This window comes from Triturus cristatus, chromosome 7 (genome assembly GCF_964204655.1).
Source record: "Triturus cristatus chromosome 7, aTriCri1.1, whole genome shotgun sequence".
In the NCBI taxonomy this organism is placed as follows: domain Eukaryota; kingdom Metazoa; phylum Chordata; class Amphibia; order Caudata; family Salamandridae; genus Triturus; species Triturus cristatus.
The window spans coordinates 206,488,180-206,560,268 of NC_140590.1; the positions used below are offsets into that span (position 1 = coordinate 206,488,180).

The 72,089-nt window shown below is 43.3% G+C and overlaps 1 protein-coding gene across 1 annotated transcript; it reads left to right on the plus strand.

Annotated features, from left to right (window-relative positions):
* The first annotated feature begins 798 nt into the window (after positions 1-798).
* Positions 799-51,300, plus strand: LOC146809228 (alpha-tectorin-like). Its single transcript, XM_085616045.1, has 4 exons — positions 799-918; positions 28,842-28,905; positions 48,723-48,755; positions 50,334-51,300. The coding sequence occupies exons 2-4, from the start codon at positions 28,860-28,862 to the stop codon at positions 50,708-50,710; spliced, it is 456 nt and encodes a 151-aa protein (XP_085472171.1). The 5' UTR covers positions 799-918; positions 28,842-28,859; the 3' UTR covers positions 50,711-51,300.
* Positions 51,301-72,089: the final 20,789 nt, after the last annotated feature.

Genomic DNA, 72,089 nt, shown 5'->3' on the forward strand with positions numbered 1-72,089 from the left:
CTTATGCAGTGAGAGAAGGCTTTTTTTGGATTTGAGTATTTGAACTTTTTGGGAAGTTTCAAACCCGCTGAGTTTCTTCACTTGGACTTGAATAATAGGGCTATTCAATGCATGTACCATTCACGACACATCATGATTACATTAGTTTTTTACCAATGTTATAAAAGGATGAATTAATTTGCATATATATGCAATGTATACAAATAGTTGTATAATTTCTATTACACTGAACGAGCTGGCAGAATTCTGGTAATTAATAAACTGGATTCTGCTGCCCTGTGAAGTTGTCTGTGCAACCTCGCAAACATGATAAAAAGCATTGTGAAGGACATTAAAGACAAATGTAAATAACTTGGCAACTAGCGGCCCACTTCCTTTGGCTGGACTATAGGGCTATCAGGCAGGGTCAGGTGGGCTGGCCTGACAAATCAGTCTGTGGGCTGTTGGTTAGAAATTATGGGCCAGTTTAACGGCCAGGTGGGTCAGTTCATACTGTTGATTTCTCTGATAAACCTTTTCAGCTATATCAATCGATAATCGGGCTTCTTTTAGTCCCTTGACCTGGTTTGACACAGTCCGACTCTGCCCACTTCCACTTCACCTGACTCCTAACTTGCACATCCGGACAATGGAGCTCTCTGTCTTGGTAGAAGGAGAGCCACGGTGCTAATATCAGTGATTGCTGCGCACCTTCTGTAAGTGCCAGGGCGGGACAGGTGCTTGAGCTGCAGGCGTGTCCAAATACATCACACACACATATACTCATCTAAATACTTTGAAGATTGGACATTTGTTTGACTTGCTACTAATGCCATACACACCTCAGAACTTGTCACTGGCCATATAAACCTGGCGCCTCTGAGATGCTGTTAGTTCACCTCTTACATCAGGGTTTGCCGGAATTGAAGAGAAACAAAGGTAGGCTTTTGTTTGTACTTTCTAATTTGATTCTGTAATTTTCCAAACATGATTAGCAACAAAATCTGCCACGAGCATTACCTATCTGCTGTTTCCTCAGTATTTGACTTTCCATAACCCACAGTTTGTTTGTCGATGTTCTTTGTATGAAAACAAGCATTGTCTAAAAGCCAAGGAGTGTGTGTGTGTGTATATGTATCTATGTAATATATATATATATATATATCCATACACATATTTATGCTATCCTTACTCTATGTGTGTGTGTGTGTGTATATATGTGTGTGTATATATATATATATATATATATATCGCCAAGCACTCTTCCACTCCGCACTTTTCCCTTTAGCCACGGCAAAAAGAGCACGGACCACAGTTCTTCCAATACCGATTAGTTTATTGTCATGTCGGTTCACATCAACAACACGGCAGCCATTACGCGTTTCATCCCTACATGGGGACTTGATCATATATGATCATATATGATATATATATGGATTTATTTTGGTTTGCTAATACATTTGGCACTGAATGATGAATAAATAAAAGTCTCATCCACCGCAGCTTCTTCCTGGAACATTTTGGGGTCATCCATCTAGTTGGGGGAGGAAAAAGGGTGTGTCTCAAAACGTTTCTTTGCCATGCCATTTCCCATTGCAATTGCATGCAACGCTACAGCCGAAACGGTTAAACTTAATTACACCAAATTTAGCAGAAAGCTAGCACTTAATCCAGACACATGTTCTCTCACCCCTTTCTCCTATTCTAACCTGGTGTGGTGATAAGCCAGAGTTGCATGATAAAGAGTGGTTGCCGTTAGTAGACCTGTGAGATGACATTTGCAGTAGTCTGTACTGGTTAATCTATAGGCCCATTCAATGTTGCATTGCTAGAGTGTGCTGCAGATTGACAGTGTTGTGCCTTGGAAACAGTGGGCTCGGACTGCTTGGATTTGGTTTAAGGTGTTTGTGTTTCATGTACATGGATTGCATTTATTGATATACTGAAACTCAGTGGTAGAGTTGATTGTCATCCCAAGACCTGAATCAACAGTGACGCTGCATTTAAGGATTGAGATTCCTATACAAAGATTTGTGGTTCTATAAGTGAAGAGGTGTTGCAGTTTACTGTATAAATAATTGTAAGAGTTTAGTGGGATTTCTAAGTACTAGAAGATCAACCGAGATGCGGAAATTTCCGATTTAGGTGGATGTGTATGATTTCCGGTGCTATCATATTAGTGATGCTACAGTCTAGACGTGAAGCGCATTGCCAGAGATGGGTAGGTTTACAGATTCAAGGTACAGCCTGGCATGAGGATCAGAATTGGAATAGCGCACGGTGATTCTATAGACATACATCTCATGAATTCAAACAAATACCTGAGCTCCACTGCAGGGGGATCATGGATGACTGTAGAATATTTCACTCCTCATCCCTATGAGACACCTACCTAATACTAGACTTGAGTAAAGGAGGCCCCCGGTGAAAGGGGGATAGGAAGAGATAGAGCAGCCAGTTGTTTACTGTAGCACTAGTTAAGGGCTGGTGACGTAAGGAAATAGAAACACACCGATTACTTCAGGTATTAAAGAGGATGTGACATTTTATACACACTAACAGGCACATGCATCAAGAAAAGCTCTTGCGAGTCCTTAATTGCGATTATTAAGGAATCGCAATTAAGGACTCTCAAAAGGCTATGCATGTAGAAATCACTATTAAAATAGCGATTCCTAAACATTCCCTAATTGCGACTCGCAAATTGTAAGTCGCAATTAAGGAATGGCTTCCCAGGAATGAATGGGAAACTGCATGCGCAATTTGCGAGTACCAATAGGTACTCGCAAATTGCACATGCAATTTCAAGGGTCCGAGGGTGTCAAAATGACACCTGTTGCACCCCTGAAATTGTGATGTGCACCCATGTTGCGCACACACATGCCCCAAGGGTATGTGCGTGTGTAACCTGAAACCTTGAAAAATGCAGTTTAGTGCATTTTTCAAGGTTTTTGCAAAATACAGACCAGAGTAATTTCTCTGTATTTTGCGGCCCCAAAAAGCGAATTCGCTATTTCTAAGTGCTTCTAGCATTGCATTTAATTGTGATTCCTTAAATGCAATCGCAATTTAAGAAATCTCAACAAATTGCGATTTCTTAAATTGCGAGTGCCTAACACTTTATTGCATCGCAAAATGCCTTTTTGCGGGCGCAAATGGACGATTTTTGCTAATCGCACCTTTTGCGCTTGCAAAAACCTTTGATGATTGTACCCCATAGACTCTTGTCACTAACCTTTTAGCTATCTGAACTTTCTTGACTGCCTGCATTCAAGGTAGCCATCGTGTATGAACAAGTGCAAAGTGACGTTGTTTTAATATTTACATTTAAATAAAAGATCCCTTCTGAAAACGAGGTAGCCACCAAGTAGGAACGAGTGCAAAGTAAAGCTAAGGTGCGTACATGTTCGTAGGCCAGTGCAAAATGAAAAATGTTAAGTTGCTGAGGAACCTAGGACTGAGTTGTCCAACAGTTCATCCATAAATTGGTAAGTGGATGAATAGAAGATGTTCCAAAATATTTTCCATTCGGACAGCGAAGAAAAAATAGAAGCCTTCATACTTCACCCTTGGAAACGCTTCAAGTCAAAGCCGTTGAAATTAATCAAACGTCAGCAGAGCCACTAGCACCGGAGAAATAGACAGTTTAGGAAGCGTTGTGCTCAGGTTCCCAACCGCCTTTACCGTACCAGTCACTGCATCATCAAAGACAAGACCACAGTCCCAAAAACAACTTTAATATGGCTCGTGAACACCTCTTCCAAGTACCACGCACTGGGGGTTAGACTGACGCATTTTAATGTGGTGTCCGCATCACAACATTAAAATGCATCAGTCACGTATTTATGGAACCATGACCACAGTGTGCGAGGCGCTCTCAAGCAGCCAAGAGCTGCATTTAAGCAGCGTGCACGCTGCCAGTGAGTGCAGTCAGTCTTGACTAAGAACCAGGCCAGCTGTGTCAAATACACATGTGGCCTGAGCTGTATGTATATAGGGGCTGTGCGGGCCAGTCGAGGCTTCAATCAAGTAGTCGCGCCGGCCTCTCGCTCCAGCATACCATGTGGTCTGCAAGCGTCAACCGGGGTATAAAATAAAATCAGGACAACCCAGCCGTGCCCTCATGTGGATCTGGGCGTGGTGCCTTGTCTCTTTGGTATTTGCCAGAAAGGCACCAGTCGACTGTGACCACGCAATGTGGCTGATTGGCCCCGGAGATGTTAAGGCAGCGGCCTGTAGCTTTCGGTCTCCGTGCTGCGCTGTGCTGCAGTCAGTGAAGTGCACAGGGAAGGTCTGACAGGTTAGACTTTAAGCGAATATTTTTTGGCTGTTTGAGCGTAAGTTGTGTCCGGTGGGCAGGGCATGGGTTGATTTCTTCCACATTAGCAAACCTTGCCTGGACCTTAAATGCATGGAGTCTCTACCTTGCACAACACTTATGCAGGTCTATTTGTAAGCCTGGTGCACCAGACTTTACTGTTAATGTCCCTGATATAACAACAAACATTACAGGCAGCAAGCTTAATTGCTTGCAGTCTCCGCTACATTGCAGAACACTGCACACATCGTGCCCTAACTTGCAAATGTGGGGCACATATTAATTGCCTGGTTTGCTAATTGGGGTACTTTTATTTTGGTGCCAGAGTTTATTTTCTGACCCAGTCTTGCCCCGGCGGGGAAGATATCTCCTCTCTGGTCTGCCTCGCAGACACAGGGGGGCTCTCTGACAGGTCATGCCTGGATCATCTGCAGCTCTACAGCCTGCATGAATCTGCATTCCCTACTGCTGCAGCCTGGTGGCGCACTCTCCATCCCAGCCAAAGAACTGAGAAGACACTCAGGGCCAACGCTCATCCTGCCCGACACTCCCTGTGCATTTCTGGTGACAGTCGAGTGAGGCGAGTCAGGAAGTCTCTGTACTGAACTTCACTCCTCTCTGCAGCATGTACATTAACTCACCAGGCCACTTCGATTTTTAGCTATATTGTACTTGCAACCAGAGGCGTTCTTTTCTTATATTTTAGACACACTGGCCTCAAAAACGTACTCTGTGCTCGTTGCCTAGAGTCGATCCACGATTGATGTCTTGCCTGGTGAAGCAAGTGGCTCCGAAGCCCCCCTGGGAACTTTGTCATAGTGTGTCTTCATTGTGATGCATGCCTGTGCCACAATTGTTTTACGGAATGGTCATCTTAGGAAGAGGCTATAGGCTAGTGACCTCTGATTACAGGAGTTCTGTATTAGTTTCAAGATTCTCATTATTCAAAATGTGGTCATTTATGTTGTTGCTCTTTCAATGCACTTCACTGAATGGTTCCACCGTTGAGATGGTGTCACTCTTAGTGTCACACATTTGGCAGCTGAATGACGCTCATTAGTTTACTCAGACCATGAAAATGTCCCACGTGAGCAATCTGAAAACTTGCGAGCTATGCTTGAACCTATGCAGTAGTTTAGCGCTGCAATTCCTTTTAATTCCTATTTAACTATTTCACCGAAGGCAATTGCTGAGCTGGGATTTGAGAGTGAGTTTTTTGCTGAAAAGTTTCATTATGGAAATTCTCTCGACTAGCACAGCAGATGAGGCCTAGTAAAAATTTCCAAAACATAATTTCTTGAAATAACCAATAAAAAATCTTCATTTGTGACAGTATAGGTATGTGTATGTTTGGGATTAATGTGATATTGCATATTATATCAAGTTCAACATGTGCCCCAATGAGGATCTCTTGGCTCTGAAGCACTCTGAGACTACTGTCATCTCATTTGTTCTATGTCCCATCTGTTTCATACACTCAATATTCGATTTGCATTGAATGGTGTGTTCTTACACAAGGTCACGTGATACTCTATTATACTCGAGTCCAGGGGTGGGTATGCCAGGCTATTGAGGCTTGAACATGACATGATTTACTGCTTTTTTATTTCCCTGATCTGTGACATGGCCATCAGATATAAATGAGCCGATCACAGTGCCTGGCAGTTTAGTGTGGACTGCTCACACAAGGAGCAGGGTCATCCATGATTTGCTTAACACAGGCCCCTGTCTAGAGTGACGAAGTAGGTAAAAAACGATGGATTGGAATGCAACCTGAGCAGTTGCCAGTGGTTAGACTATTTGCAAACATTCCCCCATCACCTTTTGTGTTTTTTATATAATGCCCCAAGCTGCTAAGGGTATGCACGGATTGTTCGCTGTGGCACAGGATCCAAGCTATACCTCACTGACGAGGCCTAACAAGGTTGAAACGAGTCCGGGATTGCTTGCTGTCATTTCTTGAGGGGGCTTTTCTTAGCTGTTTGGGATGGACTGTTCCCACAAGGAGCAGGGTGAGCACTGATTTGCATAACGAAGGCCTTTGTCTATAGCATGGGAACTTGCAAACATTTGCCCAGGGGCCACAAAGTACGGTCTGTGGTGTGCCCGAGGGCCGAACTGATGCCAGCAGGGTGGAGGTAGGGGGTCTGGGTGGGTGGTAAATGGGTCTAAACAAATGTTAAATAAATGTGCAATCATTTATTTGCAGGTGCATAAATGCTTACTTGTGTGTTTAACATTTGTTTCTGACCATTAGAGCTCAGCAACTAAACAGCAGCTCGTGCTGCTGTGCCCCTGGAGTGCCCCATGTAAAGGTCAAGAGGGCCACAAGTGACCCCTGGGCAGTAATTTGAGTATCACGGGTCTAGAGAAATACAATGGGCACAAAAGTGTGGCTTAGAATGCTGCCAGAGTGATCACCAGTGATTTGAAAGCATTCCCCCATCACCTTTAGTAATGGCCTAAGTGGCCAAGACCATGCCTAGACTTGGTTCCCTTGCTCGCTGTGCCACAGGATCCATGATATACTTCACTGAAGCGGCCTAACAAGATCGCAACAGGTATTTGTTTGCTTTCAGTCCCTTCTGGAGGTGGCTTTGTCTGGTTGTTCAGCATGTAGTGTTCCCATGAAGAGCAGGGTCTGTGATGATTTGCATAAGGCGGGCCTTTGCCTAGAGTGACACAGTGACTGAAAAACAATGGGCTGGAATATTACCCGAATCAAGAGCTTGCCAATGAATAGACTGTTTGCAAGCATTCCTCCCATTCCTGCTCTAGATGCCTGAAACGTAAACATCTTGCCAATAATGAAAGGCGAGCCCTTCCTCTGAAGCAACAAACCCATGAAAAAGGCAGATCTAAACAGAATGCTGTATTTTTCTAGCAGGCAGTGAATGATTCTCTAAACAGGAATCTGGACATTCTGCCTTTGAGCTGTGAGACTGGTCATCATCCCCACATCTCACCCCCCCCCCCCACTCCATGTCCAGGATACCTGATCTTGCAGAAACACTTGTTTCATCTGGACCAGCCTGTTTTTGAATGGCTGCTGGCGCCTGTATCGGCGAGCAGCGGTAAAGGAGAGAACAGTCCATACTGGGATGGCAGAGTGATGCCACGGCACAGATCAATGGGGTACTATTAAATCCAAAGATCCAAGAATTTCTTAAATATGAAACTTTATTCCAGCACGGCTACATGCATCCATACAAGTTGAAGGACAGAGACAACTGCCTCAACCAAGTGGAATGATACATCAAGAAATTTCTGAAAGAACTTAGAACCCCAAGCAAAGATACACATGTCGCATGCATTTAAAGACACCAAGCATAAATATCAAAACAGCATTTAAACTATAACATGGAATGTAACAGGTACACAGGATGGAGTAGAAGAGCCCCTTGTGGCAAGGACTAGAGTACTTGAGAACAGATTTGTGCTAATCTATGACGTTTACCGTTCAGCTTGAAAGTTCCCAGTTAGATCAGACAATGCAGCAGGCTCCAATCTAACATAGGAGGGGAGATGGTTTGGTGCAAATCTGGGTGAAGAGTAAAGTGAGGGACAAGGGTCGCTGTGTCAGAATCTGGCGGGGTTAACAAGCAATCTCTACCTAGAGTCCCAATATGAAGAACACGTGCATAGCTGCAGATCTGGATTTCTTTGCATTGGCACAGTGGAGTGAGTCATATTCCTGTGATTGCTGGGTGTGGTGCACTAGAACTAAGTGGGAATGTACTGTACATAATATCATTCAGTTCTCTGGACACCACCCACCTGCACTGTTTACAACCATTTATGTACCTTCCTTGGCAATTTAACCAGGTTGACATCAGTTCACCCGATGCTAATTGCACTCAGCTGGTATCGGGATGCCCAAGGACCGCCTCGCGCTCAGGATCATCTGGGCCTGCACAGCATGACCCCTGCAGGGCTGGCTGGGCGGTGCTTGGCTGCCGTTAGTTGTGCATTAAGTTGTTAAGTTATCCTCTTACATATACAATCAGATGTCAAATGGCCGCGATTCATCATCAGCAACCCTACAATTTACTGTGGGTGTATCTAGTTGATTCACTTGAAGACATTTTTGCTCACTCCTTTGGTGTCATCTGACAATAGATCACTTATTTATTTTATGGCAAGTCACTGCTGACCTTTTTTAAGGGCATTAAAGATCGACAACAGACACTGAATTGCGGAGATCCTGTCTCAGGTGTACTCATTTCTTGGAGTTTATGTTGCTCTTTTCCACACATCTTAACAGATGCATTACTTTCTGGATAATGAGGTTCCTCTGTTCTAGAATGGTTGCTGACCATATATCTTGCCAAAGAACTGATAAAGAAAACATGCAAAGTTTCATATTCTGTAGTTTGTACCTCTCAGGACCAGGGTGGTCCCTGGCATAGTTTGTGCAAAAACAAACTCATATTTACAGAAATAAAGCAAAGATTATCAACAATAGTAACTGCGACAAATGTGCCATTTCCTGTGATTTAAATATATTTATTATTTAGACATAACTTAACTATACTCATTGAACAGGGTAACTGGGCCACTTTTCCCAGAATGTTAGCTATCTTCTTCCATAGTTTCCCCAGCTACAACGGAACATCAGGTCGTGGAATTAATCTGCGGAAACCCAGACTCAGGGCCTCATTTATAAACATTTACGCATGGCAGCGCAGCAGGCGCATTCCTGTCCTTCTCTCCTGCGCCGGTGCACAAATAGCAGCTGTGAGCCAGCACAGGCATCCTTGATTCATGTTGCAAGGGTGCCTGCGTTGCAGAGATTCTTTTTTTTGTGAAGGAAGAGAGACCTTCCTGAACAAAAACAATAATTGGCGGCATTTTCCTCTTCTATGGGTGCTGCAGAATGCAAATTGCGCCACTCCTATGCCTCCCTTGGGGAGGCGTAGAAATCTGACGCATTCCCAGGTATACAATTCCTCATAAACGTGGGAAAGCTTCAAATTCTGTGGGTGTTGCGTGGGAATACCCACAGCAACACCCATGGAACAACCCTTTGAAGCTGTGTTCTGAGTGAAAGGAGCACATATTTACAAGGCCACTGAAAGCCATGTAAAGTGGCTTTGCCTGTCCTTGTAAATATGCTGCAGCACATTGCACCACCGTATTGTAAAAAAACGGACCCTCCGGTGGCAAAAAATTGCCACTAAGACCTCGTAAATGAGCCCTTAGTAAGTCGTGGCCATCAATACTCATTTTGTGGGACCAGGGCTATCATCAGAACCACAGAAGTAGAAAGGGAAGTGCAAATAGGAGAATGAAGAAGAGAGAGTAGCATAGCAAAACAGCAACACATGGAGTAAGCAGGAATGGAAGAGAATTTGAAAGAGTGAGCGAAAGGAAACAGAAGGCAAGAGTGGCAGACGAACTTTGCAGAGGCGGGATAAAGACAAGGCATTCTTGATATTTGGCAAACCAGGACCTGGGAAGCACCATTGGGAATAAAAATGAGGGGGCTTATTTACAACAAAATGACGCTGCTAAGTGCCACAAGCCATTTTGCTGCGCCCAGCTGTGTCAAGTCAAGTCAAGTCAATGAAACTTTATTCGGATCAATAATAATCCATAAAAGCACAGTAATTAAAAGTAAACATTGCAAAATACACAATGTGATGCTGTTTACAAAGTAAAAACAACAAACCAAACAAATTTTAAGACATTGTTAATCGAGCGCGAACCACAGTTTTTAAGAAAGAGCTCACACGAAAGACAAGTTCATGGTCGTCCAGGATCAAAATCATCGAAAATGCAAGTTCCAGGCTAATTGGTTTTAATTTTTTAAAATACGGGGTTAAAAACCATTTAATATACTTGATATAAAATTGTCAGAAAAATAAAAAGTGTAAAATTGTTTGCTCGCTCCGACAGTCACAAGGGCATGGCTCAACACATTGATCATTATAATTCATAACGGAAAACTAAGAGCATATTTAATGGTACCTGCCCTAAGACGGAATATAAGGCTCGCTCCCAGTGGCTCATTGGGAGAGTTAAATAACTGGGTGTAGGGTAAGTTAAAAGATTGCGAGCTAGATATCTAGAGACGCTAGGTTTCATAGACTCTCTCGCTGCCCTTTCGGCACTGAACAACATATAAAGTGCTTTTTTAAGTTCACATTTAGATGGAAGCGTAGTGGTAGTGGGTTTTAAGAAAACATTTTGAGAATTCACGCTGTGAAGTGTACTCAGCACCCGTGAGAGCCAGGGAATGGCCATGCCCTTATCACAACGTAAACAATCCTCAATAATGTCCCTGGTCAATTTGGCGGCAGGATGTTTCCAAATCGCCAGCCAAAAAAGAGCAGGGCGAGCACGAATAAAATCCCCTATAAAATGCAACCCCAATTCCTTATGGCATATGTAGTGTGGGGAGGAAATGGGGGCGCAGAGGAGTTTCCTACAAAATCTGTTTTCCTCAGCAATTATGTGAGAACATCTAGCAGTTCCCCAAACCTCAGCACCGTATGTGGCAACCGGGACGCATTGGGCTTTATATATTTTTAAGGTAGCAGCCAGCGCACCGGTCTTCTTAGGGCGGGGGAGGCTCAAGATTGAGTTAATGGCCTTTGAGAACTTACCACAGGAGTGGGCAATATGCCCACTCCAGGAGTTGTTCGCAGCAAAGACCACTCACAGATACGGGAAGCTGCTAGTTGACCCCAGTCTCTCTGTCCCCACAACAATGCTACCAATATGTTGTTTCTTTGGGCCACATGACATTGTAAAGGATTTTTTAAAATTAGTCTTTAAGTCTAAAGAATCCATATGGTCGACAAAGCCATTCACTAAAGTGCGTAGTGCGTTAGGGGGGCGGCCCATAAGGACCGCATCATCTGCATATAGCAGGGCGGGGAGATGGTTACCATTTATTATCGGAACATCACCAGTTAGGGAGACCAGGTGTTTGTGTAGGCCGTTGATATAGATGATAAATAAAAGAGGGGCTAGGACGCAGCCCTGTCTAACCCCTCTATTGACTCTTACCATCTCAGTTACCTCACCCCCATGGCCAATCCTGATACAAGCCTTCAAATCTCTATGCAAATAGGCCAGGAAGTGTACCATAGATTCGTCCAGACCATATTTCAATAAGGCCCTCCAAAGCAGCGACCTGTTGACAAGGTCGAAGGCAGTATATAAATCCATAAAAGCAAGGTAAATTGGGCATTTACGTGCAACGGTGTATTTGTCCAAAATAAGGTTGAGATTAAGGCACTGCTCTGTAGTGCCAACCTTATTATAAAAACCCAGCTGGCAACTCTCCAAAATATGGTTATCCTCGGCCCATAACAGGATTTTATTATACAAAACTCTGCCTAAAATTTTTAAGGTGTTGTCGATAAGGGAGATAGGCCTATAACATGATGGTTGGGACCGATCGCCCTTCTTAAAAATAGGCACTATTATGCTCGATGACCAAGTTGGTGGTGGTGGAGAGGTGGAAGTTAAATTTTTAAAAACATTCAACAGAAGAGGGGCCCATAAATCAGGGTAGGCTTTAATAATGTCAATGGGAAGGCCATCTGAGCCTGGGGCTTTATTCCCCGCGCTCTGTGCGATGGCCTCTTCCACCTCAGATAATGATATGTCTACCCATGGAGAGTGGTTAAATATTGGAGTAGCCGTCACTGAGGATGGGACCGCATAAATCTTAGAGAAATGGTCCACCCAGGCAGCTCCGGGAATGGTACAATCCATTGGGGTCGAGAGCTGACCTGAGCAGCGCAGATCTTTGACCGTGGCCCAAAAGATATCCCCCCTTCCGCGGGCAGCGGTTTGCGCTATCACCTCCCAGCGCTCCTCGAGGATCTCCTCCTTCCTTCTACTAATGGCCAGTTTATATCGAGTCCTAGCATTTTTCACGTCAGTCAAGTTCCTCGGGCAGGAAGATAAGACACGCCGCAAATCACGGTTGGCCAGAGAACACTCGTGATCAAACCCTCCCAGGTCAACCGTGATTACACGCGGTGGGGTCATAAGCTGGGCACGGAGAGCTGAGCAGAATCCTCAACTGCCCCCGGATTCGGGTTTAGATCAGACAGACATGAGAGAAAAAGGGGTAGGTTATCTCTGACCAGAGTCTGGAAAGTCCCCGTAACATTAATACCCCTCCATTTTAATCTAAGGTTATTTGAACTAATGGAGAGGTTCCTAGCACCACATTCCTTGTTATATACTGGGCGGTGGATTGCTTTTAGGCAGACCTTAATGGGGTTGTGATCCCCTTGAGGCATAGGAATTACTGTAGCCTTACTGATGCGATCGGCCAGCCCAGGGGAAATAAAGAAATAGTCAAATATTGATGAGCAATCTCTACCTCTAAATGTAGGCACTAGGGAGGCTGTTGGGAAACAGTTAACCATTATGTCCATGGCATTCTCCAGATTATGTGTGCTCAAAAAGGAAGTTAATTCCACACCCCTTTGACACCCAGGTGCCGGGTTACAGTCCCTCATGGTTGAGCAATCAGCATTAAGTCTTGCATTAAAATCACCTCCCAACACAAGGCCACTGGTGTCATCAAAGTCAGGCCTAGACTCCAGAGTGGGGATAAAATTAAAAAGATTTCTAAAATGTATATTTGGTGATGAGCTAAAATCATTATTATAAAAATTAACCAGGAAAAAACTTATTTTCTGATTAAATAATATAGCCTGGAAATTCTGATTATTCGTTGGTATAACCCTGGTAGTGCCTCCAACAGAAATATTGATCCAGATAGATAAGCCTCCCGAGGGACGGCCCATTCTGGATTTAGTTGCAAAAGTGTTATGACACTGAAACCCATTAACATGTAAATCTGCGGTGGCCCATGTCTCCTGTAACATAATTATATCCTGACTCTGGATAAAACTAACCCACCCAGGATCACAAAGCCTTTGTTGGAGGCCTGCTACATTCCAACTTAAAACATTTAAGGTGCCTGCTCTTGATACTACACTCTCTAATTGATTATCTAAGCTATTGGGAGTGACAGGTACAAATGCTAGGGGGAGAGCAGGGGCCTCATTCTGTAACAAGGCTGGAGGTTCAGCACTCGTTCTTGGTTGTCAGTCGGGGACGTCTAAATCAGACAAAGCTAAGAAACGATTCGCCAAAGAAAGGGTCGTAGGAGTGGGCTCGCTATTGTTAGTAATGGGTTTGTAAAAATAACCAAGAGTAAACATACATATATTCGTCTTAAAGCCCGGCAATAACTCACGGGTACGCATTAAAGACTGAACAGTATGAGGTCTGCAGAAATGTATAACAATACAATCCCCAGTGATGTTTTTAGTAGATGCACCCACCCATCCCACTCTCCGCACCATTAAGATTTCATGTAATCTGGCCGGATCAAAACCCTTGTGTTTCCTCAACCAGTCCACACATTTGTTGCGAAGATCCACCTATGACTCCTTCTTTGTACCAGACAAACACGGAACTCCAGCCAAAATTATTACGTAAGGGTGTGACGCAGGGGGGAGGTTCAAAGTCTCGGTATTAGGGAAAGTTGGAGCTGTGGGCAGTGATCTCACTTCATGATCCGATATTTGGGGAGGAACAATCACAGGGGGGTGTTGTGATAAGCTACTAGGTGGGCACTGGGTTCTATTATTAGCATTGGCCATCCCAGGGCCCAGATTGACGAAGTCCCCCGTCAAACGAGTGGATGTGGTTAGAGAACTACGATTAACAGCCAATGGATCAGAAGCTGACTCCCGAATTAACAGTTGCTCCATACGTATAAGTCTTTCCTGTAAGGAGGCAACATTTTTATCAAATAAAGCCTTAGAGTGACTAACTATAGCTTTCAAGCCCGACTCCTGGGCTAACATAATGTCGTCCTTACTTTGGGAAATTATAATATCATCGGTTTGAGTACCAACCGACACAGTATTAGGAGCAACGAATGTTTTTAATGGAACATTATTAAGGTTTTCGGGGCAGCGATGAGAATTGGATTTATTATGGGGGCCCCTTTTCCGTTTTGCCGGCGGGCCACTAGTTTTAGCCTCCACAATTATCTTAGAGGTACGTGATCTAGTGCGGGCTTTTTGACCACTAGGGAAAGTACCTACAGGTAAATCTGAAATAACTAATGGGGAGGGTTGGGGAGAAGGTGTCACAGACATTCGAGGTAAAGTAGGTGATACAGAGAGGCAATGATGTAAGATGTGTCAGAGCTTCAAGGGAAGAGCGTCGCTGAGCATTTATTAAATCTAAAGATAGACGCCGCTCAGTTAGCTCAATCTCATGTGTCAGTAAACTCTCTGCCCTAATCATAAAAGCATCAAGTTTCCCCACCGCGCCCTTACGTCTATTCATATTGCGCTATTTGAAACACCCCCACAAGCAAGAGTACACGACAGTTCCAACAAATCACACAGTCTGGAGATTGAAGGTCACCTGAGCACGTAGGTCGTCGAGAACACCAACTCCAAGGGGGGTGTCCCAGCCCGGCCTCCTCTGGCCCCGGACGGCCACAGACGGCCCGCCCTTTGCCCGGGCTTTGCCCGGCGCTTCCCACACGTGTCCCGCGAAGCGGACCTCAGCGGTTCTTAAGTGCGCCTCCGGGCGCTGCCGTGGTGTCAGCAGAGTGTGCCGCCGCAAAGGACCTCGGGAGTTGTGGTCCCATGGCGGCGGCGCTGTAGGTGGAGGCGGAGGCAGAGGCAGAGGCAGGGGCTCTTGTCGCGGCCCATGGGATACTGTGACTCCTGGCGGTGTTGGCGATGGGCGCTATTAATCCCAAGCTGTGTCATTATAAAGCACATGGATGCATCATGTTTACACAATGTGGCGCATCACTGTGCTTTTCCCTGCGCTGTCGCACAATTGGCTGTCATGCGCCAACGCAGGCACACTTGCAACATGGTACAAGGGTGCCTGCATTGCGAGGATGATTATTTTTGTACAGGAAGGTGTAGGAAAGTAGGATCTGCTTCTTATGGTTACCCCCACGTTTTGCTTCATGTGATACTGTTTTTGGCTAGTCTTACTGGGATCCTGCTAATCAGGACCCCAGTCTATCTGCTTTCTCCCTAAACTGTTATGTCATGTACTTAGGTACACTCCAGATTGGATACTGGGGTACCCTTGTCAGTCCATAGCATATGGTACCCATGTACCCAGGGCATAAGTACCCCAGAAGCCTCCCATGGGCTGAAGCATGTATTATGCCACCCATTAGAGGCCATGCAAAATGGAACCTACAGGCCTGCCATTGCAGCCTGTGTAAGATGGTGCGTGCACCAATTACTTGAGATATAGGTTTACTATATCAAAGTGTCACTACACTTAAAACCTATAAGTCACCCCTATAGCAGGCCTTGACAATCCTGAAGGCAGGGTGCTTGGTTCTAAGTGAGAGGGTGCCACTGCATGGACAGGACACCCCTGCAGCCTTCGAAGTCCATTCTCCCGGGTTGTTAGTGCAGCAGCCATATACGTCATATGGAGTAGCATTTTGCGACTGCGTGATAACCAACTCTAAAACGGCTGAAAGTAACCCTATCGTGTTTGGTGTCAAATATTGTGGACTCATACCCTCACATCAGTAACCGTGTGGGAGGTATGAATCCACTACTCAGAAACAAGCTTTGTGAGGTCCCTGGTGTTCCCAGTACCAGCCTTCAAGTCCCTGGCAGCACAAAATGGTTGCTGCCAACCAGAGACACATTTTGGCCCTCCTGCTGCTGAGCAAAGCTAGGGCAGGGGAAGGCAGAAGATTAGGCATCCTTTCACCGGGAGGTGTGACCACCTCCCAGACATGATTAAGTGTATTAGGCCTGGGTGGGTGTGCTTGCCAGCGACTGAAAGTCTGCATGAGGGGCACATTTAGTGTCCCTGTGCATAGTCCAGTTGAAACCAGTCCTGGGAGCCATTGGCTCCTGCTCTGGAGTGAAACTGGACAAAGGACATGGGAGTAACCTCCCCACTGTCCTGACCCTCCCCTGGCAGGGTCCCCTAAATCTGTCCAACCCTCTCCCGTGGGTACAAAAGAGCTTACCTGGCTGTAAGACCCTAGTTTTGACGTGGACAGAACCAGAAACCGCTCAACTTTGACTGTCTGGAATCTCTGGACTTTGTGTGGGCCCAACTACGTCTCCCTCTCAGTCCAAAACATTGTCGTCTGTGCCCGTGCACCATACAGGCTCTGTGCAGGACCTGTGAAGCATCAAAGACAGCTGAAGGTATCTCCCTTGGAGTGAAGGAGTCACTCCTCTGCAACCGCAGTCACCACATCTCGATTGACCAGACTGCTGACCTCCTACGGACTCCAAATACTTCAGCAACACAGGATGTGTGTTTCTATGTCCCACAAGGTCAAAGCTGTCCTCTCACCAAGTTTTAGGCCAGAATTCCTCATAGGGGCTGCAATACCCGTACCCCTGTGCACGGCGTTCATTTGCAAGTGCATATGCTTGTTGGCGTTTCCCGGACAAGTGCAATGGGCTCCAATTAGCCCCAACCTCTGGCATCATTTCCTAAAAAGAACTCTGGCCCCCTCACACGAGTGCTCCGTGGGCTGCTGCTTTGTGAAATTGCTTGCGGTCCCCTTGCAAATCCTGTGCCTCCAATCTGTGGGTCCACTTGACAGTCAACTCTGCTTTTCTCGGGCTCCTCTGGTTGCTCCAGGCTTTTCATGACTCCCCTGTGTTTGGTGAGTCTCCTAGACCTTGCTGGTCTGAACCGTAACCCTTCTTGACCTTCTGCATGGGCTGCCGTTGGCAAGGCTTTTTGATGCTCCCGACGGACACCGACACCTCAGCACTCGACATCCTTTGTGGGACAGCTTACATCCAGCTCCTGGTTGTCGTCGACGTCTCCTGGTCACTGTGGCTGAAGAGTCAAGAATCCCTTCAATGCACTTGAAGCACCCTACATCTGTGGGCATTCGTCTCCCGAGTCCTTGGTCACTTCTGAATGACCCAGACTCTGTCCCCTCTGCTTTCAACTACTCTTTAACAACCTTTGGATTCCAACGGACACTTTTCCTCTTCCCAGCAGTGGCTCTTCTTCTAAGTCCTCCATAGAGATCGACGGCGGTTTCCAACACCACTTCAGACCAATGCACCTGGCTTTGCTGGGATAGGTAACTCGGGTACTATGGTATCCAAGGGTGTGGTGGCTCTCCAACCTCATAAGTTCCATGGGGTTTCTTTGAAGTCCACTGGAAAGGGTCCTTAAACTTTAAAACTTCAACCGCGACTTCCCCATAGAAATGTACGGAGCACGCGGTCATGTTCCCACACTGCACCCGTCCTCCATGGGGTCCCTACTTACTCACCTAGGGTGGTGTCTTGGGGTCCCAGCGATTCTACATCCTCTAGACACTATCTTGACTCGAGTTGTGGTTCTTATACCACTATTTTAGTATATGGTCTGGTCTCCCCCTGGATCCCACTGTTTATTAGTGCTATTTATTATTGTTTCTGTGCTACAGTATTGTGTTCTTGGTCGGGGACTCTATTCTTGGTCGGAGACGCTCACTACGTTCACCACGCTCCACCTCCCATCACGTAGATGGATTACGCGCAACTTGACGGACAGACGACGAGCACGACGAACGGACGAGCACGAGCGGTGGAGCAGAATACGTGGGAGAATCGAGCCGCAAGCCGCGAGTGTTCAAAATTGATTTAATAAGTGGACTTAGTGCCCGAGCAGTGCGGACTGCGGTTTGGGGATCCGTGAACACTGAGAATGGCCCTTGGGGCCCAACAGTAGAAAACTGGTATTTCCTGTTTTGCTTGGCCCCTGTCTGGATACTTTTAAACAAGGCCCTGGCAGCAAATCGGCAGGAGAGCAGTTTGTCAGCAGGCTTTGGCTGGGTCAATGCCTGCATTTTCACAAGTTGATGCCCTGGGAGCCACTGATACAATACTGGCATAGCAGGTGCACAATAGTATATTTGAAGCAGCGGGAGCACGGCAGTGGAGCAGCGGCACAGTGGTGGTGGGGAGAGCGTACGGCCAAGGAACAGAGGTAAGTGAAAATAAGTATCCCGAGTTATAGAGATTAGGCAAAGTGTATATGAAAGAGGAAGTAAAATAGCTGCAGACTCAAGGCGAGTTGCTGGTGCTAGCTACAAAGAGTAACAATGGGTTAAAAGGATATTTGGTGAATAAGGACATTTGGTGTTCTCTGAAGAAAGGAACCTTAGGGCAGTGGGTGGCCGTGGCAGAGAAAAGAAGATAGAAGAAAAAAGCAATGGCTTTAGGGAAAGCAAAACCCCGGAAGGCCCTAAAAAACACCAAAAAGCCCGTAAATAAAGATCTTTGGGCAGAAGATATGGCTGAAATGCAGAAAGAAAAGGGGAATGGAGGTAAAGGAGCATCTTCTGGAAGGAAAAAACCAGCACAGAGAAACTCTCAATCACTGAACTTGCCCCCACAGACATTAAAAACAGGGGGTGCAAAAGGAGGATCATCAGATCAAGGACTTTTTGGGGAAACACTTTAAAGGGAAGGATATGTCTGAAAAGGAGCTGAGAGTTGTTGAAATTCATCCAACTCATGCTGATTTGGCAGCTCCAAGCTTGGACTCCCCTAATCAAATACATTTTAACATCTCAGGGATCTCCCTTGATCCACGATTATCCTCTTTATCAAGGTTATTCCGGCCCTCGATTGACCACGAAATTGAGTCAGAGGAGGAGGAGGAAGAGGAAGCCTCATTTAGCAAGACACAGAGCAAAGGGGACAATAACTACATGAAAGACCATCTCAATGAGAAAGAAAGATCAGAACATTCTTTTTCTATTGGAACTGACGTAATGGGACCATCATTGCATAGTTTGGAGGTTACTGGAACCTCTAGTGCCTCTATGCTGGAGGTTATGTTGATTCTTCAAAAAACCTTGCAAGGTTTATTAGAGGTTTCAGTCCTCAACAATGAAATCTTAAAAACACAAAGTATACAGTTCAAAACTATGATTGGGGAACTGAAACAAATTAAAGGTCTAATGCCCACTTTAGTCAGGCCAGTCGGAGAACCTCAGGAAATGGATGTTGGTGGGGAGGAAGAAGTGGTAAGGGATATCCAACCACAGAGGCAGGAGCCAAGCGTATGTATATTTCGATGCCCGATGATCGTAAAAAGACGTGGGGAAAGAAGGAATTACAAGCAGTTCATCCCGCGGTCAAGAAAGGGGGGGAACCTCCCAAACAATGGCCAAATCCCAGGGCAGTGGGAAGGGAGTAGTGAAAGAACATGTGAATATAGGTAGGAAAGTGCCCCCAGACCTAAAAAGCCAAGCATCCCAGAAAAAGGAATAACTGCCAGTAGTCCTGAACAGCAGAGAAGGCGGACAAAAGGTAAAAGAATATCAAGGTGTACTAAAGATAACTCTACGAAACCTTGGGGAAAGAATGGGGTGATGAGGCAAGAGGGTTGGGAAAGATTATACATGCAGGACCTAGTAACCTCAATAGTAGTAGGGGCCTTAGGAAGAGAGGCATTGAAGAGGAATATAGCAGAAGTAGAGAGGATGCTATAGAGGGGGCCCACCAGGAGTAGTGCTAGAACGATATCAGGACCTGTGGCTTTTTCTGGAGCCAACAGAGCAGGGAAAAGTTGGGAAAAAAGCTAGAAAACGAAACCCCCTAAACAGCTCCTAACTTCTTTTTTTCATTATCAAAATGTGCAAGCCTACGTTATGTTAGCTCAGAGGGCCTCAGAGAAGTAGGGTTCATGGTAAAAAACAAAGAGGCGAAGTAACTAAGGTCGCCTTTATTCAGCATTAGTAAAAACAGCACTGGAAAACACAGAATAAAGGAGGGCATATGATTAATAAAAAGGGAGGAAATGCTTACTGATAAGCAGGGGGAAGTCATTTCTTAGGAATCATGCCAGGCTGGGAGTACGGCAAATAAGAATGATTAATTCCCGCTGGGGTAATAAAGAAGAACTTGAAATTACTATACCTCCTAAAGAAATAGGGAGAGATGAGGTAGACCTGTTAGCCGGGAATAGATATAGAGCCCTAGCATACTCGGAGTATGAGGAAGATGGGTGCATGAGTGAAATTGACTAGGAGCAAGGGTCGTCACACAGCCTGTCCATACTATCTTGGAATATAAATGGGTATAAAAGAATAGGGTCTCAAGAAAGTTTTAATTATATATTCAAGAGCAATGACATTGTGTGCCTGCAGGAGATTTGGCTGTACGACAAAAACCTGTAGGGTTTGCCCATCAACTGAAAGTAGCAAAGAAGAACCCTTTCGGTAGACCCTCAGGAGGACAATTGACGTTGGTATCCACACAAATTGCCAGGAATATTAAACACCTCGAATTAAAATGTAAATGGGCACTAGGAAATAGAGTGCTGACACTGAATGTTGATCCACGCTGCGGAGGTATATGTATTGTTAATGTGTATAATCAAAAGGGTAAGGAAGATGATTACAAGGAGGACCTGGGAAATTAAAAAAATTATATGGCGACTATATGCGATACCTACCTGAAGGATGTGTTTCTGTTGTTGGGCGACTTTAACCAAAGATTAGACCCCCAAATAATATATCCTTAGTGTAAAGATTTGTTAAGCGCCAACAATATAGAGACTGCGATGTTCCTTAGATGAGACATTTCGCCCCAAGATCTGACTGTTGGACAATTGCTGGGTTCCATGGGCTTGCTAGGTGTAAATGGTAGAATGGAAGCTGACCAGCCAGCCAAGCACACATTTACGATAGGTCAGCAACCTTGTCCGATAGACTACGTGTTTATACATGCTTGGAGCTTTGAATTAATTAAGCATTTCGAAGTAGTAAGAGTGGAAAGTAGTGACCACTACCCTCTGATGACAAAATTATATGTAAAAAGGGGTATTCAGAGAGAGACGGCTCTTCAAGTACATGTGGACTATCCAAAGTGGCTTACAACCCGTATTTCAGAAGAGCATATTACAAAATTAAGTGCTGTTCAGCAGACTCTCTCACTAGCAAAATATCCATCTGAGGACGATAATGCCTGGTATGAAAACACAATAAGTCAATTGGTAGAATGCCTAAGGGTAAAAATTAAATGTGGTAAACCTGTGGCAGCCAGTAATAATAGACCCCATACTAATAACAGACCATGGTTCGATGAGGAATGCCGCAAAGTGCAAGCTTGTATTAGGCAAAACGAAATAAGACTTAGAGTAAGGTATAACGAGGAATTGTTATCTACCCTCCAGAAACTAAGGATAAAATATAAAACAATCATTAGGAATTAAAAAAAACAGTTGCCTGGCAAGTTTGCTAGCGGTAATCAAAGCCAAAAATGTGAAAGGTTTCTGGAAGTTGGTACAAGAAACCTCCGGTAAAGTAGTAGGGTCTCTGCAGTAATCGGTCCCCAAAGATAAATGGGTGGAGTATCTGGGGGAAATCTATGGGAAATGGCCAATGTTAGATAAAGTGAGAATAATAGCATGGCCAGGTGTGATGGAAGAGATAAAGCAACACTTTACCTCCAGCCACATTAGGAAAATAATATCTAGTTTAAACCTAGCCCGAGCAGCTGGCCCAGATAACCTGCTGGCAGAAATTATAAAAACTAAGCCGGAGTGGTGGTCTGAGTTCTTTGCGAATATGTTCCAGGGGATTCGTAATACAAGGATTGTGCCAAATAACTGGAGAGGAGCCATCGTAAGGCCAATCCATAAAAAAGGAGACGTAAACGCCCCAAAAAACTACAGATTAATAAACCTTCTTGACATAGGTGAAAAAGCTTTCGCCAAAGTAATCTTGGGATTACTTAAGGAGTGGGTGGAAGAAAATCGGATTGTGCCCCCAGAACAGGGAGGGTTTAAAGAGGGACACTCAACGGACACTCAACGGTAGACCACTGCTTTGCTCTCTGGTCCATTGCGTGGAAGGCAATCGAGTAGAGGGGGAGTTTGTTCTGCTGCTTCGTGGACTTCCACGCAGCATTTGATCTGGTGGACAGGGAGCAGCTGTGGGAGACTTTGATAGGGTATAACATCCCAGGGGATATATTAGGCCTGATTCAAGCACCGCATACTGAAAATTGGGCCCAGATAATCCTAGATGTAGAGGGGACTTTATCTTGAATAATCCAGATTGGTAATGGGCTGAGGCAGGGGTGCATACTGGCCCCCCTACTTTTTTCCCTGTTTATTGCTCACTTGCCCCGAATTCTTGGTAATGCAAGAGTAGCAAGCCTGAAGTAAGACAGGAAACATATTTCATGTTTACTTTACGCCGATGACCTGGTAATTATGGACCAGACGGAGATTGGCTTACAAAGAAAATTAAACAAGTTTAATGAATACTGTCATGTCAAAAAACTTGTTGTTAACGTGGATAAGACAAAGATCTTATGTTTTGGTAGAAGAAAAACAGGGTTCTCTTGGTTTCTGGGTACCGAGAAGTTGGAAAAGGTAACAGAATATAGATACTTAGGGATGTGGTTCGAGAGAAACCTGCAATGGCATACCCATCTTGACGCACTAAAACTGAGGGCATCGACTTCAGTGAAAGGACTAAAAAGATTTTATAGCGTGTATGGCGAAATGTCCGATAGACCGGTCCTAAATGCATACTTAGCAATGGTACCACCCCAATTTATGTATGGCGCAGAGATACTTTATTTGAGTGGCAAAAATGGGTGGGACGTGGAGGAGGGAAACACTCTGAAAAATCTATTCTCCCTGCCTAAATCCTCAATGGTACAGGCAGTGAGACTAGAATTGGGAATCACCTCATGGGGTATAACAGCATGCATGGCCCTATTACATTTCTGGCAGCGCTTGGGATTGGGAGGAGATCATAAAATCTCACAATGGTGCAGAAACGAGATCATAAACAGTGAGCTAACGTGGGCAAAAGAGATCAGAGCCACTTTCAGTAAGGCGTGTTGTATGATAAAGCTTACGCTGTGCCCCCAGTCCCTCCAACTCAAGATTGACAAGAGGGAACTTAGGATCCTGGGAAAAGAAAGCTCTCGAGTACAGGACCAAGATTACCTCTTGAGGAAAAGTTCAGTTCTCCATATGGCCTTATCGTGGCCAAATGAACTACACTTTACTTATATTGACAGGCTACCTAGCTGCCCGTTAAGGCGAGAAGTGTTAAGAGTAAGAATCGGGGTAAATCCATGCTATGCCAATAAACGGGTAAAAAGATCTATGATAAACAGTAAGGGAAAATGCACCTGCACTTAAGGAACAACATGTGATATCATACATATATTACTGGATTGCCAGAAGGTTTTATAAATCCGAAAATAGTTTTTATGTCCGATTTTTTTAAATATTATATTAAAAATAGGGCGTAAGCAGTGAACCTTATAGTGGAAATGATTAATTTAGATATAGCTTGTGCCATGGTCGTGAGCTGCTTATTTTTATAAGCTTACTTGGCGAACAAGCCAGGAAAGGTTCAAAGTATCGTGGAGAGGAATATATGAATTTGTGAGATTAACTCCTTCAGTGCCACGCCCTTTCCCCCTCCTGTGCCGGGCGTTGCACTAGTGGGTGGGGTTCATGACGAGATAGTCTCGTCATGGGCACAGCGCAACCGTGCTCCATGACGAGACTATCTCGTCATGGGCACTGAAGAGGTTAAAAATGAATTGTGCCTTTAAGAAACTTTTAAAAATGTTTTAAAATGTTTTGAGGATTAATGGACAAAATAATTTGTTTTGAATATAGAGATATTACTTTTATTAGATTAAAAATTAATGGTGCCTTTAAGAAGCTTTTAAAAATAATTTTTAAATGTTTTGAGGACTAATGGTCGAAATAATGTGTTTTGAATATAGAGATATTACCTTCTACAAAGTTTACAATTTGCACGTGCAGTTTGGTGAACCTAATGGACTGTATTTGTGTCAGTATGAACTAAAGGGTAGGATGTTATTTTATTATTTTTTTCTACGTATTTTTAACAAATGGTATGTTGTCTATTTGTATACTTTTGTGGTTGTAAAAAACCGAATAAAGTTTCTATTGAAGTGAACTAAATACTATTGTGTGCTTTATGAGTATCTTCGTGTAGAAGATACTCTGTCATACTAGAGAGAGTTATATTAATAAATAAATAGTTTTATAACTACTGTGTGGTTCTCCTTTCATTTAACCAATACTAACAGGTTGCATTCTGGTAAAACAAGCTGCTTAACATTCCCTCAAGACTAAGCTTGAAGGCTGCTCTCCACAGCTACCACTTGGATAGCTCTCTAAGGGTATCTTTGACCTCTTAAATCCACATATGGGTTGTTTGGACTGGTGCAAGGTGCCCACTTTGATTAGTGACAATGCAGGGTTTGGTCCAAAATCAGTAAGGCAGGACCTTTATATCAAATGCCTATCAAACAAAAGCCAATACTGATATAATTCAGATTCAAACAATTCTCCCACACATTTTTCTCTTTTCAAATTCTCTCTTATTTTAGTTATTCATTGTCTTCCTTTGAAATTACAAATCATTATTTATAAATTTGAACAATCTGAACAATCCAAAATGAAGAAAAAGATCTTGGTCATACACTGAAGACACACCAACATTGAATACACAAGGACAAACAAATGAAGTACAAATCTAAACAAAACAATACTAAATACAATATTCAAATTTGAATACAGCTTTTGTTCTGAACAAATTATGTCACATTTAAAAAACAAGGCCTCTGAAATCTTTCAATTGTTTTACAAAAACACCTTTTTTTATTTTTTTATTTTTTACAGTATTTCAGGGGATAGTGCCAAATGGTGGGCCAACTGGGTTCACTTTATACTTTCAACCTTTTATACACTCAGTACATGGTGAGCACCCTGTGGCCTCCCCATCTGTGTGGGCACCTATTTGGCTCAAAATTGAAAACAGTCGACGAGTTTCGAACCCTCTAAGACATTAATGTTGGGTTCTCCTCAGGACGTAGAACTTGAAAGCTCAATCTCTTTTTCAGTGGACTTCTGTCATCTTATTCACCTGCCGGTGAATGAGGTCCCAAATCATCAGCTTGTGTGTGTGGTGTAGCAGTTTTTTTCTCCAAAGGCCTTTTTATTTCTTGAAGTAGAATCGGTTTTTCAAAAATTAGTTTTTTTGTCTTTCTCCAGTCCTCGGTTGACGGAATCAAATCTCGTCTCAGATCGTCGGATCACTTCCGGTTTGTTTGTTACGTCTATCTTCCGGGGCGGGTTTTAAACATCTGTGTCGACAAAAGTAAGTCCTCCAATAGAGAGGTGCATCAAGCACGCAACCTTCAAAACAGCGATCACGAAACCGAGAACTCTAGAAGCAATATCAGTGCCACAGAGGAAGCAATTAATACTGGTCCTGCAGGACTTGATCGCCAGGGATATGAAAAGTGTTGGGATTAGCAAATTGGCACCGCTTCGTTTCGCCAGCATACCGGTCCAGATCGCCGCCTCCACCGAATTCGGAATTCGATGGAGGCAGCGATCTGGATCTTTATCCAGACAGGGGAATGAGGAAAGACACCTTGAACGGGAAAGGAGAAGAGAGAATGGAGGGAGGAGGAAATACACAAGGAATGAAAAGGAAGAGACAGAAGAGAAACAGCGTCTACCGCTCCTGGCACATGGGTAAAAGCAGCCGAGCTGCCCCCAAAAAGTCCCCAGTCTAAACCATAGCAGAGCAAATAACAACAACCCAGAGGAAGCCGGGCGCTTACCTGAAACATTGGGGGCAGCCGGGTCTCTCCCTCTCTCCAACTTGTCTCGCCCCTCACCGGTTTATTCCAGCTCTCTGCTCTACTCGCCACGCCAGGGAGAAATGGAAATGTTACGGCGTCGCACACACGCAACTGAAAGTGAAAGATTAGAAAGAGGCCTGGCACGGCTTTGGCTTTTTAAAGCAGAAATGCGCTCAGTTTGTACGCTATGTAACTCCCTGTCGTGTCCCTCATTCATCCGAAAGCTTCACATTGTTTCTCCTTTTATCAGGAAAATAAACATGAGCAGAGCGTTGCGTGCACAATTTAAAAGAACAAACATTCGCCATTGTGCTGGCTGCGCATGGCGGGCTAAATGTAACCACAGCACGTCGTCGTGCCTAATCTAGAAGAATCTCAATGACGAAAATAGTACATGTACAATGTAACAACAAAGTAAAGGGGCCAGTAACCATGGGAGGATACAAATGACGACATGGCTGTACTAAGGAGGGACCAATAAGCCTCATAATGAATCAGAAGACAGCATTTACAAAGGACAAACACACAAGCCAATTAAAAATAAGGGCAGGGGTCTGGCGAAGCTTCTCTCTATACTGAACTACCACAGCATTTCGCAGAGCAGCACTTGCGTGCTGGCTCACGCTCAACCTAAAAAGTTGCTTCTCTTGGTGCACTTTGGAGATATGTAGTGATACTTGGGCCTGGTACAGTAGACATATCGGAGACAAAATCACAGAGCGTGAGATGCTGCTTTCTGACGTCATTCTTGATATTGATCCAATATCACAGAGCCGGGGGACTGTGGGGCTGGAGCAGGGAGAGTTGACTACAACTTATTATATATTGGTTTCCATGGGGCATATTACTTGTTTTACAACAATATTGTGACGCTAGATACTGGCTTGTAGTTATATAGGCTCTTTTCTGTGTGCATTTTCTGTATACCTGATATTTGGAGTGTTCAAAAAAACTTGCTTTCTAACGAACTAGAAAATCTAAATTCCTTGAACTGAAGATTTGCAACACTGTGACGCTTGCAGGAGTTCCATAATTGATGTGCTTTTGCGGTGTTCCTTGAAAGCAAGAGAACACAGCATCAAACATGAAACAAGCTGCACCTGGGAGGAGGTTACAGACACTTTATTGGATGAACGCCAGTCCACACATATTTTAGCAGTAAGGCAGCCAGCCAGAGGTATGCTCCACTTTTTATTAACCTACAGGGGTAAATCTTCTAATTGGCAATTTATGTGATCCTTTTTGTAATATTTGTTTGACAACGAATTAACTAATGTTTGAGTGTATACGGTTGAGTTCAAGCTAGCCCTTAAACTTGTACAGTATTCCATAAAGCCCTTTTCACATTTGGGCTTGTGGCATACTCTTTTTGCACTTCATTTTGGCTGCCTGTTGGCACTTATTCCTCATAATCTGCTTTTAGCCATTATATACCAAAATTATATTCCTTCATACTTGTTGTGGTATTTTAACACAAACAATAAAGCTCTGTTCCTGGATTACCTACAAAAAGAGGAATGACAAAAAGTAATGACTTGCTAAATGACTTGTGTGTCTCAAGAATTATTATGGACTCAATTTGGAGAAAAAGCGTGCTAAGGAAAAGGCTGCTTTAACTGAGTGCACCACCAGCGCCCGTCTACCCTTTCACTATCATAAACAAAATATTTAGGTCAAGTTGTTCTCTATGCTTTGCCATCACATTAATGTCCTTGCAATTTACTATAATTTCTAAACATTAAAGGCCAGATATACCAAAAAGTTAGTTTGTGATATCCTAATTGTGAATTTTTATGATTCGCAATTAGGAAATCAGAAACAACATACAATGGTGTCTCATACACTGTTTGCGATTCCCAATGGGTCGCAAATGAACCAGCCTCATCAATATTCAAACAGCAGGTTGCGATTTGCGACCAATTGGGATTGGCTATAATCGCAGGAATTGTGGCTTGCTGGGGTAAGCAGACCACCATGTCTGTGATTGCTTTTAAAATAAGGCGATATATCTTTTTTTTGTAATGCAGCCCGTTTTCCTTAAAGTAAAATGGGCTGCATTACAAAAAAAAATTAAAAGTTTACTTTTCATTTTCTAAGAGTAGACATTGGTCTGTGGGACCTCTGCCTGCTCTGAAAAACTGTTTTCGCCCACATCCACAAAGCGGAAGGGGCCCCTGGGGGACTCCTTCACGTTTGCAAATGGGTTACTGCCTCCTCTACAAAGTTAGTAAATTATGAATATTTTGCAACCACATTCCAGTCAAAAAACATTCATACATATCAGTGCTATTCACTATTAGGAAGGGACACCATAAACATACTCCTTTCTAATACCGAATCACAAAAACAGAATATGATTCGTTAACAAGTTACCTAGCTGCATTTTGACTTTGTACATGGCTAAATGCATTTTACGAGTCACAAAAGCCCGATGGGCAATTTGCATCCAGTGAAGTGCTTTGTACAGCTGGCCCTAAATCTGCAAACAGCATTGGACCCCATGTTTTATGTTGTTGATTTACGGTGCCTCATATATTGTTTTTGGTTTGCTTGAAAGTCTGAGGAAACCTCTGTCAATGGAATGAGCAGACTGTCACCGCTTGTGCTCACTTACTTGTGATTCAAATTTCCAGCAGCACTTCTTTGAAGGCATCTCTCCAATGGATTGCAAGTATTTCAGAGGTCATCTTTAAAATGCTATTTTACTCTGTGTCACTGTTTACATGATACCTTCCATGAGTGAATGCTGATGTGGACCACATGATGCCCTTTACAGGCTGCTGGGTAACGTTGATTATTAAAGAGAATATAGCAATTCCTCATCAACTTTTCTTCTAAGCATTTCCACTTCTATCTGATTTCAGGTTAAATTCACTATCAGAATGGTGCGAAACATACTGGTCTATACATCAGCAGCCTTTGCGTTAGGTGAGTATACGCAAACAACACACAACTGACACAGTGCTCCTTTGTGGCACATGCCGACTTATATATATTAATGTAAACACGGTGGGCCCGATTCACAGAACTAACTTAAGACAAAATCCTAAACTTACTACCATTTTCGTATTCACAGAAGGCACTTACTCATTTTGGTATTCACAGACGACACTTACTCACTTAGGTATTCACAGAAGTTAGGAGTCTTAACTTTAGGACTCCTAAATGCCTTCTGTGAATACCGAAAGTCTTAAAATTAGGAGTTTTCTCAGTTTAGGAGTCCTAAAGTTAGGACTCCTAACTTTACTACTACTAAACTGAGAAAAATCCTAATTTTAAGGCTTTCGGTATTCACAGAAGGCATTTAGGAGTCCTAAAGTTAGGAGTCCTAACTTTACTACTACTAAACTGAGAAAAATCCTAATTTTAAGGCTTTCGGTATTCACAGAAGGCATTTAGGAGTCCTAAAGTTAGGAGTCCTAACTTTACTACTACTAAACTGAGAAAAATCCTAATTTTAAGACTTTCGGTATTCACAGAAGGCATTTAGGAGTCCTAAAGTTAGGAGTCCTAACTATACCACTACTACTAAACTGAGAAAAATCCAAATTTTAAGACTTTCGGTATTCACAGAAGGCATTTAGGAGTCCTAAAGTTAGGACTCCTAACTTCTGTGAATACCGAAATGAGTAAGTGCCTTCTGTGAATACCAAAATGAGTAAGTGCCTTCTGTGAATAACAAAATGGTAGTAAGTTTAGGATTTTGTCTTAAGTTAGTTCTGTGAATCGGGCCCTATGTCAACATCTGTGCAGTTTGATGGCCTTGAGATTCACTTCCCTTCATCCCTAAATGTGAAGCTTGAGACATGTGCAATAGTAACTAAATGTCCACTTCTGAATATTACATTGTTCTAATGTATGAATGTGTGGTCCCCTAGAGCGGGAATGGAATGGAGTGCTGTAGAGTGAATGAGGGATGGGGTACAGAAATGAACCATGTACAATTATATCAGTCCTATATGTAAAGGGAGCTGTAGTCAGATAGTGTCTGTGCAGGGAATATTGTAGATGGTGCTAGTTGCAAATGACATGTTCCTGAAGACGTTTGTCTTCAACATTTACCCGAATAAGGAGGAGAAATGGCCTTTGCTTTATCTGTGTTGGTGATGAATTTTAGATCAATGTATAGAATTAAAAGGCCTGGCTCCCGGGTTCTTTCCTCCTTGCTCTTCTATGTTTCAAGATGGGAATCTCAAGACTGCATGTGTTTCTATGTCCACTGTCCACCTTTACCTTGACTGCCAGGTAGTGTAGAATGTCAGCAGTCTTGCAGGGGCGACAATAGATTTTGATGGTGAAACGGGTTACCAAGCAAAGCCAGTTTTGTTCTTAAATTTGTCATACATTGTCCATCCCTTGTGGAATTGTGCAGTTATGTGGAAGATGCTTAGAGATGTACCAGGTGCATGGCTGAGATGCAGTGAGTATGGAGTACCAGCAATACCCTTGCAACAGGGTCAATAGTTGACAATAGTGCGAAAAATTGGGTTTCTGGTTGGCAGAAGTATGCACCCTGTCCAAGCTGGAACCACAATTCTACTCAGGGTTAGTCAACAATACACCCTAAATTAACCTGTGCTCACCCTTTGGTTGTGTGACCAGACGTCTCTGTTTTCCCTGGACGTCCCTGTTTTTGGAGAAGTGTCCCGGTGTCCCGACACTTTCTCCAAGTTAATGAAATGTCTGGGTTTTTAAACAATGTCTGGATCAAACATAGAAATGTCCCGGTTTTTAATTGGTGTTTCGGTTGAGCATTCGCGCGCATGCTCTCTTTGCACTGCTTAAGGCGTGAAGTTACTTAGGTGAGCGTTGTAGCAGGAAGGAATATTCTTTGCAGAGAGACACTTTCTCTCAGGATTTCCTTTCTCTTTCTACAATGCAGTTCCACCTGCATATCCAGGAAGGTATAAATGACTTGAAACAGGGTTATATGCTTGGCCCAATGTTGTTTAATATCTTCATCTGTAATGTCCCGTCCGAATTAGACTTTGCAAACACTCATGTTCCGAAAATCAGAGGGAAGTCCTTAGTGAGCAGGACTACGCAGACGGTATTATACTCCTAGGTCAGACCAAAGTCGGCCTGCAAAGACTTCTCAATATCTGGGTGTTTGTACTGCTAAAAATCATCTTGAAATCAACGTTAACAAGACAAAGGTGGTCCCCTTCACAAGGAACACATCAATGTTTGTCCCTTAGCATTTAGACAACAGCAAGGTTTCTCATGTCAGAGAGTCCAAATACCTTGTCATAAACATAGATTCTAGATGCTCTTTTACCTCCCAAAAAGCAGAAATGAAAACCAAGATGGCCTCTTTATTGTCAGCCTTATTCACATTGCAAAAAGGAATTGGTGGGAGGGCAAGTCAATGAGGCCAATGCTGCAAGTGCTGAACGCCAAACTGCTCCCCCTTCTGTCCTATGGGTGTGAATCCATGTGTGGCCAAGAGGCAATACAATGGAGTCACTCATTCTTGTGATCTACAGGCAGCACTTCCGTTTGCCTCGCCACACCGCTCCTGCCAAAATTCAACTTGAGTTTGGCCTTGTAAGCCAGCAGAATGGGGAGGTCCACACGAGCGGGCTCCCTGCTTAGTGCTAGAGTGCAGTGACAATATGCACTTCAAGCTGATTTGCACTTAGTCTTAACAGCGTCAGTACATGATTCACAATGGTAACCTTAGACCAAAAGTCTACTTTATGAATTCTGGTAGTCACAAAGGGACTAACAAGTAGTATCTTTCTGACTGTGGAGTTTTTACACTTGGGCTGAATCTTTGCACTCGGGGTGGAATATCCACACTCACGGTGGAAACTTTGCACTTAGGGTAGAAACTAGGGGTGGGTAACAAACTCCGTTCTGCCGACGGAGTTTGTAGAGTAGAGTAGTTCTCAAAAACTCCATAAACGCCACGTAGCGGAGTTCACCAGTGCCCTCCACCCCTGTACGTGCCAACTATGTCCAATCAGGCTACCAATTACTGACTTCTGTCATAGAAGGCACTGAAACTGCAGAAGCGCGCATGCGTAGTTGGATACCTCTGTCGCTCCACTTGATGCGCTGCCTGAGAGTTGCTGTTTCAATGACAAGGGTTAAGGTCAGGTCTGCAGGTCCGCAGAGTGTTTGGTCACTCCCCATCTGCGTGTGTGCTTCCTTGGGTCACAGCAATAAATGACAGCGAATGGGTGGACAAGCGCCATTGCTGTAGGCGTGTGTTGCAAGCTCTTGTACTCGGTTATTGCAGTGAGTTCCACAATCGCTTAATGCAAGACAAAATGGTGCTGCAGCACCTTCAGATAAGTACTGCACAATGCAACAATAGGCCTTTTACATCAAACAGCTTTTTTAGCTGTCTTTCAGTTTGGTCCTACTTCATGGATTTGTACCCTGTGTATATAATTCCTGACTCAAGAATGTCTTTAAATGTGAAAGTTTTTTTAAAATAAAGCAAACATTATTTATATTTCAGTCAACTGTGCTGAATGTAGGGGGAGTGCTTTACGGGAAGGAGTGTTCTACAAACAGCAGTATCTGATTTTGATGACTACAGTATATATATTTATATATATATATACATATAACTATATATGTATATATATATTTATCAAACTCGATAGCGGTGCACTCGTTCACTTCCTCGTGGAGAAAACAAGAGAGCGCGAACTCCTTTTCAATTGTGCGATTTTCTTTATTGTTCACAGTTAACAGTCATAACATATATATATATGTACATATATATATATATCTATATACACTTATTTATTAAGAAAACATACTTGGAATTTCAAGGCAAGGGTGGTCACCAACTATAGCAAATGTTGAGGCAAAGTCTGTTTAAATGGAATTAATGGTCACTGCCAATAAAAGACCTCTGTTTTGTCATCTGTAATGCTTCATCTCGGTCTGAGGAGGGAGCTGTCATTGTAGTCCTTTTTCTATGTCTATGTCAGCTGTCAAATAGTCATGCTTTTATGTCGATGGTTACCTCAAACCGTAGTCCTACTTCTATGTCTATGACCTGTACCCGTTTTTTGTTTTGTGAATCTGGTCACCCTACCCTCTGGTAGCTTGGCACAGAGCCTCTGGCCACACTGGACTGGGACAGAGTCAAATGTTCAGGCCGCCCAATGCGGCCTGGCCACTAAGAAAGTACCTATTGCGGCGACGGCAAGATATGGGGTGGTGACATGGCGATGTGTCGGCAATGGTCCACACAGCAAAAGCATGCGTCAGTTTTCCCCACGCAACAGCAGAGATGCGTTGGGCACAACGCCGTTGCACTGGTTCAAAAGGGGGTACTTTGGCAGTAGAAGATGCATTGGTTCCGAAGGCGGTGCACTGGTTCCAAGATGCGATGCATTGGTTTTCTCCGTGCAACAGAGGCAATGCTGTAGGTCATGCGCTGGTTCTGAAGGGGATGCATCGACTCTGCTCTGGCAGGTGGTGCGTCAGTTCCAGGGCGATGCGCTGGTTTCAGAAAGCTATGCGCTGGTTCTGCGCAATAGCGGCGATGTGTCGATTCCTCTTTCTCAGTATAGAATGCATCGGTTACGATGAAACAAACACCAAAGGCTCACTTCTGTTGGTCCTGGTGTAAGAGCAGGGTGGTTGGAAGTCTTTTACGTCCCTGAGACTTCAGACCAGAGCTCAAGTCAGCAACTCTTGGAGTCACTTTGGGGTCTGGGTACAAGAGAGGCAGGTCCAGTCCTCTCCCAGGCAGAGATGGCAGCAGACAGTAGGTCAGCGCTCAAGAAAGTAGTTCTGCAAGAGCAGCAGTCAAGCAAAGTAGCAGTCCTTCAGCACAGCAGGCTTCCTTCTTGGAAGGGTATCCTCAGGTGCAGGAGGGTCTGAAGTCCAGTTCTTTTACCCAGTGGTGCCTTTGAAGTGGGAGAAACTTTAAAGATAGGCTTTGAAGTGCAGAGGGGTCCTCCCTTCCAGCCTTGGCTCCAGGCTTACTGCAGGGGGATATGCAGCCCTTCTTGTGGGGACAAAAAGCAGTCTATTCAGGTGAAAGTGTAAGGCTGTGCCCAGCTTCTCCCTCCCACCCTGCCAGGATGAGCCACTAAAGGCCCATCAAGTCACACCTAAGATCTCTTTGTCTGTGGCTTTCTAAGGGGGGGTACACAAAGCCCAGCTGTGACCCACGCCAGACTGATCCGAGACAGGCTGCAGGCACACAGGGCTAAATTTGGGACTTTTTTCACCACCAGTTCATGTAAACTTAAAAGTACATGCGCTATCTTTTAAGTACATAGAACCTTGCCCTATGGGCTACCTAGATCTTATCTTAGGGGTTACTTATATGTAATAAAAGAGGAGTTTAAGGCTTGGCAAGGGGTTTTAAATGCCAAGTTGACATGGCAATGTAAACTGCACCCACAGGCTATGCAATGGCAGGTCTGAGGCATGTTTACAGGGCTACTTAAGTGGGCAGCACAATCAATGCTCCAGGCATACCAGTGGCATTTAATTTAGAGGCCCTGGGCACATGTAGTGCAGTTTAATCAGGTGTAAATGATTTATACCATGTTTTAGGGAGCGAGCACAAGCACTTTATCACTGGTCAGTAGTCCTAAAGCTAACAAAAATAATTCAGCAAAAAGGGGTAGTGACATGGAAAACCTTTGGGGTGACACTGCAGAAAGAGACATTACCATCAAATAGTTAGAGGTTGGAGTCCATAAAATATAATTTGACCCTGAGAGGATGTGAGAACTGATGGTAACGATCCATACTCTGCTAACAACAGAAACTGGCATCAGTAGTAAATCTGGTTATGTTTGCATTTTCTCAGAGTTGAAGGGAAATCCACTGATATTCCATGCTGTGAGAATGTTTTATATTTAAGCTTGTGAATTACTATTGTAAATTAGGATAAATTCAATTTTCTAGTATATAGCCTAGAGAAGGCATTTGATGTCCAGGCTTAGATGGTTGAAAAGTAGTTTTTCGTGTGATCAACAGTTGAGACCTACATGTCATCCATATACTGTTAATTTTTATTTTCTTACTCACCAGCAGTATGCCAAGAGGTTACATGTATAGATCAAGCCAGGTGAAAGGCGTCACTGTCTGGTCATGTGGGTGCTCACAGTGCTTTCTTTCAGGAAGCAAAGGAAAGTATGATGATGCAAGGAAGGAGGGAGACAAATGAATTTGCTTTCCATAGCTCCTCACTCAACTGATATTAATTGGTATCTTCAAGTAGAACCTATAGAACGTTTGTGGGTAAATACTGGATACTGCCAAGGTCTTCATACCCTGCCACCAGGAGAAGGTGAGTAGCAGCCTTAACCTTGAGACTGTTGAGTTTAGGACTTGGTTAGAGGCATGCCAAAGTGCATTTTTCATGGACTTCGTCCTTAAAAATATGTGCTGAACATCTGTGCAAAAGCCTTAGTACTAATACAAAGCTTCCATTTGACCTGAAGGCACCAACATCTGAGGTGACAAAGCCCTAGCAACTCCTTTGTTAAGAGACCACTCATTACTTTAAATGGAATCTCTAAATTCACAAGTCTGCTGTGAGGGAAAGATGGGTCAACTACTCAATGTCACCATCTCATATCATAATATACCAACAGGATTGTCGTAATGAATTAGAACAGCATTCTACTACTGACTTTCTCTTGGAAGTTAAAAAATAGCCACCCAAGAGTATGCAGGGGGAAAGGAGAATTGGGAATGATGTGTCATTGTTCAACACCTGCCCTTGGACTTGGTTTGGAATCGTCTCCTACAGATGTGTCCTGCAGAATACTAAACAAAAACATTTTACTAAACAATCTACTGATTAAAACTAGTTTAGTACACTGTATCTGATAAACCTTTCAGTATTGGTCTACACTCTGCAGCTAAGTGTGCTGGAGAATTCTTACTACTCTTCTCCAAAAATGAATATTAATATTAGAATGATCCTAGTTTATTTAATAGTGAAAAGTTATATTTATGTACCATGAAGCTATTTCGACCACCTGAAAGAACATCGAATGCAGTTTGCAATAAACTCTAAAATTTCAAATGAAGTATTTCAAAGTCTCAGAACAAGAATATTGTACCTGCTCTCGAAATAGAGTTCAAGTCATACTAACCCTGGTGAAGGTTATCTAGTTGGAATTCATTTCATGAAAGTGTTTCTGCTACAGCAGTAAGAAATGTCCTTCAATAGGAAACGTACAGCTAAATAGTCTTCAAAATGAGCAAGGCTTGGGCACACAAACAATGGCAATTGGGAGTCAAAGATCTTCATGGTAATTGTTTTGATATAAAATGAAGTAAAAATATGGCTGCCGTATTTAGTTCATGTTTGTTTTTGTTCATGACATGAATTCTCACGTGGTTACCATCTTTCTTTAGGAGAACATTCCTAATGCTTATTATTTTGGCTTACATCTTGAAAGTATGTTCTTTATCAAATCTGGATTCCATATTAATTATAACTGTCTTCACAAAACAAAATGTAGAATACAGTGAATTTTTTTGTGCATAATGCTTAATGTACCTAATGCCCCATCTACATTGATTGGCTCTCATGAGAAATCATCTTCTATGCTTATAACATATGATGCACACTGTGAAGATATTCCTGATAGCTGGAGCACATCAAATATCCTTGCAGATGGAAAAAAAGTAATGTAATGCTATGGTTGGTAACTGGCCACCAGAGGTAATTACCTGCCTAAAAAAAAAAAACGTTAGAGGATACCAACTTACATATCCTACCAACAAGCTTTATGCTCTATCAATAAAAGTATAGAGCCCAAATGCAAACATCTGCTGCTGTGATGTTAAGGACTCTTGTATCTAACATTTTTTATCTCTCTACTAAAAATCTGGTCTAGCAAGCAGTCTAATTACAAAAAAAGCCATTTGGGGTGGTGGTATAACTTGTAACAATCAAAAAAAGTATAACCCCTGGTAAGACACAAGAGAAGTACCAAACATTAATCCAGAAGGCCCAGGCAACCATTGATCCTGAAGGCCCAAGATCTGATCCTGAAGGCCCATCCCTCCTATTTCTCCAGCCCCTTAGTTCAATTCTGTTGTGAGATTGAAAAGAGTGATGCTCCCCACATCCAGGTGAAAATCAAGGAAACTGGTCCAGGATCATCAGAAAATTGTAATAATCAATGTTCACAAAATTTACATGCACAAATCTTTTGAACTGCTCTGGAAGAAACCCCTTCTGCAGAGCTCTGGAAGAAACCCCTTCGGCAGAGCTATGGAGGAAACCCCTTCTGCGGAGCAGGGAATAAGAGGTATTCCCAGCAACTACAAAACAACAGAGACAATACATTGCACATCTAGGATCCATTATGAGGGTCATGCAAAAACAGGCGCACACCTTTTCATGGATAAGACTACTGTACCACCAGCCACAAGCTAAGGTTTTGATAAACGGGAAATGCTCACACCCCTTTACGGTGTGACGAGGAACTAAGCAGGGGTGTCCGCTTTCACCCCTGTTGTTCGTATTAGCGGTGGAACCACTGGCTGCTAAGTTGCGCCAGCTCCATCGAGACCACGCAATACGATACCCCAGCAGATATATTCTAATAGCCCTATATGCGGATGACATAACCCTCTATGTGCACGACCAGCATATTAGTCTAAACCCCATATTGCATGAAATCACAGCGTTCAGAGAAATCTCAGGTATAAAGATAAATTGGAGCAAATCGCAGATGTTGCCCCTAACAGGGGTGACCCGGAAATATGCCCTAGATTACCCCATTGTTTGGTGTCAGGAAGAGGTCAAATATTTGGCGATAAAGGTCTCAAGGGATAGGACAGGTCTAATGCGAGCAAATTATGGGAATGTCTTATCTTCCTTCACGTACATGGTAACAAGATAGATTGCCATGCCCCTCTCAATGGCAGGAAGGATCTCACTAATGAAAAGGTGATACTCACTAAACTTCTATATTTATTCCTTAACATACCATATAACCCAGGCCAACACTTCTTTAAAACCCTAAAAACACAATTGATTAGACTGGCGTGAGGAGGGCAGACACCCAGGCTTAAATGGGAAACCCTGATAATGTCCTTCTCACAGGGAGGCTTCGAAGCCCCAGACATGATGTTGTACTACCTCTGTGCACAGGCACATTATGCTATATATTGGTTGCACCCCCTCCCCCCCCCCTACATGCCGCACCTGGCTATTGAGCAGGGATATATGGATCCCATCACACTAATGGGCTTTATAGCGTGCAAGCCCAAAAAACAGAGACACAGATACCACAACAGTGGACTGCACAACAGTGGCCTGGAGGGGGATTGCTTGTAGAACAGGGATGCCCTTTCTCTATTCACCTAGGTTACACCTCCCACAATATCCAGACCTCAAGGTAACACAAGAGGTCTGCCGCAAAATGTTGAAGAGGGTTAAAGTACATACCTGGGGAGATCTTTATGATAATGGTACATTTAAAACCTGAGAACAATTTTTTTATGAACCCACAACACTGGAACTATTCCTACATGTGAGGCTCCGTCAGAGTGTCCAATGCATCACACCCACATTCCCACAGGAACTGTCCATGCTCGCCCGCTCCACGGCATACTGCAAAGCAACTCCCCGGCACACAAGGTCTCTCTAATATATCATATGACACAGACCTCTACGACAGAGGTCCCCACAGACACGTGACAACAATGGGAGATAGATTTGCGAGAATCCCTTACAGATCATCAATGGAAATATTGCTGTGAACAGACAGAGAAGATATCAGACAATAGTTGCCTGCGTATTATAGATTATAAATTCCTCCACCGCATATACTACACACCGGCTAACCTACACAGATTCCACTTACGAGAAGATAGTGCATGTGATAGATGCAGACAGATTTCTGACATCTCGCCTGGGACTGTGAATCAATACAGGTATACAAGTCCTTAGGGCGATGAGAGACATGATAGGAACTCCCATCCCGGCATCACTAGTTATAGCACTACTAGGATACACAGAGGACATAGATACCTCCCACACGAAATTCAAAGCACTGGGACTTTTACTAGCTAAAAAAAGAGTTACCTGTACATGGGGAAGAGACAGAGCACCTAAATTTAAAGTCTGGCTACAAGACTTAATATTGTGGCAGGAGCAAACCATGACATATGCAGAACTCCTTCCCCCTACCGCTAAGCCTGAGGATATAGGGTACCCCTTGAAAGTGTATTTGCTAATGCACCCACCGTAAGACTCTAGAGTGAAACCAAGAACATACATGTACAGGGGGATATGATAAAAAAAACAGTAATACATTGTCACTGATTGTGACATGCAGAGACAAAAGGAAGCAGATGGAGGAACTGACTGAATAATTCCATCCATAGTTATCGGGATTGAAGGCCATGTACTGTGTAACAATGGATAAATGCAAGGTGTTAAAGATGTACCTTTTTTCTCTCTTTTTTGTGTGCTGTATACTACTAAAGAAACCAAATAAATAAAGTAAAAAAACAAACAAAAGGCACACACCGGTAAATTGGATAACCATTAGAAACAATATTTTAATGGATGACAATCGACATACCTCATCTAGCTTGTGGGTCTTAGATAACTGGGAGATAATGCAGTGATGACGTGATTTCTCCTGTTAACAGATGTGTAAATGCAATATTTGGGTTATTTGCCTGCATAATTTGTGCTGGGTTTAAATTAAGGAAAATCATTTGGGTACACAACAGAAGGAACAGAATATTACAATTTTTAATATGGATCATTCCCAGGCCCACCCTGTCACTTCTCAAAAGGGGGCGGGGGGAGAGTTTTCCAGAACTAGTCAGAATATTTTTTAGGGATATTTCCGCATTTCAATGAGACTGCTCCATGTGCTGTTTGGGAACTAAGACACTGGGAAGGGGACCTTGCCAACTTATAAAACTCCAGAGTAGGGTACTCTGGGATAGTTTACTGGAAGACAAACAAGTACTGCTGAAAAAAAGCGGTCAATCTCATCTGTTGAAATTATTTGGGAATTGGGTCAAGAGCTGTCACCAGTCTGAAGTTACAGTGCATTAGGAAATTGGTTTATTGCCATCAGACTTTCAGAACATATTTTTTTCTGGTGAAGAAAAATAGCAAACGAAAGACCAAGCTGTGGCTTGCTCTCTTTTTGTACAGATGGAATGGACATTCTCTCCCAGTACAGTTGGCTGGCCTCTTCTTAACATCAGGGTCGGAAATCCTGAATAATACTTCCCAATGTTTATGAAGCTGGCTCTGCATATGATATCACTTCTAGGTGGTAACACTGTACACAGAGTACAGGGGTTCTCCAAAAGTGGACAGGGCTCAATGTAAAACCCAAAGTGCTATATTTGCAGTAGTGTGGTCAAACAACCTTAGGCCTAACACAGAGGAGTGTAAGAGATCTATTGCACACACAGTATCAATAATGGGCACGTGACTCAAGGGGATCCGGGCCAATTTTATAAAAGTATACTTTGTTAGTATTTTTATTCTTAAGACCAAGTAAGAAGGTGCAAAGTCAACAGTATAATATTTGGATAGTTCAAGTTCCCTGAGGAGGAAATCAGGTATGTAACTTACAGTTCCAGTCCTCAGATGGTCAGACCCACACAGGGTACAGTGTCGGTCATGGAGAACTAGAGCACCCGTACAGCGCTGATTGCGGTGCCATTGCTGAGGCGGTCGATACCTGCAGTGTTTGTCACCCTCGCGGTCAGCAGAGGCAAGGAGCGGGTATAGGGTTCAGCAGGCGGCCAGCGTAGTTACTGCCACAGTTGCTAGCAGTCACTGGCTGTAGTTCGGATGAAGGTCCGCCGTCTTCGGATCATCTTGGAGAGATCGCTGTCGGGTCAGTGTTGCTGGAGGTGACCGGTAGGATCCCTAGCAGGAGGGTGGAGGCTTTCAGGCACAGAGTTGTGGGCAACTCAGGTCGTGGGATCAAGAGGAACCCTCAATGTCATCCAGCTGTAGGGGGTTCTGTGAGCAGGGCAGAGTCACGACAAGACAAGTGCCGGTCCCCTCCCTCTGCGGTCTTTGAAAGATCTTTGGTAATGGTGAGTCGTGTAGACAGCAGTGTTGGTCCTTAGCTGCAGCAGTTCTTGGAGTTCTTGAGCAGCAGGGAGTCGTGTCGACCGGGGTTGTTCTACCTTGTGGCGGTTCTTGGGGTTTGGTTCTCATTGGACAGGCCCCATGTCCTCGGGAGTATGGAGTCTTTGTTGAAGGCAACAGTCCTTCTAGGGATGTTGGAGGTTGTGCTGCAAGACAGGTCGCAGGTTTTGGTGAAGTGGGAGACAGGCTGGTAGGGCTGTGGCCAAGGCAATTGTTATCTCCAAGCTTTGACTGCACAGAGTCTTCTTGCTTTTTAGGTCATCGCAGATCGGGGTCTCAGGTCTGGGGTAGCCACCTAAATAATACATTTAGGAGGCATTTTTAGGGTGTAGCAGATGGGGCACATGGGTACCACACATACGGTGACTACACCCTCTATTATGCCATCCTCCTGTGGGAGGGGGCATCAACTTAGCCCTGATTGGGGGGGTCCCCCATCCTCAAGATGATGGGACTGAAGAGTGTGGGTCACCTCACTTCCCACCACCTATCTTTTTGAATTTTCCGGCTGATTTTCTCACCCAAAGAGGGGGTGTGAATCTAATGCTGCCATATGCTGCTAGCTGCGAAGGCTGGGGGTTGCACTACAAAGGCGGCAGGCCTTTGAAGCTTTCCTTCTTCGAGCACTGGCCCATCATGGGGTAGGAGGCATGACACCTCTGCCCAGGGAGTGTATTGTTTTTGGTCCGAGAGAATAGGGGCTCTCTATCCAGGGGTCCAGAAACATGTCTGAGGGTGCCTGGCTGCCTACAGCTGGTCATAGACCACACTAGGGTTGGTAGGGATTCAGGGAGCACCTCTGAGGCGCCCTCTGGGTACATTGTGCAATAAATCCCACACTGGCATCAGTGTGGGTTGTTTATAAAGAGTAATTTAGTACCAAACACTCCTGTATTCTGTGAGGCCATTATGATGCTAGGTAACTTGAGTTGCAGAGTTCTAAGCTCATGCCTTCTTGATAGATTCACTGGTACTTACAATATTAGGAGATTTAGCCCAATATTGTAAGGGCATATCTGCTCATGCCGATATGCCCTCACCTGTAGTATAGTGCACCCTTCTTTAGGGCTGTAAGGCCTGCTAGAGTGGTGACTTACCTATGCTGCCAGGCAGTGTTAGCTGGCATGGCACCCAGCCAGGGTGTCATGTCGACTTTGTCATTTTTCTCTCTCACAGGGGCATGCAGGCTGCAAAAAAAGTGGCAGAGTACCCATTTCTAGGGACTCACAGGGGGCAGATGTACCAATTGGGAGTTTGTTTTAGCGATAAAGCATGGGAACAGGGCACCTGATTGGTAGAGACCCTGTGCACTACATTCAAAACGAAATCAAAACCAGGCAAAAAGTGGGGGATAACCATGCAAAAGATGCACTTTTTCACACCGTGTGTGGAAGAACTTGCTGCCCGGTTAGTAATGGACAACACTGGACAAAGTTGTATCTCTTGATGTAATTATATCTTGTCACTAAAAGCCTCCTCTGAAACTCTGAGAGGATACGCTGTGACCTACAGGAAGTTTTTGCATCACCTGCATAAAGTTTCAGCTTAGTTATATAGACATCCAGAAGACCCAAGACAAATGCAGAGTCTTGACACGAATAGTGCAAGCTCATTAGGCAAGATGTCCAGGCACACCTCTCAAAGCTTATTGTTGGGTTAAAAAAGGCTTCAGCTGGATCTGGCTTTAAAGTAATCAGTAGTCCAAAGAAATATTCCCCTTTTTGGCACAGGTACAGATAATCACACAAACTCATACAAGTATCAAACTCAATCAATCACCAGAACAAGACACCAAAATCTGAACCCTAGTCCCAAATTGTTGTATATACAGAATATTCTATTTTATTAAAAACATAACACAATAAAAATTGTAAGACAGTTACAAAACAATAAAATCAGCGTTTGACATTATACTTGTTGTGCAATAGGCAAGCAATAAAAGTTACAATAAAAAGCAATTCAAAACATAGGGAGAACACAGGTAAGAAAACATGTTTTCTAATCCAAAACATAAAGGAAGACAAAAGACCCAAATCAACTGTTCTCCACAGTGTAGATACTGCTAATTAGTTTTTTCGAGAACCGATGTCACTCCAGTCTACAGTCTGCCTTTTTGGACTTGCATCGACGCGTTTCGGTGGAGGACTAAAGATATAGGACCACCTTCTTCAGGACAATTTATTCTAATCTCCCACGGTACAGACAATCTACATAAATAATAGAAATTTATAACATTAAAACCATTTAAAATACAAGCATTATATACACATCTCATAACATTTAGTGTCGCTAATTGTAACTGCGCACAACAATAGTAAGTATAGGGTCAATGCTATCTAAGGCAATTGGTTCCACCCGAGAATATCGAATTCCCCGAAGCAAGAAATCTACTAGTACGGACCTCTTGGATGTACTAGTCAACCTATAAGGTAACAACAACCATTATCAAATTGAGTTTAGTTTTGTCTAAACAAAACTGATAGAAGAAATATGTGAGTATGGTATGATTCGAATAGGTGCTTTAAAGAATGGCTGCGCATGGATGTTGTGTATGATGAATCGCCAGGAGAACTACACTGTTTGTTCATCTAATGGTCTTTCGGGGAATTCGATATTCTTGGGTGGAACCAATTGCCTTAGCTAGCATTGACCCTATACTTACTATTGTTGTGCGCAGTTACAATTAGCGACACTAAATGTTATGACATGTATGTATAATGCTTGTATTTTAAATGGTTTTAATGTTATAAATTTCTATTATTTATGTAGATTGTCTGTACCGTGGGAGATTAGAATAAATTGTCCTGAGGAAGGTGGTCCTATATCTTTAGTCCTCCACCGAAACGCGTCAACGCAAGTCCAAAAAGGCAGACTGTAGACTGGAGTGACATCTGTTCTCGAAAAAACTAATTAGCAGTATCTACACTGTGGAGAACAGTTGATTTGGGTCTTTTGTCTTCCTTTATGTTTTGGATTAGAAAACATTTTTTCTTACCTGTGTTCTCCCTATGTTTTGAATTGCTTTTTTATTGTAACTTTTATTGCTTGCCTATTGCACAACAAGTATAATGTCAAACGCTGATTTTATTGTTTTGTAACTGTCTTACAATTTTTATTGTGTTATGTTTTTAATAAAATAGAATATTCTGTATATACAACAATTTGGGACTAGGGTTCAGATTTTGGTGTCTTGTTCTGGTGATTGGTTGAGTTTGATACTTGTATGAGTTTGTGTGATTATCTGTACATGTGCCAAAAAGGGGAATATTTCTTTGGACTACTGTCTTTTGGCGCTCTACCCCTTTTTGCGGCATAGAGCCCCTCTCCTTTATTTTATACTTTAAAGTAATCAGTCTCAATGGAGCCCTGCCTGAACACAGCATTCAAGCCTTTACACATGGATCAATTCAAGCTTAAGAAAAGTGATTATGTCCAAAAGTAAATCCTGGAGTCAGGAAAACCTGTCAAAGGGACTTCAGTGACTACAGTTTGAACTTTTTTCCTTCCCAGAACTTTTGGTGCAAAAACTAAATACTTCAGTGGCAGCCCAGATGTAATGCTGTTAATGTCAAGTAAACTATTTACTTGATGCTATTTTCCAAAGCAGAATTGTATGCATAATGCTGTTCCGAATTGGGGACAGACAGGTCTGCTGAGCAGTTGCCAAATTGTTTGTTTGTTTCTTTCAACCACAGGAAAGTTATTATTGTTTTGTCTTAACTGATGGTATGTGTACATTACACAGCACAGAAGCTGAGGAAAAACAGGCATATGTAAGCTTTTTGAAAATACAAACTATGCATGCCTGCTTTGTCCCAACATGTCTAACCTGTACATTTGTATTTTTTTAGTTATTTTTAGCAATAGTTTTTAAGTGTTTAATTTAGATTATATAAACATCAAAAAACAATTGTGTATCACAATTTAAAAATTACATTAAACCAATATATTCAATAATTTGCCCAAATAGTCCCAAAAGAACACATTTATTTGATTATTACTCTGTCATTATTGTTGAAAAAAGCTTCACCAAAAGCATGAGGTCCACCAGTCTGAGGTCCACTACAATGGGCACCAAAGGTTGCAAAATGTTTACAATATATTTAGAGCTCTGTATACATTCAACCTAAGCAGTATCTACAGACTGATTAGGGATCCTCACATGTTTTGAAATGACCCAGACAAATTTGAAGGCATCTCAGACACAATTTAAGATTGAGGGGAGTCCTCATGTCGGCTGCTAGTCCATCTGTTTTATTAATTAATGTAGAGTATTGGTACAATTAAATGCATAACAGAGCATTGTTGGAAATGGACCTTTTTGCAGAGTCACCCCTTAACATTTTGCCTTCCACCTCCAATTTTTGCTGAATTCATTTTTGTTGGCTTTAGGACTTTGTGAACTCTACCACTGTTGACCAGAGCTAAAGTGCTTTTGCTCTCTCCACTAAACATGGTAGGATTGTATAATCTACAATCGGCATATTCAATTTACCGATAAGTCCCTAGTACAGTTCACTACATGTGTGCCGAGCCAGGAAATTAAATGCTACTAGTGGGCCTGCAGCACTGATTGTGCCACACACTTAAATAGCCCTTTACACATGTTTCAGGCCTGTCACTGCAGTGCTTGAGTGTGCCGTTTACACTGCCATGTCGTCTTGGCATTTAAAAGGCCTTGCCATGCCTTAATCTCCCATTTTTGTTACATATAAGTCACCCCTAATGTAGGCCCTAGGTAGCCCATACAGCAGGGTTCAGAGTAATTTAAAGGTAGGATATTTACTTTTTAGTTTTAAATGTCCTGGTAGTGAAAAACTCCCAAATGTGTTTTTCGATAAGGTGAGGCCTACACCTCTCAAAGTAAAATTTTGAAAATGGAAATTTTGAAAAATGCCACTTTTAGATAGAAGGCATTTTTCTTGTTTAAACCCTGTGTGCTTGCAGCCTGTCCCCACTACACGTCTGTGGTGGGTGACAGTTGGGTTTGTGCATTCCCTCTGGACAGCAAAACACAAAGGGGAGCTTAGGTGTGAGTTGGTGTGCCTTTCACATCCTGATGTGTAAACCTGGCCAGGATTGGAGGGAGGAGCTGGAGATATACTCACACGTACACTTGAATAGACTGTGTCCTGTCCCCAAACAAAGAACTGCTTAACCCCTTGTAGTGAGACTGGAGTCGGGGCAGGTAGGGAGGACCTCTGTGTATTTCAAACCCCTTCTTTGAAGTCTCCTCCACTTCAAAGGCACAAAGTAGGTATAAGAACTGTACTTCTGACCCTACCACTTCAGTACATGTCTGGAGGAAGGACTGCTGTGCTGCCAAAGAACTGCCACTCTGCTGGGCTGCTGCTCTGGAAGAGCTGCTTTCTTGCTGTGCTGACATGCTGCCTTCTTCCCTTCTTGACTGGATGAGAGGGGCTGAACCCACATCACTTAAACCCAGAACCAGAGTGACTCCAAGGGCTTGTTGGCTTGCCTCCTGATTGAATTCTCAGGGACATAAAAAGCTTACAACACACATGCTGCAACACCTGGACATCTGTGAGTCTGCCCTTGGAATTGGTGCCAACCCATTCCTGGGCCCTTGGAAGAGGGTATCAAGTGATGCTTCTACCAAAACCCATGCACTGACAACGTATCGCTGATCGGAACCGGCACATCTCCTTTGACACCGATGCATTGTAGCTGCTGCAAGGACCGAGAACATCACCGACTGTGTGGTGCATCGTCTCCAACACCAGACCCAATCTACGACTTTGCGAGGCTCGGCACCAACGCATCACTTTCCATACTGCATTTCAACAACGACACATCGTCTCTTTGTTTCTCGCATCTCAACTCTGTCGAAGGTACTTTTCATCGGACCAAGGCTGATCCATTTATCCGACCCACACTCCATCGCGGTCGGCCTGAACTTTTGGATTTACCCTGGTCTAGCACGACGAGATAGCCCCGGTTGGTACTTTAATAAGCTTTTTAGAAATACGATTTAATTTAATCTTTAAAAATTCTTAACTCCAGTTATATTTATTGGAGTTTTGTCATTTGGATCTTGTTTTGTTCATAAAAATATAATCTATTCTTCTAACCTGGTGTGATGTGTTTTTGTGTTGTTTTCACTGTGCTACTGTTTGAAGTTTTGCACAAATACTTTACAACTGCCTCTTAAGTGAAGCCTGTCTGCTCTGTGCCAGGCTACCAGGGATTGAGCAAAGGTGCATACCTTCGGCAACCAGAAACCCATTTTCTAACAACCTTCATCTCCTCAAGCTCGAAAATATATATATTTTTATTTCTCTTATGAGCTAATTGTGTAATTGGGTAACAAAATACTGTTACCCAGTCAATGGAAAGACCTACCTGTCAAATTATTTGAAGTCTGTTACTCAATTTCAGTATATGCAGCAGAGGAAGGTTTAATTTCCCTCCCTGGTCGCTGTTAGGATAAACATCAGAGCTTTCACCATCGATAAGCATTATATGAAGTATAGAGTCTGCTCCATTCAAATCGCCTCTATTTGTTCAAAATACATTTGGCAGGACCAAAAGGCAAAGAAGAGATGAAAAACCTTGAGGGCACCCAAAGATAACTTGTTACTTAATAAGCCCTACATTGTCCCAGTCCTTACAGAATGATCTGACCTACCTCTGGTAACACATGACCTAGCAAATACAAAAAAAATCCATAATTCCCTCTCCACACCTCCCTCAGGGCTCCCCCCCCTTTTCCTGGAGCCAAAAAGGGAAGAAGGACCCTACTACATCCTGTTTTTTTTCTATCTGCTTACACTGTACCACAGGGATTAAGCTAAGCCACATTTTGTTTTTGTCTAGTATGGATTTAATTCCTGATTGGAAGGCGATGTACTTGTTTTAGTAGCATTGTTGGTGTGCAGAGTAGGCCTACTAGCACCAGATCATTTCTCTTTAAGACAAGGGCTCGACCAAGGTACGTTTTTCAGAAAATGGGGCTCACCTAGAAAAGGGGTCAGAGATGCAATAGGGTGCTTTCACATACTGAAAGTATATGTGCAGTGGCAAGGATGCTACCACATAATTGAACTATGTGAGGTGCAGTAAGGATGCTAACATATACTGAAACTATATGAGCTGCGGTAAGGATGCTAACACATACTGAAACTATATGAACTGCAATAAGGACACTAACACATACTGAAACTATATGAGGTGCAGTAAGGATGCTAACACATACTGAAACTATATGAGCTGCGGTAAGGATGCTAACACATACTGAAACTATATGAACTGCAATAAGGACACTAACACATACTGAAACTATATGAGCTGCGGTAAGGATGCTAACACATACTGAAACAATATGAACTGCAATAAGGACACTAACACATACTGAAACTATATGAGGTGCAGTAAGGATGCAAACATATTCTGAAACTACATGAACTGCAGTACAGATGTTTATACATACTGCCACTATATGAGCTGCAGTATGGATTCTAACAGACATTAAACTATTTAAGTTGCAGTAGGGATATAAACAAACAGGAATAATGAAGATGCCGATGTAATTCTAATACATGCTGAATGATCAGAACTGCAAAATGGCAGCAACCAAATAGTTATCCCTGTTGTGAGAAGAATGTTAACACATTACTGTCTTTTCTGTTTTTAGTGTGCTATGTGGTGCTTGCGGAAGGACAAACAGGTAAGCAGCTCCATTTTCAGTACAGGCTCAGGAGTTTTACTTTTTTAGATCTATAGGGGCTTATTTTGAGATAATGGCGGGCAGTCAGAGTACAGCCTGGCAGATTACTGCTGCCGTCTTTAGAGACCTCTGCCTGCCTGGTGGAGATCTCTTTCCCTTCAGAGGAGCCACCGTGTAGGCACAAGATTTTACACTACACTCTTTGTCTTCCCACCAACCACGGCATGCTCATCCATGTTTCAGATCTTTGGTCCCACTTCAGAGGCTTCAAAAGAAGTTTGGATGTTTTGTAGCTTTAATAAATCACATGTAGTGAGGCCCATCTGCAAATCGTTACATAACATAAGTGTAATCGTGTACAAGAGGATATTACTAAGGCATGAAATGATACATGAAGATACAGCACAACTTTGCTCAGAGTATACAATGAATACTAGATCCATTATAGTAATCATATTTATAAAACAAATGTTTTTTTTTAGGTGATAATGGCTACAATGGTAAATAAAAATAAAACATAAAAACATTCCATCTACTGCCTACCAACTATCCAGCAATACAATCAAAATGTCCTTCTAAATAACGATAATTAGTATGATAGTCACCTTCTACAAGCCTAGTCTCTGGTATTTCCCCACCTTAATACCACCTTTTCAGGAGCATTGTTTTTTGTACTTATCGTTTAACAAAAGAGCAGGGATTGAGGAATGGGCTGGACTTTCAAGTATTAATGAAGTAGAGATCAACTTCTCCTAAACTTCTGCTAGAAATCGATTAATTTTCCAATAACTTCATAGTCTACATCACACCCCGGGTCTTCACCAAATGCCAAATATCATAGGGTCAGCAGAAGCGTCTCTGTTGTGCTAGGTAAATTAAAACATTGGTGTTCTCTCCCATTTCAATGTCAACACAATTTTTGCTTGTATTATGAAGTCATCTTCTATTGGCTTTACCCAACCACCAGACTTTAGCTTCAGAGGGAAACAAACAGCAAAAGGGGAGCGTCCTGGGGAAAGGCTAAAGCGGGAATGACAATTAGAACAAGGGCTAGTAAGAAGATGATGTGCAACAAGAGAGAGTTTGGCAAAAAGGAAAGAAAGAGAAGGGATACAGTAAAGAGACTGTGAGAAATAACTAGAAAGAAGAGAGGGCCCAAGGAGAAGAAAGATAAGGCATGAGGGGGGAGGCTCAGAGTTCAGTGGGCTTGAAGCTTGGAAGTGTACACAGGAACACCACCGTTTTTTAAAGTAAAGTCAAATAGGCATTAGAACGAGCATGGTAAAAAGTAATCGAGGGTAGAAAAACTGGAGAGGCCAAGGTGAGAGTTTTCAAGTGAAAATAAGTAAACAGATTCAATCGATGAGGATCATGGGAGAGGGGGAAAAAAGAACAAGGAGGGCACTGAGAGAGACAAGAAGGAGGATGTGAGTTAGTGTTAATCTCTACGAAGGGATTAGATAAGAATGTAAAAGGCACAGCGAGATTGTGAAATAGGACCTGGGAGTTGGCTGAATCTAAGGGAGCAGGACATATGAAAAGCTTAATCTTCTCTCTTTGTTCTGTCCAAACCCACAGAGTATGGAGAAAGCATGCATTTTGAAAAATGTGGAACGAAATGTCCGCAGAACTGCACCAACATGGGGACAGCGATTCCGTGCCAAAGGCGGTGTGAGGCCGGATGTTTCTGCAATTCCGGGTTCGTCTTTGAGGATAACACTTCAAAACGTTGTGTTCCAGAGATGTTCTGCAAATCCTGCAAGGGCAATTCCCGCTATAGTTCCTGCGTCACTCAATGCCCGCCTACTTGCGACAAACCAAGCCCAGCATGCTCCCGTGACAAGTGTTGGACCGGATGTGTCTGCAGGGATGGCTACGTTCTGGCATCTGCCAGTTCTCATGATTGTGTGCTGCTAAGCGAGTGCAGTAAATATGAAACTAGTGAGCATCACTGATTACCACCCCCACCTCACCACCTCTCCTTTCTGTATTGAACAGCAAGGCCAGTACCTTATTGTAACTCCACAATAATTATCTGTAACCGAGAGTAACCCTCATCCCCTCCCTCATGCTGTATTACTGAAATATAGCCTGAAGTGAATCGAATATTTTAGCATTTGGTCGAATATGTGAATTTGTGAAACTAATTATTAAAACGCAACTATTACCAGTTGAATAATATCGATGGATAAAACATATTTATTAAAAATAGAGCTCATATGTTTCTTTGATTATAATCATTGCCAATATCCTAATATGAACAATTAAAACTTGATATCTAGAAGATAAAACACCTGCTAAAGCCAGATATCTGAGGTATAGAAATGCATGTGTAGTATGTAGTAAAAATGTGGTAGTAAAAATGTGGTATGCTTCTTTAAGCATCATAATCTATTGTGGAATTGTTGCGCTGTTTAGAATGTCCCTTGTTGTCAGTGGACGTTAGAATGTATTTATTTGAATTGTGAAGCTGTGTTGTTGGAGCTGGTTGTTTCCCTGCCCGCTCAGCACACATGTAGACTTCTAATAAATTACTTCAAGGTCATCAAGTTGCCTGCTTCATCACTACAAATTTATGGCGACGATCTTGGCTACATGGACCTTCCCAGCGGGCACTTCTACGTCCAGGAACAACAAATCTGTTTCTTTTCGCCTGCATCATGAAGCCTGGTTCATCAATCAATTTCGGCTTGACAAGTTTTCTACACTCCAGTTACTAAGGTACCCCAGTAACTTTAGGGTGTTACATTTCATTTACTTTTGCGCTGCTTCTGATTTATCCTAACTGCCGCCGACTTCACGCGCTGCCTTCACGCGCTTACTGGCATTGTCCTCTCTATGCTGTACCAGCTTCACGTGCCGTGACTAGTTGTGTCAGATGCGCACTCTGCTGCTCATTGCCGCACGTCTTGCCATCTCATCACCTTTTCAAGAAGTTCTCTCTCTGTTCATCATCACGCATCACTTGATACTGGAGCCACGTATCACGTCACATATGACGTCCGCGGACATCTTAACACTTTGAGGAAAACGTTATCTTCAGATGTCTGCGGCCATTTTAAAGCAATGGGCAAACCCTTTATCATCGGCTTCACGACGGATCCACTACTTTGATAACAACGCGTCATGATTTACACCTTGGGTAATCAACTGTGTTATTCAAGAACCTACATGGCAAGTGTTGATTGGAAAATATTTACTGATTGACATTTTCTGTGCTCATAAACCATTATTTTCGCGGTGATGCGCACACCTTGACAGTATTTTCACAGGATACAAAGCACTTCTCAAGCATCATTATGCCTCCAGCTTCTGTTTATCATTCGGTGATACACACAGCTCGTGTGCTTCTTCTCATAAGTGTGTTGTTTGATGACAGACCATTTTTTTCCTGTGCATTATTGGTGATATTCACACCTTTAGTTGGTTCTTCACTCCCTTTTGTGTTTTTCAGTGACACACTCACCAATAAATCTTTTTTTAACATTATGCTTCTTTATACATTCTGCTTTTGTCATTAGATTTCTTTACTGGAGCCCTTACTTCACATCATGTGCACCTTGCAATCTGTTAATCCTCACCTGCATTTTTAGACACTCCGGGAGAACCATCCATCAGATGGGAGGTATGGCATGATGCTTTTGAAACCTATTTAGGCACAATTTGGGCATCTTAATTTAGTGAAAGAAAGAAATGTTTACTATTACACTCTCTTGGGTTTGAGGGAAGGTCTGTTTTCAAACATTAACTTAATTTGCCACAAGAACAAGGTCAAGGAATCGATGAATATTGAGAAACTCATTCTATAACTTAAGCTCCTGGTTTGACAGACAACCCAGCCTCATGGTTCTCAGACATACATTTTTCCAATGAAGCAGAGCAAAGCGGAGGATGTTGATTCCTACATCTCGGTCTTACGCAGGTTGGCAGCTGATTGCAAGTCTGAAATCTTCACTGATCAACTTATAAGGGATCAATTTGTATGTCATTGTAAGGATAAAAACATCAGGCAAAAACTGTGAAGCATGGGTGAACCATCTTTAGATGAGACAATTAAGCTAGCTAAGAGCATTGAAATCTCGATGGTCTCCTTGAAACAATTGGATGCCAGAGTAACTGAATCTGTTAATGTTGTAAATACCAACTCTTCTGTCAAGTTACTTAAAAAATCAGGGAGAGGTGGTAGCAATATTGTTGCCAAGTCTGTCAGATCTGAAACTACATTTAGCAATGGTTCTAACATGTGTCTTAGGTGTGGTAATCCTCCACATTCCAAAGGAGTCAGGTGCCTGGCTATCAATGTGACCTATAACTACTGTAAGAAAGTGGGTCACTTTGCCAAAAAATGTCTAAAAAGGACAGGAAAAAAAAGCTGGTTGTGTGTGTTGTTGAGTTTGAAGATGAATCAGACACGGAGATAGTTTCTGTAGTCAGGAATGGTAGTGACTGTCTTGAAGGTCACTCTGTTTGACAAGATTTGGTTGAAGGCGATTCTTCATCTTGTGTTGAACTCACTGTCGACATTGCAGCGGGAGGTAAGACTATCAAATTACTTGTTGACTGTGGAGCCAAGATAACAATGATCAAACAAAGGTTATTTGAAGAGACATAGAGGAGTCTGCAACCTCTATGTCTACCAGATCACTCTCCTGTATCTTATGAAGGTCGTAAAATAGAGTTGATGGGTTTCTTTGAGGAAGAGATGTGCTTCAGAAAATCAAAGGGAAGATCTATGTAGCATTCTAGGTTGGTTCCATCAAGGGCTATTCAGCATGATTCTGAAACCAGGAGCTAAGGAACAAATGTTGGTTGTGGGGTGTGCTGACAAAATTCAGGCCTTGAAAAATAAGTTTCCGTCTGTCTTTGGGAGTGATCTGGGCAAAATCCAAGGTTTTAAACACAGGATTATCATAAAGGAGGGAGCGATTCCCGTCAAACATAAGCTCAGAGGAGTGTCCTACAGTGTGAGGGATGACCTTGAGAAAGAATTGAAGCAACTATGTGCGAAAGGGATCATCAAACCCACAAAGTCTTCTCTGTGGCTTTCCACTTTGGTGGTTGCTTGAAAGAGGTGTGATCACCCAGAGTCTGCGTTGATTTAAGGTCCCTCAACAAGGAGATTTGGGTGGACTTGCACCCTCTGCCCAAACTCAACGATTTATTTGCATCCACCAAGGGAGCCAAGTTTTTTTCCAAACTTGACCTGGGCAGTGCATACCATCAGGTGGAACTACATCCTGATTCTCGCCATCTTACCACTTTTGTTTCACCACTGGGCACTTTCCAATATTGCCAAATGCTGTTTGGTTTAGCATCAGCTGCATCGGGGTTCCAGAGAATGATGGGGAATATCCTTAAATAGGTTCATCCAACCATTGCCCCTCTCATTCTTTTACCCCTCAAATTTTTACAATCTGGAGGATCATAGGTGGAGGTATCACCAGGAGCAGTCGGAGGGTTGGGAAAATAGCCGGAGGAAGAACAACAATTATCCGCCATACAGGGAAAGACCAACAGAGCAGTTCCCTACTTATGGGAGTGAGGCCGGTTGGGAAACTGTTGCAAGAAGGAGGGGGGGAGGCGGTGGACAGAGGAGGGGAATTCCAGGGCCACATAGAATTCACTACCCCGCCCACCTATCTACCCATAACCGCTTTAGTAGCCTTGAGATGGTAGACTGACATGCGGTTGATGAGGGGAGCGCAATTCAAATATCTCACATAAATGGGCTTAAATTTGACCCGGTTGCTGATATTCATCCTTCAGCATCTGGTACAGTTGATCCTGTACATGGACCAAGTGTCGCGCCCTCCTCTCCCATCCATGATAATAACCCCACGGGCACGTCCCTCGTTCCCACAAACCTTCGGCGGCCCCACGAGTGCACCACCACCACTTTGGCTCATATGGGCACGGCCTCCACCCAACCACCAGAAATAATAGTGATTTCATGGAATGTGGCTGGCCTTGCTAGCAAGATAGATTGCACAGAATGGGGTACATATATCAGTTCGAAGGACATAATTCTATTACAAGAAACTTGGGCGCGTGATGAAATAGTATTTCCGGGTTTTGCCTCCTTCTTAAAAGCAGCTAAATGGGGGGGTAGGGGCAGGCCATCTGGGGGACTAACTACATGGGTAGCCACGGATTTGGGTTGCCAAGCTACTTATCTAGAGACCGCTTCTGATGATTTACTGGCTGTCTCACTCGAGTGGCCAGACTCATCGAAGTTGATAGTAATTAATATCTATTCAAGGCCGGTTCCAATGCATAAAGAATCTGGCACAGTGGATGAGCTAGCCAAGCTCCTAGAAGGTATCCCAAGCGAACTGGCTTGCCTGGTAGGAGGCGATTTTAATGCTCAATATGAACCACTGCCGGGGCTACGTGATGGTCCCTCTCTGGAAGAAGACTCATATTGGCTCATACCTGAGACGGTGGCACCTTCCCCACGGGCTTGGACTCCACTAGCCCTACAGATAACCGCCCTCACCCTCAACCTTGGTCTAAGGGCATGCAACGGTCGCACTAAATCAGACACGCCAAGTAATTACACATTTAATAAACCCGGCAGCGAATCCAGATTGGATTACATAATGGTTAAACTGTCCATGTGGTCAGCAATAGTGGACTTCAAAGTTATCCCAAGACTAGACAGTGACCACAACTCCCTGAAACTGACCTATTGTCTACCTGGGAGAGACCCAAGAATCAATGGGTCGGTTAAAGATAAAACAGGCCTCCTACTTGAAAATAATCGTAGGAAGGTCAAGTGGGAGAAATTGGCCAGCAACCCAGATCGAATATCCCACCTATATGCAAGGATAATCCCATTACTGGAGGATGCCTTCCAGCTAGGATCTAGGGTTTTAGACGACGTTATGCCGGGAGAGCTTGCACAAATACATGCAGGCATCCTCACTACCCTAGAGCAGGATCTATTTTCATCTTCAAGGCAAAGGAATGGCCTTAAACCAAAGACATCTTGGTACAATGCTGCTTGCAGGGAAGCCAAGGCCAACTTGCTACTTGCCATAAAGGAACATCACAACAAAGATGAAGTTCGCGCCAGGAGAAGATCCTACAAAATCCTCCTGGAGAATGCAAAGGCAGAATGGGACCATGACTACTGGGAAAATCTCACTAATGCTTTATCAACCAGAGATTCCCGTAAATTTTGGCGTGTAGTGGCGAATGGCACGGAGGATTTATCTTCCGCAATAGAGCCCAATATAGCCCCCACGGTATGGCAGACCCATTTTGAAGCCCTGTACGCAGAGGGTGGGGGCGAACAGAACAGAGATGGTCCCACAATTTCATTCTGCCCGATTGGGGTTGCTTTCACTGAAAAAGAAGTGAGGGAAGCCATTAAAGGGTTAGCTGCTGGAAAAGCCCCTGGTCTCGATGGGGTGCCCGGTGACCTGTTTAAGCAGGAACCTGGAATATGGGCACCCTATCTCACTCTAATATTTAATGCTATTGCCGGGGGACTGGAGGTGCCTGATACTTGGAGGGGAGCAGAGGTGGTCCCAATCTTCAAAAAGGGATCCCCCTTGCTCCCCTCCAACTATCGTCCTATCAGTTTAATCGATATATCCCAAAAATTGTTCGGTAGACTGATTCTGAATAGATTGCAGGCCTGGATCGAAGAAATGGAAATTTTGTCCCCTTACCAGGCAGGATTCAGGGAGGGCGTGTCAACCATAGACCAAATCTTCAGGTTAAATCTCCTCTACCGGAGAACAGCCATAATCGAGGGCGGCAGTCTATACACCATCTTTGTAGACTTACGCGCCGCCTTTGATTTGGTGCCCAGAGCGAGGCTATGGAGAGTTATGGAAGATTTGGATGTACCTACTGACATCCTGACAATCCTGATGAGACTGCACCACAATAACTACGCTCGCGTAAGGTGTGGCAAAGGTGGCAAACTAACCGAAAGGTTCCCCGTTCGCAGAGGCGTGAGACAGGGTTGTGTGCTTGCACCGACTCTGTTCTGCATCTTTGTGAACGGGGTAGTTGCCCACCTAAACAGGATTCACAACTCGGATGCTCCAAAATTAACCGGCAGCAGGGTGCCTGCAATTATGTTTGCAGATGACACCCTGCTGCTGTCTAAATCCCCTATGGGGATCCAGCGCATCTTGGATGGCTTTCTTGATTTTTGTAACGACCGGGGACTGGAAATCAACCCTCAAAAAACTAAGTTCATGATTCTGAACCCCAAGCCCCAGAATCGTGCCCCGCCCAGGCTCGGCACAACACAATTGGAACGTGTGCACAATATTGAATATTTGGGGATCACGTTAAATGAACATCTATCGTGGACGTCTCATCAGGCCAAAGCGACCATCAAACTGGCACAGTTGGCGGGTGGCACTTTGCGCTTGGCGAACAAATCTTTCTACCGTCCACTGACCCCAATTATTCATATATACAAAACCCAAGCAAGGGCGGGTGTTACATACGGGGGTGAAATCTGGGGTCACATTCATGTCCCAAAGTTACAGTCCACCGAAAACAAATTCCTGAGACAGGTAACTGCCCTCCCTCAAAGCACTCCATTACTCCCCCTTAGATTAGACCTGGGAGTAAGACCAATATCAGAGGAGCTAGGTCTTAAACCCCTAACCTTTTGGAGGCGTTTGTGGTGTAGCTCTGATCTCTCAATTTATAGAGAGGAACTTCAGGAATTCTTACAGCTGCGGAACGCCTCGAGGATTCCGTGGCTGACCTATGTCAAGGGCAGGTTTGAGGATCTGGGCTATCCAGAACTATGGACCGATCCTTCCAAATCCTGTGTAAAGATTTCAAAGAAGGCACTCGCAAGAGCATACTACAATTTGATGCTCACAAGAGCCATCAACGAGAGCCGTGAAGGATCCTTGACCCACTTATTCCTGAAAGCAAAAGACGCCTACTGCCTTGAAAGTACTCTGGATGCGATCTCCCCCCTGCTAACGAGGAAATTATTCTTTCAATGGAGATATGGATGCCTTCCTCTAGCTTTTTTCACAGCGTCTTGGTCTCCATGCTCCACCACAGCAACCTGCCCTGTTTGTGCTCATCCGAAAGAAGACGAAGTTCACGCCGTTTTTTTCTGCAAGGGCTACAAGAGGAGCAGGAAACGCTGGTTAGTCCCGTTACTTAGGAACTTGGGCTTCAGATCCTTCCAACCAGCCTATAGGGTCTTAAAGTCAGACCTTTCTCCCATTGTCGTTTTTGCAGTTGCGAAATTTTTAACTTCCATGTGGTTTACCCGCAGCAGCGTCCTGAAAAGACTTGTATAAATTGACTTATTGTCAGATTTTAGTACAGTACATCACATTTCCTTTTTTCTCTTAATGTATTTTAATGTCTTAATTCATTGGATCACATCATGTTTAATACTTTTTTAATTGTCCATATTTTATCATGTATCTTTTATGATCTGTGATCGAAATAAAGATTTCTGAAACGAAACGGTTGATGGTATCCTTGTGTTCCAAGATGACGATTTGATTTTTGCAGATGATGCTAATTTCCATGATTTTATTCTCCACAAAGTTCTGAGATAGTTTCAAGAACATGGGGTGGTGTTAAAGGCAGAGAAATGTAATTATTTTTGTACAGAAGTGGAGTACTTGAGACACATTCTCACACAAGAAGGGTTTAGTCCCAGACCAGACTTGCTGGAGACCATTGCTAATGCCCCTGCACCAACAGACAAGAGTTGAGTCAAATCTCTACTGGGTTTGTGTGAGCACTATTCCAGGTTTATCCCTCACTATGCAACCATTGTGCGATCCATCAGCAGCCTTCTTCTTAAAAAGATTGCTGTTCTTAAACCTTTTGGCCGTAGTCTATCATGTTGCGTCACAGTGGATGCCAGTCAAGTGGGGTTGGGATCCACTTTGCCACTTTGCCACTTTGACACAGGTAGAGGATGGTGTAGAGGATGGTGTATAAAATACGATTGGATTTTCCTCCAGAGTTTTGAGAGCCGTTGAGTTACAATACTCAGTAATTGAGAAGGAGCTTTTGGACTGTTCTTGGGCGAATGAAAGATTTTCCCCATACATTTGGGGAAAACACTTCTTTCTGCAAACAGATCAAAAACCTTTCCTTAATATTTTGGGTGGTAGTATGAGTAAGTGTTGCACACCCAGGATTTTGAGGATAGTCAGCAAAGCTTTGCAGTATTAGTTTGTATGTGAGGCACATTTCTGGAGGTAAGAATGGGAGAGCAGATTTCCTGTCACGTTTCCCTGCTGAAGTTAATGAACATGGTGAGATCGCATTTGGGACCTTATTGATGAAGATTGCGAGGATTGTCTTGTTGCAGCTATAGAAATACTGTAATTGAGGTTTTGTTTAGAAGATGAGTGGAGATATGCTTTTCAAAATGATAACATGTTGCAGGAACTTTGTACTTTAATTCGGAATGGGTGGCCTAGAGAAAACACGTTGTCTCCCCAGTTACAGCCATTTTGGAAGTTGGAGAGTGAGATCTCTTTGGAAGATGGGTTAGTTTTGCAGGCTGACAAGCTCATCCCTCCACATATTTTCAGGAGAGGTATTGTTAAGAGGGCCCATGAAGGACATTTAGGCTCCACTCTCACCAAACCCTTTGTTCGCAACACTTTTTGGTGGCCCAGTATGGATTCAGAAATTGATGATGTGGTTGCGAATTGTTGTGTGTGCAGTACTTTTGACAAAACTCTTGAGGTGGCTCTACCACCTTTGTTGCCGATCGAGTGTCCACATGGTCCTTGGGTAAAGCTTGGAGTGGACATCATTTGACCGTGTGAGATGCCCCCAGGAAGGTCCAAGTATGATTTGGTTCTTATGGACTATGCCTTCAAATGAGCTCAATACTAAAAGCATTATTGATTTTTTGAGTGATGTTTGGTTGAGAGAAGGGTTTCCCGAGGTTTAGGGTTTTGGATAATGGTAAACAATTTGTCAGTAATGAGTTCCAATCTTTTCTTGGTGTTTCAGGTGTGAGACATGTAAAGAGTTCCTTGTAACATCCTCAAACCAACAGCCTTGTTGAGAGGATGAACCGAGTGATAGGTGAATGTATCAAGTGGGCCAAAACAGGGAATCATGATGTGGGTGGTGCTTTGAACAGTATGATCTGGTTTTACAGAATCACACCTCATTCCTCTACAAAAGTATCGCCTTTTGAACTCATGAGGGGCAGAAAGGCCAATACCTCTTTCAGACCTGAATGGATGTCTAATTGGATCAAATCACAGTCAGACATTTCTAAATTGATGTCCATTGTGATGAAGAATATGTCTTGCACTCAAGTTAAGCAGAAATAACTGTATGATTCCAAGAAGGGTGTGAAGACTTCTCCACTGGAGGTTGGAGACATGATTAGGATAAAAACGTTGATTCATGTCAAGAAAGGTGAAAGCAAGTTTGGTAGGCCTGTCAAAGTTTTCAAAATTGTGGGAAATGCTGTACAAGTTGAATGGGGCCATTGATTGAATCTGAACAATGTTGCTAAAGTTCAGCAAAGAGAACCAGGTCCTGTATCTGGAAATAGAGGCTCTGTTAATAGCAATGAAGATCCTCAACAAGGTGATCTTAGGAAGAGTGCTTGTGTCATTGTTTAGCCTGCTAAATATAGAGAGTACGTTTTTGTTGTTGTTGTTGTTGTTTTTGGAAGAAGGGAATATATGTGGTATGTAATAAAAATGTGGTATGTTTCTTTAAGCATCATAATCTATTGTGGAATTGTTGGGCTGTTTAGAATGTCCCTTGTTGCCAGGGGACATTAGAATGTATTTATTTGATTCTTGAAGCTGTGCTGTTGGAACTGGTTGTTTCCCTGCTGGCTCCGCATCTGTGTAGCCTTCTAATGAATTACTTCAAGATCATCAAGTTTCCTGACTCATCACTAAAGCATGTTTGAAGCCTCTTTTTTCTTTATTAATCAGTTCCACAATGCCTTTCTGCACATGCACGCATTCGCATACTACTCCACACATTCCATAACTAAAAAAAGCAATCACCAATCCAAAACTTTCCTGCAAAATCCTGCATGGCTTACATCTGAACAATATGAAACACAGCCCAATACAATTCCAATAGGCCACTTTGATTCTGGTCGGCCAGAATCCCAGAACACTGAACAGTACCCAGATACTGAGGACAACATTTTATAACACATACCACTCCTCCCAACATATGTAGTCCTACACCCACCATCTGGGGCATCCTGAGGTTTCCATCGCTCTCATTTCTGCTCGGGTGGAGGAGAGGTCTACCATTATAAATATCTTCATTTTCCTGCCCTTATTCTGTACTAATGAGAAACTTTTCATCCCAAGGGTTAATGTTTTACAGCTCAGCCAGATCTTATCTGCCAATGTCCGTATCACAATGAATTGAATTGAAATAAGCTTTATTTCGATAAAACATATCTTAAAAAGCACATACAAATGTAACATACAAAGTGAGCACAAACCGTAAAAAATGCGGTAACAATCATGCAACCCAAGATATGCAGGAAAAGTTTAAAAAGTACATATAGACATAATAAATAAGACAATATAAAAGGGGAATATATACAGAGGGGAGAATCAATCATCCAGCTTAACTAAGCTTAACTAAGGGCTACAAGGGCTTTAGTTCTTAACAGCCAGGACCACCTCAAGAATTTCGACAGAGTGCAGACATGGAGAGGTCGAGCATCTGATTTCAGAATGCGCAGGGCTATGCGGTGGTCACGTGTTCCCAGAGTTTTGCATAGGGGATTAAGCCAATAAGATCTTGGGATTTTGTATTTCGGGCATGCGAATAAAACATGTGCAATTGATTCAATTATGGACTCGCAAAAAGGGCAGTATGGTGATGTCTGGGAGGGTGGTTTCCAGCGTGCAGTCAGCTCACGAACCCGGGAGAGTGCCAATCCTAAACTTAAGATAGAGGGATCGGTCATACGGCTTTTGAATTATATCGAGGTAAGGCTCGTAGCACACTACATCTTTAATCATGAGGAATTCAATATTCTACTGCCACCAAGAGAGCTAGAATTTCTTTTTGCAATGACCCAACTCCAGTAAAGTTTCTTGAGCTCTGCATTTGGGGGAGAAGTTTTATTATCCCATGCATCTCTAAGGCCGAGATCAAGAAGTAGAGCTTTGACATCTTTCAACCATTTAATTTTATGCCAAGAAGGGATGGATAATATATCAGATAAACCCTCTGCGTATTTAGCTAACTCAGGGGTCCGCCAAATCCGGGCCCATAGGAGTAGGGGGCGTACTTTTGCCAGGTCTTTCATTGAATGGCACCCTAGGTCCATTAGTAACGGAACTAGAGGGGTGCTCTGCGGAAGTGCCAACAGTTCTTTATAAAAGCTAGATTCAGACTTGGCAAGCTCGTCAATGTTAGTTAGGCCCCATAGTTCGGCACCATAAAGTGCCGAGCTCACACCTTTTGCTTTATATATGTCCAAAGCTGGAGCTATTGGCCGGGACATGGAGGATCGATGCTCCCTGAGGAGGGCGCCCGTAACCCTCTTGTGGGTTAGTAACATTTTTCGTAAATGGGATGACCAGGACATAGTGTCTGTAATGCGAATACCCAAGTAATCGAATTCTTTTACCCGCTCAAGAGTAACCGAATTCAAAACTGGGGGCCGCCCTAACTTTCTAGGTGGATTTAAGATTAGGTACTTGGTTTTGGTAGTGTTTATAATGAGGCCTCTAGCACTACAGAAAGCTTGAAAGCTATCAAGCAGGATTTGTAATCCCTTTGGTGATTTGGATAGCAGGAGAGTGTCATCCGCGAACAGGAGAGTTGGAATACGGTCGCCCGCCAGGGATGGTGCATCAGAAGGGACTTTTTTCAGATGATCCACTACACCATTCACATAAAGTGAAAATAGGGTAGGGGCAAGAACACATCCCTGGCGGACGCCCCTGTTCACTGGGATTCTCTCCGTTTTCTGGCCCTGAGGCCCCCATCGCACTTGGGCATAATTTCCATCATGTAATTTCATTAGTAAGGCCAACAAGTAAGGAGGAATATTCATGTTGGCCAAAACACGCCACAAAGTATCGCGGGGGACAAGGTCGAAAGCTGTTTTCAGGTCGATAAAGGCAAGATAGAGACTACCCTTTCCAAGAAATACGACCTTCCAATAAAGGAGAAACAGTCTAAAGGCCTGCTCTATGGTGCCTGTCCCGACCCTAAAGCCTGCTTGGCAGTCTGAGAGGATATTGTTGTCATTTGCCCAAGATAAAATCCTCTCCAAAATCACTTTCCCAGTCACCTTCTGAGATGAATCAATAAGACTGATCGGGCGATAATTCGCTGGATCGTCTCTGGCTCCCTTTTTAAATATGGGAACAACCTCCGCCCCCTTCCAAGACTCGGGGACCGGGGCACCATTATCGATGGCATTGATTAAGGTAGAAAGAAGCTTCCCCCATCTAGATGGGTCAAGTTTTAAAACATCGCCAGGAATGCCGTCTGGGCCAGCTGCCTTCAGGGGAACAATAGACTTAATGGCAAAGACTACTTCCTTTTCAGTGAAAGGAGTAATGTTCGAAGCTTTCACAAGGGGGGGGACGTCTTCAATAGAGGGTGTCCCCAAATCTTCCGACCGGGAAGAATAGAGTTTAGAGAAATGTTCGAACCAGGCCATGCTCGTGATGTTACATGTTAAAAGTACATGGGCTGGTCTGGTTTTGGATCTAATTATTTCCCAGAAGGAGCCAGAATCTCGTTTGAGAGAAGCCTCTCTTAGTGTCTGCCAATACTGTTCTTCCCAGAGTTTTTTGGCATTAGAGACAGTAATCTTGTAGTCCTTCCTAGCCAACTGGATCTTGGATGTGATCCTAGTTTTAATGGCCGCAATTAGGGCAGGTTTTTTCTTCCTGCATATTGGTGTATACCACCCATCGGTGGGGGTGCGTTTGGTCACACCGCTTGGTGGGCCACCTTTACCCTCTATACGGAATAAATTACCCAGCTTGCTTATAGTATCTTGAAAGACCAAAGAAGCCTTATCAAAGGGAGTCTCGTGGGTACTTAGTAAGGCCAGATCAACTTGCACTTCCTGCAGTATTGATCTTATCAGATCAACTTTTACATCATCTAGGCTCACGTTACGCCATTTAAGGCGTCTCTCGCAGTTGGCGGGACATACCTCATGGGTTTGCATAATGCTAATTACTGGAAAGGGCAGAAACCCACGTATATCTTCCCATAGTGATTTTATACTGAGAGATAGCTGATTGTGGTCGCTATCGTGTGAGGGGATTATTTCCATATCTACCTAATATGCCCAGAGATTAAGATCAAGAAGTATGTAGTCGATCCGAGATATATGATTGGTCCTATTGTAAGTGTGCGTACCTTGAAGGTCAGAGGGTGTTCTGCCATTTGTAGCCCTTAATCCAAACTCGAGAGTCATAGTATTTAAAAATATGGCTGTTTTCGTCCATCTCTTTATAGGAGTTAAGGATAGCAATGGGATGCCTCTTTTGAAGTCATCCTCAAAAAGATCGGGAAGATCCAATGAGGCGAGAGGCTCATAGGAACAGTTGAAGTCGCCGGCTATTAGTATATGGGATGTATGGTGGGACTTGCGCAATTCACCCTCAAGGAGTGGAAATACAGGCGATAATGCACCACCGCCAAGACCCCTGGCGTAGACGTTATAGATCACAAGAGACTTCCTTCCATGGGAACCCTTTAAAGTAAGTTTTAGAATGTTAGGGGAAACAGTACAAACCTGCCTTACAGAGCACCCAATGGAGATGTTAACCCAAATCAGGAGACCGCCAGAAGGGCGACCTCTTCCTGTTAATGGTGAGATGGCCGGTATAAAGAAAGTGGTATAACCGACCATGTGATGGGGCACTGTACTCCATGTCTCCTGGAAGATACAAATGGAGTAAGGCGTTATTAAGGAGTTCCAATCTGGAAGGTCAAGTTTGCTGGAAAGACCAGCTACATTCCAACTAAGAACCTTAAGAGAGGAAGCATCAGTTGCTACATCTTGCGTTGTGATGGGACCAGGAGAGTTGGAAGAATCCTGTAGAGAGTTATATGGAAAGGACGACAAAGGACAGTTGCTAGCCTGATGAAAAGAGGTAGACTGCAGGCTACACTGCTGGATATTTTGGGGAAATTCCTCAGTTAGAGCGGTAAGCGCAATCGGATCTTTAATTTTTTGGGCTCCTGCAGGAGGATAAATTTTGTCCCCAGAAAAAAAGGATTCATGTCAATAGGAACCATAGCGCCCATAAGGGGCACAATACCTATTTTGGACAAAAGGAAGGTGGACATTTCCACAAGGAGGCCAATTTCCCATGAGATATTCATCCTGAGGCAGGTGAAGAGGGGGGGGATGTGAATGATAGGAATACACAGAGTCAGAATAAAATTGACTTAAGTCTAAACATTCTATCCCGTTGGTATTAGAGCCTGGGTGTCCATTATTACAAATTAGCTTGGTTACATGGGGATCCCTAAAATTTATAATGACGCAATCACCAGACGTTTGCTTTGGTCTATTCCCCACCCAAGAAACCCTCCTAACATGAAGAACATGACCATCCAGGTGCCTAGGGAGTGGCCTATTAATGTTCAGCCAGTATGTCGTCTTGTTTTTTAGCTCGGTAAAAGATTCTGACTTGCCAGCTTTAAGGTGTGGAACACCTGTTAAGACAGCAACAAAGGGCTGGCACTCGGGTGGAAGATTAATGTGAGGTAGTTTTTCCACAGGGTTACTGGCAACGCCATTCAGGTGGTCTTGGGCTGGGTCGTTACTAAGTAGTTTGGAAGAGTTCTGCGCGGGTTTTGCCGCGCAACCTGGTGCTTCAAGAATAGCGGGGCTGTCGCTTAAAGCAATGGATAGTTTCTTCCCCTTGGATAAAGTACCCGATTGAGATGTAGATGCCGGGGACTTAGTACCAGGAAAAATAATTCCATTCTTTACCCCTGGGCATGAGGCCACATTTAGGTGTGGTGGAGCAATTTTAGAAGCTGGGTCAACGTGTATAATTTGGTGGGGGTCATTGGTTAATAATAATAAAGGAGCTTGTAAAGCGCATGGTGACGCCATCTCGGCGTGTCCCCGCGCTGTGGAGAAAAGTCAGAGCCATGATATGGTAGTTTAAGAAGAAAACAGATAAGTTTTTAAAAGTTTCCTAAATAAGGGCTCTGAATCCGCTTGCCTGATATTCATGGGGAGAGAGTTCCATTCTTTGGCAGCCATAACACGAAAGGAACATCCGCCCATTCTGGCTTTCTTGACGCGGGGAATTTTAAGCAATCCAGTTCCCCCAGAGCGGAGAATTCTAATAGGCTCGTATGGAATAGCCAGATCTGTCATATAAAAGGGAGCTTTGTGTGAGATAATCCTATAGCAGATTAAAAGAGCTTTAAATAGGACTCTCTTGGTTACACGATTTTCTTGGCCCATTTTTGAGTGCAGCTTGATTAGAGATTTAAGGGAGAAGAAGTTGTCCAAGGAGGACTGTTCAAACTTCTCAAGCCTCTCGGACAGTATTCTCACTCTATCCATCAGAGGTAATAGAAGGGAGTTAATAAGTGACTTGATTTGATCGATAAGCAGGTGTTGGAATTCTGGAACCTCTAGCGAATCAGAATGTAAAGGGCGCTGCTCAGCAGAGTTTGTGGGAACTAAATTAGGGGTCTGTACGAGAGTTGGTCTAGACCTCTGGTGGTGAGGTTGAGAAGAAACTGTACGACCTGCTTTCTTTTCGAGAGTGTTACGCAATTTCCCTTTGCTTTTCTTGGGGACTTTTGTGCGGTCCTCAATATTACCGCTGCCCACTCTTTTACTTTTACTTAGAGTGGGGTTCGGTCCTGCTGGGGTAGGTGGTTCGGGGGAAACACAGATTTCGGGGGAAGGAGATGTGTTATTAATAGATTCAGAGACAACTAATAAGGTAGGGAAAAGAGGAGAATATGATAGGTTGAGCTGTGAGTGTGAGCCATGGGCTATGGGTCTCGCAAGAGGCACAGCCACAGTGGGTGACATGTGTTGTGCGTGCCCCAATGGCGTTCCATCGGGTAAAATTTTATCTGGGGCAGGAGAAATAGCGGAAGCAATCTTTCCAATTGAAGAGCATATCACAATGAGTAACTCAGCATTCCTCATCTATTCTCGCAGGATGATTGTCATGTGGTATCATTACTGTGTTGCACAATTCGTAGGTAAAGGACAAATAAGAAGCTGAAAGTATTAGTGGAAAATGACTCCACCGCGCACAGATTTTAAGGTTGTGACCACATGGCTATCATTTTGCATTCATAAATTATCACCATTTTCTGACGTTTGTGACTTACAGAGAAGTTGCAAGTTTCAAAGTTTGAGAGTTCAAAAGAAATTCTCGTGCATCTAGGCTTTGGGCCCTGCGCAGTGAGGGCTAAACTCATGGATGTCTGGGCAATGGGCCTGATCCAGGCCCTCCATCTTTCCCCTGCTGTGTAGATCCTACGGGGATGCATGACTAGTGAAGGACATATAGGTGAGTACCCTGCATCCAACCGCCCATGTGCTTTTTAGAACACCACCAGAAATCACTGAACAAAATGCAATGAATTGCTCAGGTCCTGCAAACACTAAACGTTCATAAAGGAATCAACCTAAGAAATTACCTGAAAAAAAAGTTTTCAGTGTCATTACTGGTTAACATCAATACCTAAAAGACCCTGAAATGTAGTATTTCTGGACTGCTACACAAAGTATAGTAATTAACGTTTACTCATACCAAAAAAACATCCCATCCGTTGTATCAGCTGTTGATTTGGACCTGTAGTGCTTGTTATCTTGAAATTGCCAGCCGAGCCCTCTCACATGCCCCAGGTGGATTGATATGTTAGGGCAGTACAATGCTGGGTTGCTGCTATATCTGCCTTTTACAGTAGCTAGGCTCTTTATCTCCCAATTAGAGAATCTAATAAAAAAAGTCTGCAGAGGACTGTGCATTCATAACTCCTCCCCATGTGGGTGGGCATTGAGAGGTTTTGGGACTATTACTTTGGTCCTTCTACATTGGTGAGATGGTATGGAAAAGGTTAGTATTAAAGTATGTCCTGTGTGCTGTCACGTGGCCTATAGGGACATTGTCATCTTCACTAAGTTAGCATGAGCATGTTGCAGCCTGCCTGCTGCTTCACGCACGTTACTCCACATCTTTATTTTGCAATATTTTTTATAGCTGTTTTCACATGAAAACTCATTGATGTGTTCACTCTCTGCATGTTACTGGGATTTAGACTTAACATTATGTGCAAGGTCGATAAACAATGTCCCTTGTTATTTTATTCTGGCCAGGCCTTAGACAAAACATACCGATGCAGCTGTTGTTTGGACAACGTACTGTGGTTTTATGGTGATACACGAAGAGGTAGCACACACTTAGAGAGGGACCTTTCCAGGGAAAAGAGCGAGACAGCACCTATGAATTAGATCTACCATCTATAGGCTAAGGTATGGTGTCTGCTAACAAAGCCCAGAGATCTTATAACATAATAATACTGCTCCGTAGCAAGGGGAGGGAGGTTAGGCTCTATTGTCTTTCCATGATAACATCTCCCTTCATGATTTATGGAGTAGCTGCTATGCTGACTATATTTGTACTATACATTTTCCTGCTTGTGGCACGTATACAGCATGTTAATGTACGCTAGCTAAAATAAATATTTAAACAGTTTTGTGTCTCTGTCTATCTTATTGTGGACAAGCACAAGAGTGCGAGCGAAAGGGTGTGTCTTGTTACCGCGATTCCTGAGAGATCTGGGAGTGTTGTGTTCTGGGGTGTCTAATCATTTGTTTCTCTCTGAGTGAGTAGGAGAGCAAGTGAGACTCTGTAGCTAGTCGGTCCTGGGCTCATGGGTACTAAGGTGGTAGGAAGACCCAGTCCCTATACATCTAGGTTCCATAATCCTGAGCATAGTTCTGTGTTTGTGCAGAATCCCTGCAACAGTGCCTGAGGATGATATCATTGCTCAACTTGCAGTATGAAACTTGAGGAGGGCTACTGAGATTATGCAATGCTGCAGCATTTTCTGCATATTTGTGGATTTACTGCAATTTCCATATTTCCATAAATCTGCCATCTGCTACAATATGTACAGGTTTGATAAAAAAAAAGATTCTAGTTCATACGGATCAAATGTTACTGAAGAAAAGCACTGTGATAAAATCCCTCTTTTTGTATGATCACACCAATTTTCTCTACACTGCTATTGCCAGTTTTGGAACTCTGTTCACTGGGGCACTGCTGTTCCCCAAGTCCCAAGTGAGAGAACCCTGACTCCTAATGCATGGTAAACTTGGCTGATCTCCAATTGGAATATTTAACTTTCCAATAAGTCATTAGTGCCGGAAATATTCCAAAGGCATGAGGGTGAAGTGACACCTGTGACTGCAGCACACGTTCCACCATCCTCAAGGCTGATGAAGAAAATATGGCCTAAGGCCTACATTTGTAGCTTTAATGCTACAGCGTTTTAAATCTTCAGGTGACCTTGCAAAAACACGTTTTCACAGGAAAAAAACACTTTGAATATTAACTAAGTCATACTTAAGTAAGTCTTGTGCCCTTGAAGTTAGGGTGTCTAGTATTAAAAGTGATACATGCAAGCGTTGAGTGTTAGCATTTTCCAACAGTGACTGCCCCCAAAAAGTATTTCACTGAACGAGGCTGTAGCTGATCCTTGAGGGAAATTAAGTGCAATTAAAATACTATGTGTTCTATTTAGGTTTGAGCTAAACTATAGAAATTATTTAGCCACTGTTTTGAATTTTTCTTAAAAATATAAAGTAACTTTTAAAATGTTAGATACTGACTTACATTTTGTTAGAGAGGGTTGCAAATGTATTGGAGTACCTTGTCCTTTAAATTCTTAAACTGCATACCTCATTTAGAAACTCCTCAACTCAGGTAGGGCAGTTGGGGAGGGTTCAGAAACTTAATTTCTTAAAATGGGCAGGAGATATCTGCACATTCATTGTTAAGTGTAAAGAAATACCTGGCGAAGAGGAGCATTTGGTAAGCAGATACAGTGTTGACAGCTTCTTACCAGCCCAATAAGAGGGACCTGGTGCCACTACTGGTTTGGCATGATTGAAAAGGTGGGACTGCTCATTTTCCTAGACACTTCCCTAACTGGGACCCCAGCCACTTACAAGAGCAGAGGGGCTCTGCCATATTGGAAATGAACCCAGAAAAATGTGGGATAGTTTGCAGGAAACCAAACAGAATGTACTGAAAAAATGAGAAGGTTTGCAGTTGGGGACTTTTTCCTAATTTATTTGGGCTTGTCCATGAGTTACTCCACCCCTTGGCGAGTGAATCCTAGAAAATAGTCCTCACACCCCAGCTGTTCAGAACATATATTGACCTGTGGAAGATCAGAAGAGGACTTGAACTGCTGTCTGTGACCTATGGGGAGGACCTTAAGTTGAGCTTGGCTGTTCTGTGCAATAGCCGACAGGGTTAAGCCCAGGTTTAAATATAGAACTTGTATGAGATTGTGAACGTATTACTTGGGAAGTGCTCACATCCTCCCCAAGTAATAGCCCATGTTCATACAATCACCAAACATGGTCCTATGCAGTGACAGACCAATTAAAACATTTAGTCAAGGCATTTTAAGCATTGATTGCTATAGTCAGGGATTAAACGTGTACTAATTAGGTGAATTGTTTACTCAGATAGCAATAATATGTGTTACTATGAATACATTGTGATATAATACTGCTGCAGAATGTTCCACAGTTTGATCATCCTTTGTGATTTAGGTTAAATAGCCCTGATGATAGATGTCGATGAAATCTCAAATAACAAGCTGAAAGACAGAGCTGATATTTTTCTGTTCAAATGGAGAATTCTAGTAACATTATAATGTTTCTCCTTGGGTCCATGTTTATTTAGTTAACTTACATTAAACACATAGTGGGGTTTGTCTTTTCTATTCAACCCTAATTGTGTGTTACATAGTATGGTTATAAATGTCCTGTATGGTGAGACACCATTCCAAGATACCTACCACAACTTATCAATGTTCAGTTTCTATTTTCACGTCTTGGCCCACGGCCCATTGCTATGACTGCATCATTATTAGTTTTATGTTCAGCCACATGCATATTATATATGATCTCTTATATGCAATGTGTAAATCTTTCCTTCAGCCATGGCTCCTTTCAATGTTAGACCAGAACTACTGGCTTTATTGCTGCTTCCCTATCCTTATTACAGTAGCACAGAACTGTGGCTCTTTTGCCATGCCAGAATGGGAGAGGTGTAGCTTTTCCCCACCCAATAACATTTCAAAGCGCTGTCTCCAACACACTCACAAAGAACTTGACACCAGCCCTTTGTCACCTTAGACCTTTTAGAGCCTGGGTAGGAGAAGGAAGTACATTTCCAGAACCAGATGGAGGAAGAACCTAGACATTCCACCCATTTTAAAGTCTGACACCACATAAAAGTATTGGAACCTCATCCCAACTCCTCAGTTCACACCTGAACCTGCATAGAACCCCTAGAAGGATTGGCTTATTCTTCAGGGGACTGCCCTGCTGCCTGAGGCCTGCTTTGTACCTCAACGAACTGCCCTGCTACTACCAGTGGACTGAACTGCTGCTTGAAGCCTGCTTTGTACCCTCAAAGGAATGCCTTGCTGCTTGAGGTCTATCTGCTACTTGAGCCTAGGATTACCAGAGTGTGTTGGCTCCAACAGTAGATTAAATAGTTTATTCTGTGACATTCAGAGAACATGACACATTGTCTCTCAGCAGCTGCCTCCGAGCACAACTATCTTCAGAAATGCTCTTGCATAATTTCCCCAGTATATCTTATTTTAAAATTGAACACCTGCATTTTGACTAAAAACCTTACCAATTTTGAACTTGACTTTTTAAAATTACCATCTCCCAAAAGATAAACAAGGGGTTTATGATCTGTCACTAAGATCAACTCTCTGCCCCAGAGGTAAGTGTAAAAATTATGAGTAGCCCAAACACATGCTAATGTTTCACTCACTATATCGCTACATTTTTTACCAATTTTGACAAACTCCTTGAGGTAAAAGAGACAGCATTTTCCTTTCCCTCCACCATTTGGTTTAAGTCCTACTCCACTTGCATCAACTGTAACAATGAAACTGGCAGTGTCATCAAGTGGTGGGAGAGAAGGAGGTTTTATTATTGAGTTCTTAAAAGACTCAAATGTTCATTTCACTTCTTCACCCCAACAGAATCTGACTCCTTCCCTAAAAAATTTCCTTAATGGTTATTCCTGGAAAGCAAAATTCTTGACAAGGCTTACATAATATTCACAATGA

What these genes read in the sequence shown, in the direction of transcription:
- LOC146809228 (XM_085616045.1), top strand. Translation starts at nt 28,860, where the DNA reads ATGGTGCGAAACATACTGGTCTATACATCAGCAGCCTTTGCGTTAG. An exon ending in ATCAGCAGCCTTTGCGTTAG is followed by an intron (nt 28,906 to 48,722) that starts GTGAGTATACGC and finishes TTCTGTTTTTAG; the next exon opens with TGTGCTATGTGGTGCTTGCG. An exon ending in GCTTGCGGAAGGACAAACAG is followed by an intron (nt 48,756 to 50,333) that starts GTAAGCAGCTCC and finishes CCAAACCCACAG; the next exon opens with AGTATGGAGAAAGCATGCAT.